At 43.5% G+C, this 72,089-nt stretch overlaps 1 protein-coding gene across 4 annotated transcripts; it reads right to left on the bottom strand.

Moving 5' to 3' along the window:
- Window positions 1-19,397: 19,397 nt before the first annotated feature.
- Window positions 19,398-60,830, bottom strand: LOC147452592 (uncharacterized). Of its 4 annotated transcripts, none has more exons than XM_086518225.1 (4): window positions 60,767-60,830; window positions 60,588-60,658; window positions 59,166-60,008; window positions 19,398-19,930 (listed from the first exon to the last, which is right to left on the bottom strand). In XM_086518225.1, exons 3-4 carry the CDS (start codon window positions 59,976-59,978, stop codon window positions 19,739-19,741), a joined length of 1,005 nt encoding a protein of 334 aa, XP_086374351.1. In that variant the 5' UTR covers window positions 59,979-60,008; window positions 60,588-60,658; window positions 60,767-60,830; the 3' UTR covers window positions 19,398-19,738. The 4 variants fall into 4 exon arrangements, with proteins under 4 accessions (XP_086374351.1, XP_086374352.1, XP_086374350.1 ...); XM_086518227.1 differs by lacking the exon at window positions 60,767-60,830 and adding an exon at window positions 58,872-59,069 and having other exon boundaries at window positions 19,792-19,930; window positions 60,588-60,754; XM_086518226.1 differs by lacking the exon at window positions 60,767-60,830 and having other exon boundaries at window positions 60,552-60,754.
- Window positions 60,831-72,089: the final 11,259 nt, after the last annotated feature.

The following is a 72,089-nucleotide window of genomic DNA, read 5'->3' as shown; positions in this document are numbered from 1 at the left end:
CTTTGAGCAGCTTCTTGTGTCATTTCTTTGGCGGTTTCTTGGATGGATTCCTTGATATCATCTTTCATAAGTGTGATTGTTGATTGAGTGAATATCTCTATCCTATGCTTTGATTTGCCTTCATGTGTAACTTCCTTAAGAGAGTGCTTGGCCAAGAATTTTATCCCTACCTTCTAAAGCTTCTTACACATTTCCTATATTTTGGTGACTACATGGAGAATTTGTCGCTGTTGAACTTTTGATGAGATAGGTAAACCAGCCATCCCAAGGTTTTCTTGTATTTTTAACAAGCCTCTAGGTTGATCTACTCCTTTATGTATCTGTCATTCTTAGTTTCTTGTTCTTGATCAGTTGGTGTCATAGGGTTTTCTTGCATTTTTTGCAAGCCAACTAATCATCTTCTCATGTAGCCTATTCTGATGTCCTTGACTTTGGGCTGGGCTTTTTTATGAAAGACAATGACAAGTTTGCCGCAAATTGGGCTTCTTCTGGACTATAGTTTGCTTCTAAAAAATTTGAGTATCTTTTGTGCATGTTCCTCAGCTGTGAGTGGTCTATATGGGACCTCAACCTTTGTACTTTTTGTATGAACTTGATTGGCCTGCTTTGATTGAAGGCTTGTATCAGTGGGGACGGATCTGATTGCTAGGCCCCAAGCTTGGTATCTTTGGTCCTTCTTGTTGTTGCCCTTGCCTTACCTGCTCCTTTTAGTGATATATTTGATCCATCATCTCTATAATATCGTCTTCTTGGGGTTTGTCAAAAGACTCTTCTTCCGTAGTGGTGGTGGTGGTTTGTTGACAATCAAGTCTTCTTTTTGTTCGTCATTTCCTGGAGGAGGCACTTTCTTCATGTTGTCTTGGGTCTTGATTCTTTTAGCCTCCTCCCCTTGTGCTTCCTCTTCCACTCCTGTCTTTTTCTTTTTTTCTTATTCTTCCTTAGTTATTTGCTCTCTTTGCTCCACTCTCTTGGCGTATGCAGATGCTGACTTTCTTTCTTGTGTAGTGGGATCTAACTGTTGGAGCTATCTTTTTTCTTCATTAGTCTTTGATCCTACTGACTCAAAGCTGGTGGCCCCTTCATCCCTAACATACTCTCGTTGTGTTGTTTTCTTGGCTTGGGTGGTTCTTGCTAATGTAGAAGGTCTTGCTACTTTGTTTGTCTTGGGTTGACACACTTTTTCCACCCATTCTTTTGAATCTGGAGAATCCTCTAGTGAGTCTCTTTCCTTGACAAGATAAGATGCTATTTCAGTCAAAAACCTGGATCCCCCTAGGTGTGGGATGTTGGATCGCTTAGTCCATTCCTTCTTTTTGACTGCTCTAGCCTATCGAACCTCCACTTGGCTAGGTTAACAGGTACATGTCAATGTTGTGGTACTATCTTGTGTAGTGTTGATTCTAGATTCTTGGCAGGCCTTGTGAATCTAGTCTATCTGTCAGAATGTAAACGTTGGTGCAAGACTCTCATCAAGTTCTCAATCCTCCTTTCTTTGATACTACTAAATGTTGGCAATTTCATTGTACTGAAATCTTCATCTGCATAGCCTTGTGCTTTACACGCTCTCCTCTTGGCAGCTTGGTTATTTTTGCTATTGTATCTGGAGTAATTTCAGCTGTCAACTTTTCGCTGTTTTCTTTTGTGAGTGTTGCCATCATTTCTCTTCATCTATCTTTTGGAGAGTTGTTATCAACTCATGAGCTCGCTTGTAATCGGTTTGAACTATAGGCTCGGATAGGAAATCTTTGACTCCTAGTCTAGAGATAGCTCCCGGGGCATGTAAGCAATAGTGTTGAAGTCTTTTGGCATCTGTGGTGCCTCCCATATTTTGTATTGTCGGCATTTTGTGGCATGTAAGCAATGGTGTTGAAGTCTTTTGGCATCTGTGGTGCCTCCCATATTTTCCCTTGCTTGTCCTTCCATACGTAGTTGAATACTTTGAGACCATGTTGTACTTGGATGGACTTGTTGACAAAATAGGCTCTTGAACCATTAAGGTGCTCCATGTCAATATGATAGCTCTCTTTCTCATCCAGCTTGTAAATACGTATGTGTCTCATCTCCTTGGGAGTGTTTGATCCTGTGGGAAACAAATGACAAGATCCAATTTTTAGCTGGATAGTCATCAAATGTCAATCATTTGTGTAGCTAGTCCCCTCATAGTTAGTTTGGTCAATAACTTGAGTTCAGAGTGTCCAATTTTGGCATAAAAGATGTCATTGGGATCCTTTTGAGATGTACTGCATCATGGTCTTCTCCAGTCCCTGAAATTTGGCATATGGCAGCAATCGCAGTCGGCGCCAACATTGTCAAAATTGAGAACTTTTCACATATTTGGCTTATTCATCTCAACCTGATCCCATCCATGCTATGTATGATCAATTTGGACACCTAAAACCTCAAATTAGGCCCAAACAGGATCTAGACTCTTTTCTAGCTTGGTCTCCTGGAGTCAAGTTGGAATTTTGACTTTTGACTTGCCTTTTTGATTCCATTTTTGTGTTCTACTCTTCTAGTGGGTTTTTTGAACTGGCAAAATGCTATAGCTATCATTTCTCCTGGCTCAGAGTGCCCTTTTTAGGTCAAGTGGCAACAAATGTGGTTGATGTCAAATGTACCCATTTTTAGCAAGAGTGGTACCATCTGATTCCTTTTGGTGTGTAGAGTCCACTACCACCTTGAATGGTCAATTTGGATCACTAGTTTGGTTAAAGCTTAGATTTTCCTCTTGTCAAAAGTCTTGTTTGTTAAGCAAGCCCTAGTTATGGTTTTGCAATTGGGTTCAAACCTTCCCTGTAGCTTCCTATGATCCCTAATGAGCTCCTGGAGGATTGGGTTATAAACTTCTTGTCAAAAGTCTTGTTTGTTAAGCAAGACCTAGTTATGGTTTTGCAATTGGGTTCAAACCTTCCCTGTAGCTTCATATGATCCCTAATGAGCTCCTGAAGGCTCGGGTTGTAAACTTTGTCCTATGGGCTAGCCAATTTTTGTTTTTTTTTTCCTTAAACAGCCACACTGAAAAAACACATCTATGGTAAGTTGAAGTATGACCAACTTTTTGCTCTATTGCCTATAGTAATGGGTTCCTTATGGTTAGGTGGAACTTATGGTCTAAAAAATTGAGTGCACATTTTTTGCCTAGTTTTGCAAGGCTCATAGCTGTTGGACTCTAAAATCTGTAAATCTGTGTGTGGAAGTCCCTGTCGGTCCGTTTTGAGAAAATGAAGTGCTTTTAGACTCCTCTTCACCTGTAGAACCTGCGGACATCATCAACTTTCTGGTATGAGCCTTGGGGCAGCAACAGTGGTTGGTGCCATGTGTGGCTTTTTTTTCACAAAATTTATATGGTTGGGTTTTCCATGCCAAGGAGAATTTGTTGAAAACTTGCACCTATAATTTGGCAACCTATACTCTATGTGAGGGCAAAATCTAAGTTCCTAGGCACTTTGGCTATTCATGATGAATTTTAGGTATCCATTTGAGGTGTTCATAACCTCATTAAGACCCTCTGGAGGTGGGCTACCTATTGGTATTCTCTGTTTTTTATTTGGTTCTTGATAGCAACTACCGTAGCAAGTGGCAGGCCACTATTGTAGACCTAGAGCACATCCTTGCATTCCCAATGCTTTGGGGGTCCTTTTGATGCCTTGCACCTATAATTTGGACTTCCCTACTCTGTGTAGTGCTCAGGTTTCTATGTGAGGTGCCTATACCCCGATTTTTTGTTTTTGGTGAGTGGGTTAGTATTTGGTATGCATGCACATGTTCTATAAGCATCATAGAACTCACTTCTAGATCCGCTTTTTTAGGTCTATAAGTCTCTAATCACTTAGATTTTGTCATATAACATCTTTAAGACTGTTCTACATTTGGAAGTACTCATTTACAAACAATGGAGGACAAACCTGCAAGCTCTCATCATGGAGATTCTTATCTGTGCGTATGGGCTCTCCGAATGTCGCACGTACTCGCTCGCTTGTTGCTCTCTTTGTAGGGTTGCTATGTGGAAATGACTAAGAAATCCCCCTAAGTTAGTATATGTGCCTAGTGCTTGCAAAACCCTGTTTTCCTTTTTTATCCCATCATTTCGTGTGCATTCAAGTATGCTAGGATCTAGGAAAGTGTGGAGCTATTGCGTACATGCACAATAGCATCAACAAATTGGTGAGATGGTATTATGTCCAAAGCCAAATGAGTCTACATTTCATAAGCTCTCTTGCTTGAAGGGAGAATGTGATCAATGTGGATCGCAGTGGTTAGTGCTCTGTCCAAAAGAAGCATCTAAAAATGCATTCCAAATTTCAGTAAAGGTGTTTGAAGACGTTGCATCAGCCCATCAAAAGGGCAAGAAGCGCAATGATCTACCCGGTCAAGGAAATGGGATGTGCAGATTAATTTTGAGAAAGAGGATAAAAAACTGTTTGAGGACAAATCAAACGGACGCTCAATTAGTCGGACACGTAGCCGGACACCACATTTGTACTCTATTAGTTTTCCAAGCTAGTGTAGTAATACTCTGTGTAAATCCTAATTCCAGAGTAGCAGTCAATTCCCTGAGTTGTAACTATCATGACAATTGTAAAGGTACATGTGAACTGGCCACTGGCCATTTAGAATGCCCTATGTATAAAAGGTCAATACCCTTAATGTGAAAGGAGGCTTATCTTGAAAAGAAGAAAGAGCTCTGTTGTACGTACACTCAAGCTACGAGCTGCTCCAACTTGTAATCATCTCACAGTTGATGAATGGAAGATCAGTTTTCAAATCCGAAACTTGCATTGTGTTCCTCTCTCTTTGCTCTTTAAATTAAGTGTAAGCATTTTCAGTTTTGCTATGGTTCGCGACTACGCATCTGTGAGCCTTAATTGCTGATTTTGAGTGCTTAAATCATTGTTTATAGTCGTTTTGACCATAGGAGAGTGTTTCTAGACCATAGGTCAACCTTTCTGGTATGTTCTGTTGTAGTTTTTGGGACCTTTTTCATGATGGATCGTGATTTTGGCACCTTGTCGGATAGCGACCAGATTTGCTAGGATATTGTCCCTAAGTGTCCTTGACCTCCTCCTAAAGTTTTGTTGCATTTTGAGTCCGTTCGAGTGCCGAAATGGCGTGATGACCTAGAGCTATGAGAAAGGACATAGGCAGATTTCCCTAATCATTGACTGTTGGTTTGCTTGTTGAGCTAGTGTGTTTGCTTGTTAAGGTTCACTTCGTGAGATTGATGATCTCATAGAGTCTCCGTGCCCCATCCGAGTCACTTTTCCTGAGTATTGACATTATGTTAGTACCAAAAAGCTATGCTCCAGACGTCTCGCAGCGTCTAGTTAAGGATAGAATTCATAGACCAAAAGTTCTAGTTCTTTCTAGTTTATACGCAAACTTTGTAGATATCACTCTTCTCAAGACATTATGCATTTCTTATAATAATTCTTGAACTTTCCTTGGGTATGTGGGCATTAAAATGTCCAATTAGAACCTACTATTGAATTGTCCCACGACTCGTTAGTGTCAAATTATAGTACTAGTATACAGATATTTAAACTTTTTTTTGGGGGGCAAAACTCACAATTGTGAGTAGATTATATTGACATAGAGTAAAAATTATAAGTTCTTGCTATGCTTAAGCCGAGCCATGACAGCTTCCCTTGATCATCATTATATCAGTTGAAAGGGAGCCACCTTGTGGAAAGTGAACAACTCACCCTTTCACCAAAGAGAGACAGTCATAACAGCGCCAACGGCTTTGCTCCATTCATCATAGATAATCTATTTCCCAAAGGCAATGATTGTCTTCCTACTTTCTTGGACTATTTTTGTGAACTTAGCTGTTTCCAATGTATTCTCAAATATTCGATCATCCATTACCTTCCAAACATGACGAAAATAGCAGTATCTCATAATTTGTGTGACTATGAGTAGCGCTTGACTCTTGAATACCTTTCCTCCCAAGGATAGGTCATTCTTGTGAAATCCTATTTTCCAGGTTTTCTGGACTCATTTGCAGATTTTCCCTGCTATGCCACAAATGGTTGGGCATTCCTTGAATAGGTGAGCGAGGTCTTCCCTAGCCGATCTACATTGTCAGCATCTGCTCGGACCAATTCCCCTAGCGAATACCTTCACCCCAGCCGGCATGGCTCCCCAAAGCACCTTCCACACAAAAACCTTCATTTTATGTGGCCATGGCGGTAGGCGCCAAATATTGTTCGCAATTGTCTCCCATCTTGATTCCAGCCAGTTCTTGACCCATTGCTTATTCAACGATGAGAATCAATCCTTTGAATACATAAGTGTACCATACACTTCCTTAGTTTGAGGTTTAAGGAAGTATCTATTCTTAGGCCACTGCCAAGATTTCCGCTCAAACTCGGATTCGCAGTCCGGTAAACACACCTTGTTAATCCGTTCTAGAGCTCTACTGATTAGTATCCTTTCTATCCCATTCAAATTAAACTGAAGATCCAGCTGATCCGTTCCTTTCCAATTACACATGTTATAATCCCAAAGTTGTCGAAGACGTTTAATACCTTTGTTGTTAATTTTCCTGGCAACTTCTCTCCAAATCGGGTCAGTAGGATGCTTTCGACCTTGGAGAGCCAAGGGGGACAGTGAGTTATAGAATCATGGAAGTACTCCCCATTCCAAGGACTTCGTGGCCTTGTTGCATTTTTGCACAAGCTCGCCTGTCATACCCCCAAATTTAATAACGACCCACCGAGGGGCAAGCAATTTGTCGTGCACTTCAATCCTAGCATACATATATTTAAACTTAAAAGTGGGATAGACCTAGAGAATTTTTCCAACTCATTTGCTTCTTCTAAATGTTTGTTTATTGATGAAATAGTGGAGGCTCATATGAGTCATATTTATTGATGAAATAGTGGAGGCTCATATGAGTCAAAAGAGAAAGTCCATTAATATGTAATAAGACAATGCTTTGCAAATGAAAGAGCGTATAGAACCTCAAACAACTCCTAATCATAAATATTTGCAAGTAAACTCTTTGTCTTTACTGGGTAGAGCATGTAATCACGTTGTCAAGAAAGCTCTTGCTCACGGGGAGACCGAGTAAGCTTAAACTTGCTAATCATCGCCCAAGAAAAACACCACCCTTCTAGGTTGTCTTTGCTAAAACTAGCCCAAAAAACAAACATTTATTTTATTTTTTGACATCTCATGCTACGGTCCAAATGACACGATGCGTATTCAACTTAATCATAGGAAAAAAATCCCTGCGATGGCCGCCCAACTTACAGGGGGTCGTCAATGGCTATCTGGGTGTGAACACCCATGATACCAATAGCAACACTCCAAAGATGGTACTGACACAAGACCACCACCATCATCGCCATCCAACACACGCATATGCATGAGTGTCCCTGCGGGGAGGACAACCTAGCTACACAGGTCCACCATAGCCAAGGGAGGGGTGCTCCCTCAACAAGCTCTCCATCTTGTGATCCTTACGAGGGAGTCCTCATTTTGAATACATACCACAAAATTTTCTCTCAAACATCATATATGAGATTAGTGGGGTGTCATGTAGCACTCTCACATGCCGCCCCGCCCCCCCCCCCCCCTCCCTTTTTCCCCCTTCAAACTTTCAAACCCACCAAAAAAATGATCATTTTCAGGCCATTATGGACCCGATCACCCCTCGAAAGTTGGATTGGCCTAGGTCTTGAAATTAAGCCTTATTACATCTTGTTAAGCATAAATATGAACCATGCCATCACTTTCCACCATGTTTGGCACACAGGACTCAACCAATGTATAAGCATTCCAAAGTTTGTCCGATTTCACAAAAGTTTCTCAACCCACCCTCATAAGTAAATTGCTTCCATTAAAAAATCACTCAAAACCCCATCCAGCTCCTATCTGTGGCATGCATCCTAAGAAAAGCCCATTGATTTTGATCACCAATACTAAACCAAATAGGCCGTGCCAATTTTGGAAACAAGGTTTATTAACACGAATCTAGTAAGATGCCCACTTTGCAATGAAGAAAAAAAGAAAGAAGAAAAAAAAGAAAGGGAAAGGGCGGTTTTGGTGTGGACGTGGCAATTGGTTCGTGTGCAGAGCATGCAAGACATAGAGACACGTGGATCTCTGTCAAGCCAGCGTACCCATTTGATAATCTCGCGTGCAGTTTTTCAAGTCAATGTAGCTCGGGTAATATCTCGCTCCTGATAAGGTGTAGCCTTTCTCTGAGCGCATGCGACAGAGAGCAAGGGGGCGAGGGGGAGGGGGCTGTAGATGGGTGTAGAAGGAATCATATATGTGATGGCGATGCACAGACATGAAAGAGCAACAGGGGAGATGGGGCTACAAACGGGCATCTTGAGGCTCTCTCTCTCTCTCTCTCTCTCTCTCTCTCTCTCTCTCTCTCTCTGACATCCTGCCGCGTTCCCTACGTTCGTAGCTAGCGGCATCCACACTGCCGCAGGTGCGATGGAGTGGAAGATTGGTTGAGTGCTGCTGCACTGCGAAGAGGACCAAAGTACCTGAAGAGTGTGAGTGGGCACATTTTAGGCCAGCTCTCCGTCACGTCTATGTTCGAGGACTTGAGTGCATGCACCCTCAGCAAAATCGTGATCGTGCAGGAGAGTGAGAAGTGGAGATAGAGCCACTGTCTATGTGGTCTCTCTCAGGCCGAATGGCGAAAGGGAGACAAAAACAACGGGCAATTGCTAGGTCATGCAACAGAGAAGGCCGAGGACAGAGAGGCACCTTGTCTCAATGCGAACTCGGGCAGGAAGGGAAGCTAGTTAGGGAGGGGGGTCTCGCGCAGGTAGGATGATAGCAATACATAACATTAGCCCATTGATGTGGTTGCAAAGGGAAAGACAGCGAATTGGCAGGCATTGTGAGGGAGAGGGGGAAATGCCATGTGGTGAGGCAGGCGGAGTCGCAACTCAACGAACGGTGGTGCAGAGGGGGCGATAGGGAGCAAGGAATGCCGGGTTTGCATAGGGCAGATAGCAATGATAGGATCAATAGTTATTTTGCTTTGCAATTGATAAATTCCACGGGAATCTTGAGGGTTAATTAATTCAAGTTTAGAAAAGACCCAGTAGTAGTAGGGGATACAATTTCCGAAAAAGAAAAGAAGAGGAGAATCAACAAATGATTCTCTTCATGCAATCTCTTTGGAGGAGGTCCCGATTGGAGCGCACGCACACACACACACACACACACACACAGAGAAGTGTTTCAGGAGCTTCTTGTGCAACAGAGAACAAGGAGTGAGTGTGGCGGCGGCAGACGAAGCGGAAAGGTGGCCGTACAGACTCGCAGGAGAGCAAGCAGCAACCAATGAAATGTTTTTTTTAATTAAATGGAGTTGCTTCGCAACATGTGAGGACGACTGACCGAGTGGTTACGTGGGGGCACCAAAAGTTGAATACCCATCGGTTTGGGTTCAAGTTCTCTTCCCACTTCCTTTTATGAGGTAAGCGTAGGAGGTGTAAAGAAGGGAATCACACGGAATCTTTGAAATAATTGAAAATAATGAAAGAGGAGCCAGCAGTAAGTAGTTTAGATTCAACAATCAAAATGGAAGATTTATCCCTTTGCTTGTGCACACAAAGTGGCACAATATTCACTCCCTTTGAACCTTGAACCTCCACATCCTCTAGGATGTGGCAACCTTAAAACTCATCCAAATCAACAATACCATCGGATGCATCATCCTCATAGTCCAATTCTTGTTCTTTCAGTAGCTTCAAGATCTCCTCTTCAATATGTATAACCAAATCATGCTTTATAAATAGCTTAGCCTGGTATCTTCATTATATGCCATCCAATTCACATAGCAAGTAGGTAACATTTTCATAAGCATATTTGACCACATAAGGACCAAACCATTGTGCGTAATCGTCTTTTGCATAGCCGTATTCTGATTATCAAGACTACTATCATAAACCACCCTCTTTAATTGCACCAAGTCTCAACCTATGTTGTTTCTCAAATACAATTTTATTCTTCAATCGACCATCTATTAAATTGCCTTTGTAGCTTCAATGTCTTCGCCCTCTTTATTTTCCAATTGATGTATCCTTAAAGAAAGTGGATCCTCTCTGTTCAAACTTGTATCCCAAGGTAAAATACACCAAGTTAACACTATCTCTTTAGTATGCATACTAGGATTTTGTCCACACATCAAGTTAGCCTTCCATTGTTCTATGTGTAACACAATTTCCCCACAAAGCATAAGGTAACAACCTATGCCATTTTCCAATATGTCCTTTACATGCCTTTGCCAATGCTTTGATGATAGGAGGATACCCTCTTTCTTTTTTTTCATTGTTGTTCAGGTTGTAAGAAGTAGTAAGAGTTAATGCCCATTCAAGAAAAAAAATCCTAGCTTCATTAGCATCCAATTCACCTCTATCAACCATAAATACTTTAGATGCATCCATATATGCCTATAACATCCTCAATTGAAACCTTATATACTACACTCGTAGCTTTGGTTCTTAGAGCCCTTCCTTCAAGCTAATTAGTAAAAGCTTCTATTGCAAGCACAATATGTTGCATCTTCCATAGATACACCGACATAGTAATTAAATTCACTACCCACATTTAAAATGCATAGCCAAAGGATGAGTAGGATACAAACCATCACAAGCCTTATGTCTCAATAAAGCTAACATGTAGCACAAGTTTCCTCAAATTGAACCACGTCTCTTTCACCAATAATGGTCCTTGACATTAGGAAAATTTTGAGCTCATTTTTAGGCCTTGTAAGCAATTGTTGATGTGGCACGACTATCAAAAAGTGGGGACCATTTTATTTTTTTTCAAGCCTATATCCTTACTATCCATGATCATATACTCTTTGTCTTCAAACATGGCCACGAGTAACATATCAACAACTAGATTATTCTTCCCTAAAATGTGGTGAAATTCTAATTTGAAGACTTTATGTAAGCAAACCAGCATAACATGGCAATATCTGGCGTTATACAACACCTTATCATCCCAAGTAGAGGTAAGCAATCCGTTTCTACCACCACTGTAGCACCCATAAAATACTCCTTATCACACCTTAGAGCAGTTGTCGAGCACTTAGCACCTTCGCACCAAATCTTATTGCATACATTTTACCATTCTCATTGTCATGTCCCATTGCCCACCCAATATCTATGGGACTAGTATCAATAGTCATCACAACAATCGGCCTTCCAAACTTGTAATATGCTTTCCTCAATATCGGATAACTTTGTAGCATCTCCTTCAGCTTTCTATCGCTTTCTATGCACTTCTTTTCACATAAACTTTTGTTTTTGTGACAATTGATATAGTGCTTCTACAACATGAGCAAAATGAAGTAACCAAATTAAGTAGAAAAGACATGCGCCAAAGAATCTCCAAACTTCCATAATTGACGTGAATGACTCTATTCTTAGGATAGCTTCAAATTTAACCGGACTTGGTCTTCTTCTAGACTTGGTCCACACAAGTGACACATAATCAAAACTTCTTTAATCCGAACGTAAACTTTTTCCCTCAAAGGGTAAGGTTAACCTCTTCAAGTTTGGATAATATCTTGTCACAATCAACAATATGGTTAGAAACAATCCTTTTGCACCCCTCTACTCCATTGCCATATACTTTTTTCCCTCTTCACACCTCTTAATTGGCACATCAATAAAAGCATGGTGATTTGAGAAATGGAATCCCTTAGTACCTTCTTTATGTCATTCATCATGTGTGCTATCGAGTTGGTTCCACTCGGTGATAGAATGCACATTCTTGCCAAAATCTCCATCTTAATTTTCTCATTAAGCAAATCAATCTCAAAAAGATGAGCCTTTGGGATTGGTATAGGCCGCACATTTCAAGGCATATTTGAAACAATGAAAATAACCATTGAAGCCACAATATTTGGATCAACATGACCAGTCTCATGAGGTCTCCCATGAAAGAAAAATCATTCTTGAAGCATATCCTAAAAACACCTCATTTCCTCCTATGATAGGAAACCCTCATCTCCAATCTTCAATTCTTGAAGTGTCTATTTGGTAAACTTGTGTCCTATCTTCCTCGGATCCCTAAGAGTAGGTTGTGGAAAAGCATTCTTTCTTCATAATTTCATCACTTTTCTTTGGTGGTGGCACTATGACACAAGGTTCAACTTTTGTGCAATTGTTTTGTACTTTGTATTGACATGCACCTCTTCCACATCCAAATCATCTTCAAACTGCATAAGAACTTCATACATATCTATAGATTTACCTTCACATAGTCAATACCAGCATGATCATTGGATTGAGAAATAGCTTCAAGTTCTTATTTCATTGCATTCACAAAAGAGAATCCTCAAAAAAATCTTGAGATAACTTCATCCAAAGCCAACACCATATCCTTGATCTCTTTGAGCATTGCATGCATATTGTTTTTCCTATTTGCATAGATCATTAAATTTCTTGTAAGATATCAAACTTCAGAAGTTACCCCAAGAATTCCAAAGAAAAATCCTCTTTACCATTAGCAATCATCAAGAGCGTTTACTTCTAAGTCCCATCACAGTGTCAATCACAATCTCACTTTATATTGGCACTCAAATAAATCTTGCATTTTTGTGTACTAATTAAATTCCTTTGTTTCCCTTGATAAAGATCAGTCCGAAGTTTATCCTTGTTCCTTGCATGGTTTACATAAACAGTTACAAATTGACTTCTCTCTTATCATTTTTGCTTTGAATTTTAGCATAAGAAAATCCATCATCCACACTTTTGGTCTCTATTTGCACCACCATAGTGAAAGGTTGATGGGTCAAACTAACAGAATAAGTAGAATGTCCTTACACAAAGAAATTATGTTCATCATTTACATTCCCTATTGTAACTTTGACATTCAGGCATGCTTCATAAAGATTTTCTAGTAGAGCATTAGTAGCCGTTACGTTATCCATAATCCGTATCAATAGACCATTTTCCTTTCAAATACCTCTTTGACATAAGGTTGATTTCCAAACTATGATGAACTAAAGCAACAAAGGGCTCATCAAAGTCTCTCACCTTGACCAAAGTCTTAGTAGTAGCTCTAGCTCAATGATTCCTCATAAAATGACTTTCTTGTATGGTACCTAGTTTTTCTTCTTCATGGAATTGTAATTCTTTACCTGTCAAGGAAACTCATTACTATCAACAATAATTCCCAAATTTTTTGCATCAATACTATTTAAAATGGCTCTAATTTGTTGAATAATTTGTAGTCTTAGCTTCCTCGTTTGTTCATTCATACGTCCATATGGTATCTGTTGGATTCTCTTTATAGTATGTATGATGCCATCATGAAATTCCTACTTAAAAATGCCTAATATCATACCCAAATTTAACTCCGCCTTGATATTAAGAATCCATCCTCCAGTACTCTCTTAATATATGTAGGCGATTCAATGTCAGATTTCAATTTATAAGATAGATCTTGTGGTTTATCATGTTTCTTGTCTTTTTGAGCCTCCTCCATTGGAATCTCGAGTGAGACTAGAGAGACACTTGGATAATTGTCTCCTCTACTTTTTGGTTAAAAGATCTAGTCATTTCTCCTTGATGTACCTACAATATCCTCTTCCTATTTCCTCTTCTTTCTAACAATTGCCTCATTGTTTAGAGATTTAGCAATATAATTATACACTCAACAAGAACCCCTTCCATAGTTTTTTTCTTGGTAGAGTTGCCCACTTGACATAATCGTTGATTAGCAACTTTTCCCTTCTATTTATTATCTATAGCATAGGGTCAAAAAGCTCTGTTTTCTTGAGCTTCATCATCAAAATTGACTTAGAAATTAATTTCCACTTATAAACCATAAGTTAGTGCATCATGCAATATCAATATTAGCATGTAGATCTTCCAATACCTTCTTCATGCCTCTCTTCCCAAACTTAGTTTTGAGAGCTGAACCAATGTCCTTTAAATTAATCATCTTGTTCTTCCAAAAAAATCAAGTTTTGAATCCTCATTTTCACCCTATCCTCATTATACATAATTTACATATGCATCAATAATTGGTTGATGCATAACATCATTTGAAGGTTGGATGGTTGTACATGTGCCTCATTAGGGCTTACATTTGTGCACTCACTAATAAACAAAAGAGACAATGTATCATATACATTCTAGGAGCTCGCATTTGTCTCCTTAGTGCATATGCAACACACTAGTGACCCTCAATTCAAAACACATTTGGCAAAGGTTTGCTTTTGATTATGCATAAATGTCGTTTTCATGACATGTTTTTTCTCGCAACAACACCTTTTGCTAAGGGATATACTGCAATATACTATGGTGGTTTATCCCACAACTTGCAAAAATGCATGTAGCTCTTTAGATATAATTTCCCCCCACCCCCTCCCGCCTCCTCCACTCAAAAAAAAACGAATCCACCCATAGTAGAACCATATACATATTCAAATTTTTCTTGAAGCACATAAACGCTTTGAAATTTGCTTTTAAGTGCATATGCCCATGCATGCTTAGAGTTATCATCAAGAAAATTCACAAAATGTAAATGTTTCCCAAATGATGGGGTATGCATTGGACCACAAAAATCACTATGGACAAACTACAATTTGTGAGTACTCTTTACAAAATCATACTAAGCAAACTTAGAATGTGGTACTTTGCCCCCAACATACAGCCTTCACATACATCTTCAGTGCTTCCTCACAAGGGGGGAACAAAGCAACCATATCTTAGTTTTGTAAACAAAGCAAAATCAAAAAATTAAAATGTTAAAAGGAAATGAAGCAACCTACAAATAGAAATCCCTTGAAAGAGCTCTCCTATTACCTCTCTACCTTGGAGCACTTCCTAGAATTGTCTCCCCAACCATAGGAGTCCCATGCTTATATGATCCTAGCTTGGTTGTTCACGCTTGGACAAACATGACCCAAGCCCACAAGATACACCCCTTTATGACCATTTAGGCCTCCTCAAATCCCATGTGAAATCCACCCTCAAGCTCTACATACACGATGTGCTCTATGCACCTATATGTGCATGCCATGCATGCTCCTTGGTCTCGAAGCTATAAATGACGTGACATTGCCTTCCTCCTCTAAAACAATGTTTACGTCCTTGTAAACATCCTGGGGACCCTAAGGAGAGAAAAACCATAAGGTGAAATGAAAGGATATGTGCATGTGTGGATCCCCACATAGAAGGAAGGACTTTCTCTGATACCAATGATAACAACTTTGTAGCGAAAATCCCTTAAAAGAGCTCTCATGTGAGTGATATACCTTAGATCACTTCTTCAAACTATCCCCCCAACCATAGGAGTCCCATGCTTATATGATCTTGGCTTTGTGGTTCACACATATGACATGAGCCTACAGTGTGCCAAGCTACACACCTTTGTGGCCGTCTATGCCTCCTCAAATCCTTCCTATATGGACTCCACCCCCAAGTTATGCATACACGGTGTGCTATGTGCACCTATTTGTGCGTTCATGCATGCTCCTTGGTCTCTAAGCTATAGATAATGTGACACAACCATATCTTAGTTTTGCAAAAATAGCAAAGTGAAAAAAATCAAATGATAAACATATGCATGCCAAAGTTTTGCATCTTAAATAGTTTGATTATTAAAAACTACACAATGAGTCTTCCACATATTTTTTGTAAGCGTGGAACTTATACGGCTCTTGCCTGGTATCACAATAGTATCACTAAAACTAAGATCATGCACAAAACATATGTCATCCACGAACTTGACTATAATCAGTTTTGCAAGTAAAGATAGATATGAGAGATTCTACTTGATCCTAAATAAATGTTAGCATCAAGAAAAGTGGAAGAACTCACTTATAGCAATAAGCATAATTTTTTCAAACGTGTTTCACTTGTTAAGATCCATTGTTAGGCACATGTGACAATATTTTTGTTAAAGCTGGTCTCAAGTGAAGAGAACAAATCATGACTAAATGTGATTGGTTTCACCATTGGCAAAGTACCACACATGATACACAGACTTTGAAATGCATGCGTCATGAACACGTGGATCATATTGACACTTCCCTCTAAAATCCAAATTTACATCTTGCAGAGTACTTATCAAGAACCTGCATTGGCAGAAGCATATGCAATGGTTGCCTTTGTCTCTTTCTCTCAAGCCTCTTTTCAGCCTTAATCTTAGGAAATTTTTTGATAAATGATCATCTTCTATTTGTTTTTTTAATCATCAGACTAAACCTATTTCTATTCGAAGAAGAAGCATTACAAGTGACAACAATTTTATTCTTCTTTTGCTAAAGAGCCACAAATGCATGTTCAAAAGCGAGCTTAGCCTTGTTTTCTCTACGCTAGGCCTCTTGTAGCAAAATAGAGACAAGATGGTCATTGTACTTCATCAAGTTTATTCTATGTCACAGGTTTTGAAGGGGACGCAAAAGTCTAAAAAGTCTAATAGGAACCTGGCAATGCATCAAGAACTATTTGCACAATGGAATTAGGAAGGACCTCACCAACACCAATCAACTGCTCTCTCAAATATTTAATCTTCACAAGGATTACATCCATATCATCCTCCTCGTGCATTACCTTTCATTCTAACTCCTTGCATAGGTAACAATTTTTTGTTGTATGAGGTCAAGCATACAAAGAAGCTAATCTGTTTGTGCAATTGTTGACGCAAAAATCCTTTAAATTATCACTACGATCAATTACCTGAGTGGTGCTTGGTGTCGACCATACTTGCATTTGAGAGTCTCACTATACACATATGCAACAAGTGCTCAATCTAATTTAACCTAGCTACAATACTCATGAAGAATGTATCAATGGTGAAGATAGGCACCTCTTCTCATTTCTATCACTCAATCAATTGTCAATCTACGATCAACAAAGCAAGCATTGGTTCTCATCTATCAAACATGAAATGCACAAAGAAACACATGCACATACTCAAGAGAGCACACATACAAGCATTGGAAATATCATTCGTCTACACACACACACACACACACACACACACACACACACACACACACACACACACGCAAAAATACACACACAAACATGCACATGGTGTCATGTACTTGCAATGCAAGAAAGAAAGTGCACACACACTCAATAGAAAATAGAATATGGTAGAGATTTGAGAGAAGCTCTTCATTGCCTCAACATAGAGCACATACCAAGCTTGAAAGCTATGGAAGCTTGAGTTTACATCCACAGAGAAGAGAGGTCTTTCTTAGAGTTTAGGTCAAAAGGCCTTGGGCATTTTAAAAAGTGATATTTATACCTCAATCTCAAACTAGAGCAAACAATGGTCAAAATAACTAATTTATGCGTCAATTGAGAGCTTATAAGTTGCAAATTGGAACTTAAACGTTTGAGGATGGGCTATCATACGTTTTACATCACATCCAGCATGGTCATATAACCACTCAAGCAATACTACAAATGATATGCAAAGTATTCAAGTGACACCCATATATGCAATTGGCAGCACCAATGAAGACACAAATTTCAATGCTTGCTCTTCTCTTTGTCCTCGTTCCAATGAGCTACTGTGACTATATTTGACATCTTCACCATTGACTTCTGTCAACTAGTCACTTTTGATTAGGTTTTTAACCTTCTCACAGCATTCAGAAACAATAAGAACTTGTATGGATGGACTAATGTGCTTCCATATCTTAGGATAAAATGTTTGAACTACTCTATACATGCCTACGAAGAGAAGCTATGAAGTGAGAGATTATGTATAAGTCTATTGCCAAAATGACTACAGAGGTAAGAGAGCACAATTCTCTTGGTGCATCTTCTAATCTCGCACCCTACTCACATACAAGAGATGTCTTTGGGCAGCCACAACAAACACGACATGTACCCTCCCGTACAATATGCTCTATCAGAGAGACATTGCACGATTGTCAAATTGAGGAGTCAAAAAAGATGAGCTGATAGCAACTAGAGTCTGCTGTCCTCATCACTAAGGTAGCGATAACATGTTTGGAGGAGATATAAGTTGGTTTTTCGTACACCAGCAACATCAGAGGGCAATAAGTTTGTTAGCTCAAAAGCTCTACATCTGAAATTGATGAGTCCAACAGTTGGTTTTTGTGGAAGTTAAATCTATGACAAACCTACTCGGACTAGCAACAGAGGCATTCACAGTAAGAAGGAACACTTTGATATGCTGCATCTATGACAACCCTACTCCACTAGCAACAGAGCCATACATAGTAAAGAGGGAACGCTTCAGACATTGTAGAAGCACATCCCCTTGCAAAAGGCCGATGGAGACAAAAGGGAGGGGGGGGGGGGGGGGGGGGGGGGGGGGGGGGGGGGGGGGCGCTAGGTTCGGTTATCCTGAGTTTCATCAAGCACTTGACCGTTGTCAAAGGGGGCACATGGCCATCGTAGAGAGGCCATCAGAAGGGGCCGCTTTGATTGCCAATGTAGAACATGCCGGCCAAGGTATACACTCTTTAACATGTAAATGTTGGCCAAATTTCAATTGATTGTCAATTTGAAAAGTACTTCCTGATGAACAGTATTCCATCTGCTCAAGTATTCCAAACAATATGGACTGTGGGGGTAAAACATATGTTAGTGGCATCTGAATCTCCAAATTAGGATCAAACGAAAGCTCATGAATGATCACAATGTCATTGGAAGGGAAAACACCATAAGCATTGACATGAATACTATGTCTTCACCAGGCAGTGCAGCAAGGGGAGCCAACCAATGAGTCTGCTCTTCATTTGAGTGCTCCACAGCTCTTACCCGGTGACACAAAGGTTGACATGATACTAGACTACAGCATGACCATTGACAGCCATGGAAGAATTCTTGCTTCAGCTTTAAAGGCAAAGTAATGGCAATCACCAGCTCATCTGAGTGATTGGGAGGTCAGAAGGGCAAACGACAAATGGTCTAGCAAGGGATAAAATAAAGAAGAGCATGATGATGCGCAGTAGTTGCTCGCGAAATTTTGCAAGCAACGATTCCTGTTTTACTAAGCTACACACAAAATGCAGGCATTTCTGAAGGTGGTGTGTCAAAAAACAGATTTTGCCGAATGAAATAAAAATTATCAGCATTCTTTTGTATGACATTTTGCATGCAACCGCTCCTGTTTTGTGATGCTAGATACAACCTGCAACCAACTTGTCAGTAAATGGTGCGTGAAAATAGAATTTTGATTGACTAGATATTACTTTCTTCTAGCACCTGAAGCAATGGTGACTCTGTTTATATAAATAAACTCATAAGCTATACTACAACTACAAAAGGCATACACTTGTAGCTCATTTCACATTACTTAAACACCAAGTTGCTGTTACATTCACCAGCAAGTACTTGCCGAGTTCTCTTTGGCAACTGCACACATCAGCAATATCTCAGCAAAACAGAGAAGCACAAATACTCCAGAAATAAAGACAAATACATGGTAATTCAACCCTTGTTGCATGTCATTTGATGATTGCAATTGTGAGTTTTTTTCGCATGGTGCCCTTGTAAAACACCGTTGAAGGTAAATTACAGATATATTACAAGATCTTGCCTCAAGAGGTCAAAGATAAGTGAGCCAGGGTTTGCTGACAGTGTATGGAGACATCTGATGCTTTCGTGGAGAAAGTTTACAGCACTCAATTTTACAGACAAATCTGCCGGATAAAAACTTCAGGGATGAGAATTGATACCCATAAAAATGCAGTAAATCTGACATATCTGCAGCCCCACGACAACGGCAAGGACTTTTCTTTACCTATAGGCTAATTTTTAGTTTGCTGCAAAAAGCTCTTGCTTGCTTCATATGTTGACCAGCAGATTGCTGCTGCTGGTGTGTGAAACAAAATTCTCGGCTTTAAACCTTTGAGAAGAGCTCGAGAACCCTCTTTTTTCACTATCCTCCTAACAACATCCAAAATAGAGCTCCTACGAAATCGTTCTGCACCATTTACTCCCTGGAAAGAGGCCAAATGTCAACACAATCACTCATCCCACCATCATACAGTAAGAAACACTGCCACCCGGGGCCCCGGGGCCCGGGGGCGGGAGGGGGAGGGGGGGGGGGGGGGGGGGGGGGGGGGGGGGGGGGGGGGGGGGTGGGGGGGGGAAAGAGAAAGGAGAGCCCTATAAAGTATCAAAGATAACACATTTGATAACCCAGATTATTTGAGTATCGACACATTATTAAGACTCGAGCAATTGTTCAGATCATCTCCTGCTGTTTCATCTTCGGGCAATCTACATTCTGATTCGCTAGATTGATCTCCAGCTGACAACAATAGTCACGTTGATTCTCAAGGGTATTTCCCATTTTCACTTCTCTCTTTTTCTAGTTCATTGGTGTGTTGATTGGTAGGTCCTGCTGGGCATGGGTATTTAAGCCAACGACTGGCTGTCTGTATTGGTAGTTCAAACATCAGTTACAACGATAGCTTGAACTAGTGCAAGCTGCCAAACTCACATAAGAGGCTTTTCATCCTTCATGCAAGCAAGTGGTTATCCCAGTTCCCTCTGGAGTATCAGGTCTCGAGTTCAAGACTCATCAGATAGATCTTTGACATCTCTTGGGTTTGTTTCTACGACGTCATCTTCTTCATGCAAGCAAGTGGTTCATAGAGTATTTCTTATTTTTCTGCACACAACTTGAGTGATCAATCAACAGACGAGAGACACTACAGCAGTCTACAGGCTCTGTAGCTTGCCAGCTGGCTACAAGATATAACGAGATGAGCACCGCATATGCAGACTGTAAAACCCTACATCAGCATAATACATGCAGACTGTAAAACTCTACAGATAAAAGAACACCCACAGATTGGGAATGCTCCAAGGCTCTGCATGTCTCCTGGTGAGAAGTCCAACAGATACATCAAAGGGCGACTGCCGAAGTAGCTGTCCATAGGCATAGTGTGTCCTTCGAAGTCCAGTGGCCACTCAAGATCAAAGCATATTCAATGGCGTAGTAAAAATGGCTACGTAGAGTATGCAGCAACCCCGACCAAAATGTCGATGGATATCAAACTGATGCACAATAGAAGGAAGCAGCATATCAAGAGATCCTCAGCCCAAGGCTGTATGGATGAAGACTGGATCAGTATGAGATCCCTCAAGCATGTGACCTCAGAAGTTGCAAAAGCTAGGTGACCACCCCCCATGTCACAACGCTGCTCACCACATTGGGTGTGCATATGGCCTTCCGTTACTATCGCCAATAATGACCCTTCTCGCCACAGTTGTTGCAATGCCGCTCTGCTTTCAAAGCTTTCAAGTTTACACTCAGCATCCGTCTTCTTATTTGTATTTTCATCTTTCAACTTAGCCTTCTAGTTTCCTTTCGATGAAGAGCTGGTGAGACCTTCGGAGCCCAAAATCCTTCCTGAATTCAACCACTCTCCTACTCCGGTACAATTGGGACACTCCCTCCCAAGTGATTGTGTTCAATCGTCCACCGGCAATCAACGAGGAATAAAAATTGCTGTAATGGAGAGGCAACTGTGCTAAAATTTGAACCGCCATGTCCTCTAATTTGCTGAACGGCCATGTCCACTAATTTGCTTCCCCATGTAAAAAGTCTCTTGTTGCTGTGACGGGTTTTAGGGTTAGAGCTTCTTCGTTTAGAACGGAGGCGCAACTGATCATTGTGTATTTCGTTTCGGTCATAGAATTCCGCTCCCTAGAAAGATGGTTGTCACAAAGTGATGACGTGGCCGCCCAAGAGCAGAAACCCTAACCCTAAAAATCTGCAGAACCCCTAATTCCAGAAACCCTAATTGCTGGCAGAAACCCTAACCCTAAATTGGGCATGACACGTGGCAGCAGTACAGACGCCCGCAGATTGCGGCGGAATTTGCGGAGCCTTATTCCAGCGGCAGATTTTGCTTTTTACGGCAGTTTTTGGCTGCTTTATTGGCTATGCAAAGGATGGGGGGGAGAGAATCTTTTGCTTTATTTTGGAAGCTCAAGAGAGCTTGTGAGTGTAACAAACTGCTGACGTGTCGACCTACTGAAGAACGGAGCTACCAACCGAGGGGCCTAAACCCTAAGAAGAACAAGTAACAGAGAAAAAGTCCTACCGACTTATGGGGACCCCGTTTGATGGGGCCCCAAGTGACAAAGGATTAAAATAAAGCAGGACCTGCACACACACGCGCAAAAACTAATGACGTGGCAGATTTTCGAAATTGCGCTGGCATGATGACGTGGCAAGCTATACGGATTTCCACGTTTTGCGTTGGCTGATGACGTGGCAGGCTGTATAGATTTCCGTGATTTACGCTCGCAGCTTTTTGGCTTTGGTTTTGGACCAGATGCTTTTAAGTTTGAAGGCTTTTTACTGTAAACTGCTTTTTTGGCCAAGGGCCTTTAAATATGAGGTTAGGGCTCATTCTTTGGCATGCTTCCTGGAGAAGGTGCAGAGTCTGGAGTACCGGCTTGTACTGTGTTGATGCAATATAAAGAAATACCGAAAGGGGCGCCAAGGTTTGGGGCCAATACTCTCTGGGGTGGAATTCCGCCACTTCGTGTCGCGTGTCATCTCTCTCTCTTTCAGTTCAGTTGTTATTGAAGTGCTAAAAGTCTGTTCAGTCTGTTCTTTTCTATTGGCACGTGGTGCCCATCTTGTGACGGTGAGAGAAAGAGCCTTTGCTTTACTTTTAGGCTTTTAATTTTAAGCTTTTGGGGCTCTGCTTTTGGCATCCCTTGTAAATAAATAAGTGGCTTGGGCTCCCACTCTGCAGAGCATCTGGACGCAGAGTCTGAGAGTGAGACCCAACCACTCTTGTACTTTGATCTCAGATTAATACAAAAAGAAATACCGAAAGGGGCGCCAGTCTTTGGGGCCAATATCTCTAGGCACGAAACTCCGCCGCGGGCCAGTGTAAATCTCTTGTGAACTGTGAATTGTTTTGAAGTGGTTATTTGGTGTTGTTGTGGTCGATTCTTGACTTGGAGTGTCCAAGTCTGTTACAGTGGATCAGAGCACGGCCGATTTCTCTTCTACAAGAAATCCGATCCCAAAAAAAATTTCGTAGCACCTATGGCTTCACGCAAGGATCAGTCGACTCCCTCTGCATCCGGAGATGCGGGACGGGATCACAACAAAGATTCCGGCAAGGAGAATGGCACCCCTCGGCCTACTCAGGCGGAGCAACGAGAGATGGAGCGTCGTCAATTGATCGGCGATGCAACAAAGATGATGCTCAATTTTGCGAAGGACCCAAAATTTGCAAAATATATAAGCGATACTTCTTTACAAGAAGTGCACGAGCAGTTGCAGAAAACCACAACACCACCCCCGAAACCCGCTCTCAAGAAACCTTCTGCTCACAAGAAATATTCAGAGAAGGAATATTTCTTGATGCACGAATTGCTCAGCTTTTTGACGCGCAGAACAAAGCTAAAAAGCATGGCAAAAAGCAGAAGAAAGGCACTGACTTCCCGGGTTATTTGGGTCGTCAGTCGACATTTGATAAGGCAAAGAAACAGAAGAAGCGTGTTCGATTTGAAGAAGTACCTAGTTCTTCTTCTTCTTCTTCTTCAGACAGTTCTTCTAGCTCTTCTGACTCGAGCGAAGAAGACAGAAAAGGCAAAAGGCGAAGCAAGAAACAATGCTTCAGAAAGGGTAAAAAAAGGCAAAGAAGTCTAAATCTCGCCCAGTGAGTGACAGTTCTACAGAGGACTTGTCTACAGACAGTTCAGACTCTGACGACGGCAACTTTTATGCAAACAAGAAAAAAATTTATAAAGCCAACCAGTATGACTTTCTGGAAGACAAAAGCAAGAAAGCCCGAGAGTTTAAGGAAGGGGGACAGTCGATTAAATTTGACACGTTTTCGGGATATAAAGATGCTTTGAAGGCTTTGTCTTTTATACAGCAGTTTGACATCGCTTTCGCGGGAGGACGCTACTCAAAGCACTCTAAGATTCGGAGAGCTGCCTCTTATTTTAAGGGGAATGCTCGAACTTGGTGGTCCACGCTTCTTTTAAACAAGACTGCGCCAGTTAAATGGCTGAAATTTAAGAAGCTTTTTATTTCTTCTTGGCTAACTCAAGAGTATGAACGCGATATACGAGCTGCTTGGAACCATCTTCGGATGACCAAGAGAGATACAGTGGACGCTTATTGTGAGAGATTTTGGAGCTCTTTTCTCCCCGTCTCTTCATTCAAGAAGATTTCGTTCAGAGAACAAATTGAGCGGTTTACCTTGGGTCTACCTACAGAGATCCGAGATCACTCCTTGAAACAAAAGTCAGCTTCTATTCAGGAGTTGATGAGTAATGCGAAACGGGGTTTTGCCATTCACTCTAGCAGTCTGACCTACCCCACCGATGAGGTCATGACACAACGAGCCGAACAGACTTCAGCGAATGAAAGTAGAAAGAGAAAGAGCAACCCAGAAAAGAAGGATGCACGACCCAAGCTTACTCCTCAGGAGAGAGCTCACTTCATCAGGGAGGGGAAGTGCTTTGGATGCGGGGAACATGGACATATCTCCTCGAAGTGCCCTAAAAAGGCACAGAAAGAACAGAATGACAAGGACGACGAAAGGCCTGAGAGTTTGAGAGCAGCTGAGGAACGTGGAAGAAAAGGCAAGATGAAACAGGACTGGTTCTAGATTGTGTGGGTATCGATCCCAACACAATGGATGAGAGTACAGAACTTTGTCGAGCTTGGGGCAAAGTGAAAGACCAACAGGCCCTGATCTTCTTTGATGGAGGAGCCAAGGCCAACTTCATTTCACCGGAATTGGCGGCGCAACTCGAGATCACTCCCGATCGGATGGGACCACTTGCGGAGGCTGTTCTAGCGGCACCCGACAGGGACGTAGCCATTACACCTATCATTGGCAAACTTCGGTTGCATTGTCAGGGGTATTTGGGGCATGAGGACTTTTACATAATGCCTTTGGAAGGTTGTGATGTTCTCTTGGGAATTCCCTAGTACCACAAGCAGAACGCCGTGGTCGAGTATCGGGCGAGGAAAGCGACATTGACTACAGAGAAGGGCAGAACCATTGTACTTGACATGAAACTGAAGGGCGAGTCTAACCCTATTGTATCGGCTTCGGCCATTTCTAAATTAATGAAATCCAGTCTGTTTGTTTACTCGATCTTTATGAAAGAATTGAGTGGTAAGGATAGGACAAATATGTATAAACTTGATAAATATTTTCTCCACTGATTGCTTCTCAGAGGGCCTACCAGGCGAGTTACCACCTGCTCGTCCTAAAGATCATACCATTGATCTGATACCTGGAAGCACACCACCGAACCGGCCACCTTACCGTGTGAGCCGAGCACAGAATGAAGAGATTATGAACCAAGTGAAAGAACTCTTGGAAAAGGGTCTTGTCCAGCCTAGTATTTCACCGTATTGCTCTCCAGTGTTGTTGGTTTTGAAGAAAGACGGATCTTGGAGAATGTGTATTGATTATAGAGCTCTCAACAAAATCACCATCAAGAACAGATTTCCGATTCCTAGGATCAATGATGTACTCGACAGATTACAGAGATCCTCGTGCTTTAGCAGGATTGATTTGAAGAGTGGATATCATCAGATCAGAATCGCGACGGGAGACGTCTACAAGACAGCTTTTTGGGTTATTTGAGTTTTTGGTGATTCCCTTTGGCTTAATCAATGCTCCTGCGACATTTAACTGGATGATGGACAGGATTTTTTGAGAGTACAAGCTATTTGTTGGCACTTTCTTTGACGATATCATTGTTTTCTTCAAGAATGAGGCAGAACATAGAGATCAACATAGTTAGTGATTAATGCAAAGAAAAGTGAATTTTTCCTACCAGAGATACACTTTTTGGGACACATTGTCTCAAACTCTCAGCAGCGGGAGTGCAAATGGATCCGGCCAAGATAGAGACTATCCGTGATTGGCCCGATTTGAGAAATGTCCATGAAGTTAGAAGCTTCTTAAGACTGTGTACGTACTACAGGCTGTCAGGCGGTTCATTCAAAAGTTTGAAGAGGTTGCTTCCCCTTTGCATATCTTGACACAGAAAGGAGTCCAATTCTCGTGGGGACCCATAGAGGTGACTGCCTTTCAGACATTGAAAGAGAAATTGACTATGGGACCAGTTTTGACTTTGCCGGACCTTGCAGAAGTCATTTGAAGTATATTGTGATGCTTGTGGTCGTAGTCTGGGTGCGGTCTTAATGCAAGAAGGCCGTGTCATTGCTTACGAAAGCCGATTGTTCTCAAGGCCGGAGATGACAGCACAGATTTACGAGAAAGAGCTTTTGGCGGTTATCCATGCTCTAACTCAATGGCGGCACTACCTACTCGGAGAGGATTTTACTGTGTTTACAGACCATCAAAGTTTGTGCTACTTGTTTGTGCTACTTCTTGTCACAGAAGCAGCTATCGGAAAAGCAGATGCGGTGGGCGAACATCCTGTCAAAGTTTCACTTCCAGATTGTCCATGTTCAGGGACAAAAGAATGTGGTGGCAGATGCTTTGTCTCGGAAGCCGTTGATTCTGGCTATTTCCGCGATACATCATAGGAGCTTCGAGGATATGGTCGACCAGTATGCCACAGATAAGGTTTTGCCGACGTTTTCACACGGATACGGGATGGGGAGACAGTAGCGGGATATTCCATTCGGGATGGCTACTTGATGAAAAAAACCATGTTGTGCGTTACACAGCTGTTGAGGAAAAAGGTTATGACTAAATGCCATTGTCCACCTTCTATGGGCCACCGCGGCATTGCTACCACCATGAAAGGGGTAGCGAGATACTTCTTTTGGCCAAGACTCAAGAAGGATGTGGACGAGTTTGTGCACAGTTGCTTGGTATGCTAGAAGGTCAAGTTTGACAGGCATAAAGCACAAGGATTGTTACAGCCTTTACCCATGCCCACCCGCCCCTGGGAAAGTATTGCAATGGATTTCATTTTTGATCTCCCGAGAACACAGAGTGGTCACGATGGTATCTAGACTGTTAATGACAGATTTAGCAAACAGGCTCACTTCATTCCAGTAAAGAAAACAGTCAAGCCGGATCACTTAGTGAGACTGTTTGTGGCCCAGATTCAGATTACATGGCATGCCTGAGACGATTGTCTCCGACAGGGACCCGAGATTTACGACTTTATTTTGGAAGGCAATTTGGGAGAACATTGATACGCAGTTGCAATTCTCGTCATCGTTTCACCCGCAGACTGACGGGCAATCTGAGATTGCCAATTCAGTGGTTTTAGATTTATTGAAGTCTTATATCTCAGATCAGAAGACTCAATGGGAAAAGTACTTACCTTTGGTGGAATTTGCCTACAATAACACGATACACTCTTCGACGGGGAAAGCGCCATTTGAGATTGTTGAAGGTGCTGCGAAGGTTCCACCCTTCCTAAGCACGAAAGATAAGATTTTTGAAGCGGATGAGTATACGCGCGACTTAGACACGGCTTTTGCCAAGGTCCACGAGGCTTTGCAGAAATCTCAAGAACGACAGAAAAAGACAGCGGATCGCCATCGTCGCGATTTGAAATTGAAGGAGGATGATTGGGTGCTCTTACGTTTTGAGAAGGCACGCCTAAGAAAGAAAAAGGGAAAGGAGAGGCTTTTTCCAAAGCTTAGTATGCCATACTACGGACCTTTCCAGATCTCCGAAAAGATAAATGATGTCTCCTTCTGACTGAAACTGCCTAACACTAAAAGGATTCACAATGCATTTCATGTGAGTCTCTTGAAACCTTTCAAAGGTGATGTGCCTGATGATGGGGAGCCTGATGAGCAACCCGAAGTGGAAGAAAACGAAGAGATCCTTGTTCCTCAACAGATTTTGGCACATAAGGATACGAAGAATAAAGGTAAAGTTCGAAGGCGGTTCTTGGTTAAGTTCAAGAACTATTCTGCATTGGATGCGAAGTGGATGGAGGAGGAGGACCTAGCAGATACTCCTCAGATTGTGAAACTTTACCTCCAGGCTTTTGGTTTAGCATAGTCTACTCCAAATGGAACCCAGAATTCAGCTTGGTCGGAGATCTGGTGCAGTGGGATGCACGAGAGGGGAGTTGAAACCGGCCTGTTTAATCCAAAAAGGGCGGTAGACTTTACTTTAAACCTTGATCTGGCTTTCACCCATTATTAGTCGTCTATTTTACCTGTACTTTCAAGACACAACAAAGGGGAGAGGGATACAGGCTGCTAGATTGCACCTGTATGAGTAGACAGACACCAGATTGGCCCCTAACTTAGGCGCCCCTTTCGGTATTTCTTTATTGTTAAAAAGAGGGAATAAACGCTGTGGTTCCCTACAAGCTGCCCCGCACAAACTCGGCTGAATTTCCACTGTTCCAGCCCGATTTCGGCAACATAATTGTACTAGAACCCTTCACAGTCAGTATTCCCACGCATTGGCCGACTTTCCCGACGCATACGGGCACTTTGCAAAACCTGGCGAGAATCTGCAGCACGCTGAATTCTCTGTTTTCAGCCCTGAAAATGCGCCAGATCACCTGTACAGCGGTCCCCTTGCGTCCCCGAACCTCCTGGGGGTATTAGGGTCCGTTTAGGGCCAAAACCCTAAACCTGCAAAAATACACAGCAGGCTGTAATTCACTGTTTCGGGCTCCGTTTCGCGTGCCGGTCGCATCCGTAGCAAGCCCTCGAGCTCCCGCACCTGTAGGGCTACTTGCCCTTTGAATCGGACGAGATTTCTGGCGTGAAACCTCTCCGAATTCACCTGTACCTGCGGGGGGATTAGCCGCTAGCTAATCCAGTACCTGTGCAAGAGGCTCTTGCCTCGGCAATCGCGCATGAACCCACACAACTGTACATTGGTCAAATGAAGAGCCCACTAGAGGGGCATAACATACTGCCAAAGGGGAGAGAGAGGGCAGTGCGTAGCGTGCAGGGCATCACTCCTGGCACCGCACTGTGCATAAGAGGGAAAGCAAGCACTCCATAGCTCTTAACCTGTGACAAAACTGAAAATGAGGCTCTCCCCCTCCTAAATTCAGCGCCACTTCTTGTTGCATGAGGCAAGTGCACCAGAATGTGCCACTTGGCACATTTACAAGCATTTTCCCGTTTCGGGGTTGCCGCCTAAAAATATCCCAACCGGTTGCCCAGTTGACTTCACGGCAGAGTAAGAAAATGTTCCCTTTGTCATTCCGGAGGTAATGACGCCAACACATTTTCAGGTCCCAAAATAGCAGTTCCCTAAATTTTAGGAGATGCTGCCATTGTATCTTTCTAGGTCATCCGACCCTCTTTGTACACTGCGGCCACATCCAGAACTGAAATGTAGCCTCTACAGCAAAGGATTCCACTTTGGCTAGTCAATGACCCCACTTGGCTAACCATAGTCCTTGTCCAACCTTAGTGCTCTCTTGCCCTCAGGCATGGACTCCCTCTGGACAGTTCCACACTAGCTATGCAATGCAGGGCAGTTAGATTTCCTGAGGGGTGTTTCCAAAAAGTGAAAGTAAATAGATAATAAGAAAGAAATCAACAAAAAGGATAGATAGTAGTCACACGCTGGTGACATACCCCGCTCTTGAAATCTCAAACGTCCTCGTTTGCATCTATGTCGTACATGCTTACTGTCAACACTGATGTATTCAACACCTGTCGACACATATACGACACATACATGCTCATTGTCAACCCTGGTGTATTCAACACCTCGTCGACTCATGTATTGCCTGCGTGTGAACCCTGTCCCAATGACATAGTGGTAGCTTCGCACTCTGCCATTGCTTTGAGTCACTAACTTTCCAATGACAAAATGGTAGCCACACATTTTGCCACTGTCTTATAGTACACGTTGGGCCCAATAACACTTTCGAGCATACCCAAACCGACAGTTTAAGAATGCAGTTACACATGTACCCTTTAATAGAACCAATTATTGTATCCTTGACAAACTGACAAGAAATACTCACTTCTATAGCACTAACCAAACTTTTGGACATTCCATAAGAGCAATTGCCAAACTGACAATCTGTACAGCTCTAACATTCATGTAACATGTACTTGATTTGAGCTCACTTTAAATACCATGTACATCATTTGTTTCAGAAGCCATTGTCACACTGACAATCCATGTAGCTTTGAAACTCAAGGGGTCAAGGTAGGTTGCAAACCGAAGGCTTCCACGTAAAGTGATAACACAGTTGGTGACTCTGCAAGTTCACCTTCTTCCATCCACTTAGCATCCATTGGTGGATAGTTTCTGAACTTTACCAAGTAACGCCTAGCAACCTTGCCTTTCACTTTCCTTTCTTTGTGTGCCAAAATCTGTTCCGGGACCAAGATCTCGTCAAGTTCCTCGACTTCCGGCTGATCTTCAGCTGGCATATCTTCTGGCACATCACCCACATAGGGTCTGAGAAGACTCACATGAAACGCATTGTGAATCTTCCAACTGTCAGGCAATTTCAGCCTATATGCAACATCACTGATTATGTCGCATACTTGAAAAGGCCCATAGTAACGCATGCTGAGCTTTGGAAACAGTCTTTCCTTGCCCTTCATCTTCTTTAACCTTGCCTTTTCAAAGCGTAAAAGCACCCAATCACCAAGTGAATATACCACTTCACGACGGTGACGATCAGCTGCTTTCTTTTGCTTTGCCTGAGTCCTTTCTAAGGCCACTTTGACCTTCTTGTACATTTCATCCATGTCCTGAACATACTTATCTGCTTCAAATATCTTGTCCTTTGTATGCACTATGGGAGGAACTTTCTTGCCACCTTCAACTATCTCAAAAGGTGCCTTGCCAGTTGATGAATGCACTGTATTATTGTATGCATACTCCACCAATGGCAAATATTGCTCCCACTTTCCTTTATGCTCTGACACATAGCACTTCAGCAGATCTAGGACAGTAGAATTTGCCTCTTCTGACTGCCCATCTGTTTGAGGATGAAATGACGACGAGAATTTGAGCGTGGTGCCCATATTCTCAAACAAGCCTCTCCAGAACAAACTTGTCATGCGTGGATCACGGTCGCTAACAATCGACTGTGGCATGCCATGATACTCGAAAATATTGCTCATAAACAAGCGTGCCATCTGATCTGGCTTTATCTTCTTCCTGACAGGAATAAAATGAGCCTGTTTGCTGAATCTGCAAATAATGGTCCAAATACCATCATTTCCTGTCTGCGTTCTCGGAAGATCAAAGATAAAATCCATAGCAATACTTTCCCATGGTTTATCTGGAATAGGTAGTGGTTGCAATAGCCCTGGTGCCTTTTGCCTGTCAAACTTGACCTTTTGGCATATTAGGCATTCTCGCACAAAGGCATCCACATCCCTTCTCAATGTAGGCCAATAGAAGAATGTCTCAACCGCTTTAACTGTAGCATCAATACCACGATGCCCTGCATATGGTGGGACATGACTCTCTTCCATGACTTTGCGTCGCAATGGCTTTGTGACACAATCTCCATGCATCATCATGAACCCGTCTTTAAGACGATAGTGTTCATGACGTTGTCCTTGCATTAGTTGCTCGAAGACCCTTGCAAAATCTTCATCATTTGCATACTGTTCTCTCATATCATCGGGTTCATGATGATAAGGAATCGACACAGCTGAAATTTGTGGCTTCCTTGACAAGGCATCAGCCACAACGTTCTTCTTGCCTTCCACATGCACAATCTGAAAATGGAACATGGACAAGATATTTGCCCATCGCATATGCTTCTCAGATAACTTTGTCTGTGTCAAGAAGTATCGCAAGGTCTGATGGTCCGTTTGGACAACGAAATCTGCACCTAGCAGGTAGTGTTTCCAACTTAAGAGCGCATGAATCACAGCCAGTAACTCTTTCTCATAGACCTGCATGGTCATCTCTGGCCCTTGCAAAATTCTGCTCTCATAGGCTACTACCCTGCCATCTTGCATTAGCACTGCACCAATGCTACTACCGCAGGCATCACACTGGACCACAAATGACTTCCTAAGATCTGGCAACACAATGACTGGATTTGAAGTCATCTTTTCCTTTAGGAGATTAAAAGCTGAAATCTCTTTCTGTGTCCATCTAAAGGTGACTGCCTTCTTTTGAAGAGCATGTAAAGGTGAAGCAATCTCAGCGAAATTTCGGATAAACCTTCTGTAATAGGAGCATAGTCCCAAAAAGCTTCGGACATCGTGCACCGTCTTCAAATTTGGCCATGACTTGATCGCTTCAATTTTTGCAGGATCCATTCTGACACCATCCTTTGAGACAATGTGTCCCAGAAAGTGAATCTCTTCCAGAAAAAACTCACTTTTCTTTGCATTGATGAGCAACCTATGACTGCGTAACTCTTTGAACACAATGGCCAAGTGATGCCTATGCTCCTCTTCATTCTTTGAGTAGACTATCATGTCATCAAAGAATGTACCAACAAACTGCTGGTGTGGACGGAAAATTCTGTCCATCATCCTATTGAACGTAGCAGGAGCATTTGTGAGACCAAAGGGCATCACTAAAAATTCGTAAAGGCCAAACGTTGTTCTAAAAGCAGTCTTGTGCACATCCTCTGATCTAATGCGGATCTGATGGTGCCCACTCTTTAGATCTATCCTGCTAAACATAGCTACTCCTCCTAATCTGTCCAGAATATCATCAATTCTAGGTATAGGGAACCTATTCTTGATGGTATTCTTGTTCAATGCACGGTAGTCGATGCACATACACCATGAGCCATCCTTTTTCTGCACCAACAACACTGGAGAACAGAATGGAGATGAACTGGGCTGAATCAGCCCCTTTTCTAACAGCTCCTGTACTTGGCCCATTATCTCTTTCTGCTGAGCCGCACTAACCCTGTACGGAGGCTTATTTGGTGGGCTACTGCCTGGCACCAAATCTATCGCATGGTCCTCGGGTCTCTCTGGCGGTAATTGAGACGGTAATGAATCGGAAAAACAGTCACTGTACTGTTGTAAAAACATTGACCTTTCTTTATCTAGCACAAATAAATTTGATTCATCACAATCTAACACTTCACGTGCAAAAACCAAGTACGCAGAAAGATGCTTTTTCATTACAGAAGTAATAGCAGAAGCTGATACAGTAGGAATAGACTCTCCTTTAAGCTTTACATCCAGAATGTGAGTCTTTCCCCTGCTCTGTACAGTGATCTTTTTGTTGTAGGCATCCAGGATTCCCTGTACACGAAACAACCAAGGAATACCTAACAACACATCACATCCGTCCAATGGCATGATGTAAAATTCTTCAGCATCTACATAGGACTGGATATGTAGACGCAACTTTCCAATGATGGGTGTCACAGCCTCTGTATGGCCAGGACATGCCAAACCTGCCTCTGCTGTATACCCCATCTCTTCAGGTCAGATTCCCAACTTTGAAGCCAATTCTGGGGAAATGAAGTTGGCTTTGGCACCTGGATCAAAGAAGATAAGCACTGTTTGATCCCTGACCTTTCCCCATGCTCTGCAAAGCTCACTTGCATCTGAATTTGGCTTGTCGCCCACCATATCTGGCACTAGACCAGCCATGGGCTTCTTTCCTTTCTTGTCTTCCTTGTCATCAGAATCAGCTGGCCTTTTCTTTGTAGGACAATTGTAAGCAATGTGGCCAGGCTGCTCACATATAAAGCATTTGTTCTCTGTCCTCAGGACCTTCTTTTGCTCTTCTGACTTGCGAGGAAAACGTCTTTTCCATTTCTTTGCTGGTCCTTTTTCTGATTCAGCCGTAGCTTTGTCTTTCCCTGCGTTGGCTGACTCCTGAGTCCCTTTAGGAGCCTCATTGGGAACGTGCTTCTTGGCTGAATTTTTCTTGCCTGATCCTTCCTTGACGCCAGTGTTAAATTCACAATCTTCTCCCTTGAGCAAACCATTGCCAGTGTTTGCTACCTCGATGAGCTGCGTCACAGTAGTGACTTTTGTCTTCGTGCAGTATTTTCTCAATCCTTTGGGTAGGCCACAACAGTATTTTTCAATCTGTTCTGTCAATGGCACAAACCTATAGGAAGTTACTGGAAGTAGAGCTTTCCAAAACTTCCGATTGTAATCATCCAAATTTCTGCAAGTGGCAGCATTTAGCTGGTGCCATTCTGTCATGACATCTGCTTCAAAGTCATCAGATAACCATGCTGCTGCAAAAATCTGCTTGAAGTAAATCCATGTGGACGGAGCTTGCCCTTGAAGTTGTCCACCATTGTCCCGCATTCCCTGTCAAGAAAGTGGCTGCCTTGCGGACCTTTGAAGCCTCTGTAAAGTTTCCCCCTGCATAGGCCTTGTCAAACTGCTGGAGGAATGAAAGAGCCTTCTTCCTGTCATCAAACCCTGTAAAGGTCGTGAATGTCACACCTTTGCCACCTTCTTTGTACGGAGTTGGCCTCTCCAGCGGCGTTAAATTGTCATATGGAAGTGACTGAAACATGGGAACACTATTAGGGTTCATCTGTGTTCCTTGGCCGCTATTAACTTGACCTAGAAATGCCATATTTGGCTGCTGATTTGTAATTCCAGCCATGCCAAAATTTACCTGTGGCATCCCAAATTGGCCCTGAGTGCTCTGAAAACCTGGTAGCATGCCCGTGACACCATACATGGGGTTAGGCATCATCGTTTGAGCACCGCCAAACACTGTTCCTGGCGTGTAAAACTGATTTCCAGGTGCATGACCAGCCATGCTCTGGAATACCGATCCACCTCCAAAATAGCCACGGTGTACTGAAGGTGGTGGGAAGACCTGTTGCATAGCCTGTACGTTGCTTCCCTGCCCATTAGAACCAGCTATAGGCTGCTGAAAGGTGGCGGGCTGAACTGGTACAGCCTGAAAGACTGGCATCTCAGCCACCTATTCTTGCACCTTAGGCACAGGTTGTGGAGACTGCATGTTCTCCGTCAAGTGTACAGGTGTTTCCATTGACTGTGCGGTATGAATCACCTGTGCTCGAGCCTTAACAGGCTTTTGAATATGATCCAGTGACCCAACTTGCTGAGACGGAACAGGAGGTTGCAGAAAGGCTAAAAACCTCGGATTCTGCATTACTTGTGTGAACATAGCCACAGCAGTAGCCAACTGGGTCCTGAAGTAAGATTCTACTCTCATAGGCTACTACCCTGCCATCTTGCATTAGCACTGCACCAATGCTACTACCGCAGGCGTCACACTGGACCACAAATGACTTCCTAAGATCTGGCAACACAATGACTGGATCTGAAGTCATCTTTTCCTTTAAGAGATTAAAAGCTGAAATCTCTTTCTGTGTCCATCTAAAGGTGACTGCCTTCTTTTGAAGAGCATGTAAAGGTGAAGCAATCTCAGCGAAATTTCGGATAAACCTTCTGTAATAGGAGCATAGTCCCAAGAAACTTCGGACATCGTGCACCGTCTTCACATCTGGCCATGACTTGATCGCTTCAACTTTAGCATGATCCATTCTGACACCATCCTTTGAGACAATGTGTCTGAGAAAATGAATCTCTTCCAAGTAAAATTCACTTTTCTTTGCATTGATGAGCAACCTATGACTACGTAGCTCTTTGAACACAATGGCCAAGTGATGCCTATGCTCCTCTTCATTCTTTGAGTAGACTATCATGTCATCAAAGAATGTACCAACAAACTGCTGGTGTGGACGGAAAATTCTGTCCATCATCCTATTGAACGTAGCAGGAGCATTTGTGAGACCAAAGGGCATCACTAAAAATTCGTAAAGGCCAAACGTTGTTCTAAAAGCAGTCTTGTGCACATCCTCTGATCTAATGCGGATCTGATGGTGCCCACTCTTTAGATCTATCCTGCTAAACATAGCTACTCCTCCTAATTTGTCCAGAATATCATCAATTCTAGGTATAGGGAACCTATTCTTGATGGTATTCTTGTTCAATGCACGGTAGTCGATGCACATACACCATGAGCCATCCTTTTTCTGCACCAACAACACTGGAGAACAGAATGGAGATGAACTGGGCCGAATCAGCCCCTTTTCTAACAGCTCCTGTGCTTGGCCCATTATCTCTTTCTGCTGAGCCGCACTAACCCTGTACGGAGGCTTATTTGGTGGGCTACTGCCTGGCACCAAATCTATCGCATGGTCCTCGGGTCTCTCTGGCGGTAATTGAGACGGTAATGAATCGGAAAAACAGTCACTGTACTGTTGTAAAAACATTGACCTTTCTTTATCTAGCACAAATAAATTTGATTCATCACAATCTGACACTTCACGTGCAAAAACCAAGTACGCAGAAAGATGCTTTTTCATTACAGAAGTAATAGCAGAAGCTGATACAGTAGGAATAGACTCTCCTTTAAGCTTTACATCCAGAATGTGAGTCTTTCCCCTGCTCTGTACAGTGATCTTTTTGTTGTAGGCATCCAGGATTCCCTGTACACGAAACAACCAAGGAATACCTAACAACACATCACATCCGTCCAATGGCATGATGTAAAATTCTTCATGCATCTACATAGGACTGGATATGTAGGTGCAACTTTCCAATGATGGGTGTCACAGCCTCTGTATGGCCAGGACATGCCAAACCTGCCTCTGCTGTATACCCCATCTCTTCAGGTCTGATTCCCAACTTTGAAGCCAATTCTGGGGAAATGAAGTTGGCTTTGGCACCTAAATCAAAGAAGATAAGCACTGTTTGATCCCTGACCTTTCCCCATGCTCTGCAAAGCTCACTTGCATCTGAATTTGGCTTGTCGCCCACCATATCTGGCACTAGACCAGCCATGGGCTTCTTTCCTTTCCTGTCCTCCTTGTCTTTAGAATCAGCTGGCCTTTTCTTTGTAGGACAATTGTAAGCAATGTGGCCAGGCTGCTCACAGATGAAGCATTTGTTCTGTGACATCAGGACCTTCTTTTGCTTTTCCGACTTGCGAGGAAAACGTCTTTTCCATTTCTTCGCTGGTCCCTTTTCTGATTCAGCCGTAGCTTTGTTTTTCCCTGCGTTGGCTGGCTCCTAAGTCACTTTAGGAACCTCCTTGGGAACATACTTCTTCGCTGAATTTTTCTTGGCTGATCCTTCCTTGACGCCAGTATTAAATTCACAATCTTCTCCCTTGAGCAAACCATTGCCAGTGTTTGCTACCTCGATGAGATGCGTCAAAGTAGTGACTTTGGTCTTCGTGCAGTACTTTCTCAATCCTTTGGGTAGGCCACAACAGTATTTTTCAATCTGTTCTGTCAATGGCACAAACGTATAGGAAGTTACTGGAAGTAGAGCTTTCCAAAACTTCCGATTATAGTCATCCAGATTCTTGCAAGTGGCAGCATTTAGCTGGTGCCATTCTGTCATGACATCTGCTTCAAAGTCATCAGATAACCATGCTGCTGCAAAAATCTGCTTGAAGTAAATCCATGTGGACGGAGCTTGCCCTTGAAGTTGTCCACCATTGTCCCGCATTCCCTGTCAAGAAAGTGGCTGCCTTGCGGACCTTTGAAGCCTCTGTAAAGTTTCCCCCTGCATAGGCCTTGTCAAACTGCTGGAGGAATAAGAGAGCCTTCTTCCTGTCATCAAACCCTGTAAAGGTCGTGAATGTCACACCTTTGCCACCTTCTTTGTACGGAGTTGGCCTCTCCAGCGGCGTTAAGTTGTCATATGGAAGTGACTGAAACATGGGAACACTCTTAGGGTTCATTTGTGTTCCCTAACCGCAATTAAATTGACCTGGAAATGCCATATTTGGCTGCTGATTTGTAATTCAGCCATACCAAAATTTGCCGGTGGCATCCCAAATTGGCCCTGAGTGCTTTGAAACCCTGGTAGCATGCATGTGACACCATACATGGGGTTAGGCATCATCGTTTGAGCACCCCCGAACACTGTTCCTGGCGTGTAAAACTGATTTCTAGGTGCATGACCAGCCATGCTCTGGAATGCTGATCCACCTCCAAAATAGCCAGGGTGTACTGAAGGTGGTGGGAAGACTTGTTGCATAGCCTGTAGGTTGCTTCCCTGCCCATTAGAACCAGCTATAGGCTGCTGAAAGTGGTTGGCTGAACTGGTACAGCTTGAAAGACTGGCATCTCAGCCACCTGTTCTTGCACCTTAGGCACAGGTTGTGGAGACTGCATGTTCTCCGTCAAGTGTACAGGTGTTTCCATTGACTCTGCAGTATGAATCACCTATGTTCGAGCCTTAACAGGCTTTTGAATATGATCCAGTGACCCAACTTGCTGACGGAAGAGGAGGTTGCAGAAAGGCTAAAAACCTCGGGTTCTGCATTACTTGTGTGAACATAGCCACAGCAGTAGCCAACTGGGTCCTGAATATATCATCATCCGTCTGTGGTGGTCTTGAAGACTCACCCACTTCATGTGTTTGTTGACCCTGTGAAGAGGAAACCTCTTCAGTCACATCATCTGGTCTGTCAGCCATAATTGCAATTCCCTGTGTCTGGTCTATGATCCCCTGTGTCTTCAAGCCCAAACTGACCAAGGCTCACTTCTATGGGAAAAAAGTGATTTAATCCCGGCGATGGAACCATGAAACCGGCCTGTTAACTTCAAAAAAGGGCGGTAGACTTTAGACTTAAACCTTATTTGCTTTCACCCATTTAATTTGTCGCCCACTTTACCTGTACTTTCAAGACACAACAAAGGGGAAAGGGATACAGGCTGCTAAATTGCACCTGTATGAGAAGACCGACACCAGATTGGCCCCTAACTTAGGCGCCCCTTTCGGTATTTCTTTATTGTTAAAAAGAGGGAATAAACGCTGTGGTTCCCTACAAGCTGCCCCCCACAAGCTTGGCTGAATTTCAACTGTTCCGGCCCGATTTCGGCAACATAATTGTACTAGGACCCTTCACAGTCAATATTCCCACGCATTGAATGACTTTCCCGACGCATACGGGCACTTTGCAAAACCTGGCGAGAATCTGCAGCACGCTGAATTCTCTGTTTTCAGCCCCGAAAATGCGCCAAATCACCTGTACAGCGGTCCCCTCGCGTCCCCGAACCTCCTGGGGGTATTAGGGTCCGTTTAGGGCCAAAACCCTAAACCTGCAAAAATACACAGCAGGCTGTAATTTACTGTTTCGAGCTCCGTTTCGCATGCCGATCGCATCCGTAGCAAGTCCTCGAGCTCCCGCACCTGTAGGGCTACTTGCCCTTTGAATCGGACGAGATTTCTGGCGTGAAACCTCTCCGAATTCACCTGTACCTGCGGGGGATTAGCCGCTAGCTAATCCAGTACCTGTGCAAGAGGCTCTTGCCTCGGCAATCGTGCATGAACCCACACAACTGTACCTTGGTCAATTGAAAAGCCCACTAGAGGGGCATAACATACTGCCATAGGGGAGAGAGAGGGCAGTGCGTAGCGTGCAGGGCATCACTCCTGGCACCGCACTGTACATAAGAGGGAAAGGAAGCACTCCATAGCTCTTAACCTGTGACAAAAATCTGCAAATGAGCCCCTCCCTCCTTCAAATTCAGCGCCACTTCTTCATGCATGAGGAAAGTGCACAGAAATGTGCCACTTGGCACATTTACAGCCTATTTCCCGTTTCGGGGTTGCCGCCTAAAAATTTCCCAACCGGTTGCCCAGTTGACTTCACGGCAGAGTAATAAAATGTTCCCCTTGTCATTCCGGAGGTAATGACGCAAACACATTTTCACGTCCCAAAATAGCAGTTCCCTAAATTTTAGGAGATGCTGCCATTGTATCTTGCTAGGTCATCTGACCCCCTTTGTACACTACAGCCACACCCAGCATTGAAATGTAGCCTCTGTAGCAAAGGATTCCACTTTGGCTAGTCAATGGCCCCACTTTGGCTAACCATAGTCCTTGTCCAACCTTAGTGCTCTCTTGCCCTCAGGCCTGGACTCCTCTCAACAGTTCCACACTAGCTATGCAATGCAGGGCAGTTAGATTTCCCGAGGGGTGTTTCCAAAAAGTGAAAGTAAATAAATAATAAGAAAGAAATCAACAAAAAGGATAGATAGTAGTCACACGCTGGTGACAAAATGACTGCAGCATTTTGGTCTACTTGATCTCGAATAGACATGGTTGCAATAGGGTTAGTCAATCGGACATCGATGAGGTCCCGACTGGATCTAGATGCGATTGCTAGCTACATTGCCGATAAATCATGGTCTAAGATCCGAATGAATGTTGAATGTCATGTGATGTCCTGTGATGTCTAGTGATGTCATGTGATGTGACTGTCGATTAGTACATGTGCTAGATGTGTGTTCCTAGTGCGTAGGTACTAACAGTCTGTCTACTAAGACGGTTTATGGCCTCTGTCTGTTTTGTAGGCATAATCGAGGGCGATTACAATGCTTTCAAGAGGAGGGTATGTCACAAAGTGATGACGTAGCCGCCCGAGCAGAAACCTAACCCTAAAAATCTGCAAAAACCCTAATTCCAAAAACCCTAATTACTGGCAGAAACCCTAACCCTAAATTGGGCATGACACATGGTAGCAATACGGACGCCCAGAGATTGCGGCGGAATTTGCGGAGCCTGATTCCGGCGGCAGATTTTGCTTTTTACGGCAGTTTTTGGCTGCTTTACTGGCTACACAAAGGATGGGAGAGAGAGAATCTTTTGATTTATTTTGGAAGCTCAAGAGAGCTTGTGAGAGAAAGAGCCTTTGCTTTATTTTTAGGCTTTTGATTTTAAGCTTTTGGGGCTCTGCTTTTGGCATCCCTTGTAAATAAATAAGTGGCTTGGGCTCCCACTCTGCAGAGCATCTGGACGCAGAGTTTGAGAGTGAGACCCAACCACTCTTGTACTTTGAACTCATATTAATACAAAAAGAATTACCGAAAGGAGCGCCAGTCTTTGGGGCCAATATCTCTAGACACAAAACTCCGCCGGGCCAGTGTAAATCTCTTGTGAACTATGAACTGTTTTGAAGTGGTTGTTTGGTGCTGTTGTGGTCGATTCTCGACTTGGAGTGTCCAAGTCTGTTACAATGGTCACTACCAAAATCTTAGTCATAGCAAGAATCTTCCAAGCCTCACAATGACTCTCTCTCTCTCTCTCTCTCTCTCTCTCTCTCTCTCTCTCTCTCTCTCTCTATATATATATATATATATATATATATATATATATATATATATATATATATATATATATATATATATATATATATATATATCATATTCTGACACTCAGAGCCATCATTGAGGAGGGGAGGGGAGGGGAGGGCAGGTCACATGGAAGGCGGATTTATTGTAGCTTTGTGGATTTCCGCAAAGCATTTGACATGGTACCAAGAGCTCGATTGATGCGCAGACTGCAGGAGATGGGGGGGCCAATAGAGTTGATTTGGGGGATTATGGCTTTGTACAGATCAATGGTGGGACATGTACGCACTCCGGAAGGGGTATCTGATTTAGTTCACTCTACTATTGGGGTGAAACAGGGCTGCCCATTGTCTCCTACTCTATTTGGTATGTATGTTGATGAGGTGTCTGATTACATTGACAGAGAGGGTGACAGAAGTGCCCAACTGGCAGGGACGTTGTAACAAACTTGGACACTCCAAGTCAAGAATCAACCGCGACAGCACCAAATAACCACTTCAAAACAATTCACAGATCACAATAGATTTGCACTGGCCCGGCGGAGTTCCGTGCCTAGAGATATTGGCCCCAAAGACTGGCGCCCCTTTCGGTATTTCTTTTTGTATTAATCAATCATCAAAGTACAAGAGAGCGGTTAGGGTTTCACTCTCAGACTCTGCGTCCAGATGCTCTGAGAAGTGAGGCCCTCACCACTAATTTAAAGGTTACAAGGGATGCCCAAAAGCAGAGCCCCAAAAGCTTTTAAAATCAAAAGCATCAGTTCTCTCTCTCTCTTAGAGAGTCTTTTCTCTTTTTTTTTTTTTTTTAAAAAGCAAAAGCAAAATTCGCGTCGCTCATCATTTTCCTTTTTTTTTTTTCTTTTTTTTTCTTTTTTTTTTAATAATCCGCCTCCGCGATTTCCGGAATTTAGGGTTTTTGGCAAAAATTAGGGTTTGCAGGAATTTTAGGGTTTCTGCTGTCCGCCACGTCATCACTTTGTGACATACCCCCCTCTTGAAAGCATTGTAATCGACCGCGATTACGCCTGCAAAACCGACAAAAGCCATAAACCGTCTTAGCAGACACTGACTGTTAGTACCTACGTACTAGAAACACACATCTAGCACATGTACAAAATCGACAGTCACATCACACGACATCACAGGACATCACCAGACATCACAGGACATCACATGACATTCAACATTCATTCGGATCTTAGACCATGATTTATCGGCAATGTAGCTAGCAATCACATCTAGGTCCAATCGGGACCTCAACGATGTCCGATTGACTAACCCCTATTGCAACCATGTCTATTCGAGATCAATCAGACCAAAATGCTGCAGTCATTTCGGCTATCAGTTCCTGCACTCACAAGAAGTCAAGAACAAATCAGTATCATAATCAGGAATTCCATTTCATAAAGTCATCCAGCAGAATACTGTCAGCTCTCAGTATCCCTGAAGCTCAAAGAGACATCAGTGACTTTAGTATCAAAATCGAGGCATCTGTTGACAAAGGAGTGGAGCGAGTAAGAGCACCCAATCATCCTCCTTCAGTTTCCAGTCGCGACGATGGCGATCCGCTGCCTTTTTCTGTCGTTCTTGAGACTTCTGTAAAGTCTCGTGAACCTTGGCAAAAGCCGTATCCAAATCTCGCGAATATTCATCCGCTTCAAATTTCTAATCTTTCGTGCTCAGGAAGGATGGAACCTTCGCAACAGTTTCAACAATCTCTCATGGCGTCTTCCCCATCGAAGAGTGTATCGTGTTATTGTAGGCAAATTCCACCAAAGGTAAGTTCTTTTCCCATTGAGTCTTCTGATGCGAGATACAAGACTTCAATAAATCTAAAATCACTGAATTGGCAATCTCAAATTGCCCGTCAGTCTGCAAGTGGAACGATGACGAGAACTGCAACCGCGTCCCAATGTTCTCCCAAATTGCCTTCCAAAACAAACTCATAAATCTGGGGTCTCTGTCGGAGACAATCGTCTCAGGCGTGCCATGTAATCGGAAAATCATCGTGATCATTCTGTATTCTCGGGAGATAAAAAAAATGAAATCCATTTCAATATTTTCCCAGGGGCGGGTGGGTGGGTATGGGTAAAGGTTGTAACAATCCCTGTGCCTTATGCCTGTCAAACTTGACCTTCTAGCATACCAAGCAACTACGCACAAACTCTTCCACATCCTTCTTCAGTCTCCGCCAAAAGAAATCTCTCTCTACCCCTTTCATGGTGGTAGCAATGCTGCGGTGACCCGTAAAAGGTGGACAGTGGCAATCAGTCATAACCTTTTCCCTCAACGGCTGTGTAACGCACAACATAGTCTTTTTCATCAAGTAGCCTTCTCGAAGGGAGTATCCAGCTACTGTCTCCCCATCCCGTATCCGTGTGAAAATATCTGCAAAATCTGTATCTGTGGCACACTGATCGACCATATCCTCGAAGCTCCTATGATGTATCGCGGAAATAGCCAGAACCAACGGTTTCCGAGACAAAGCATCTGCCACCACATTCTTCTGTCCCTGCACATGGACAATCTGGAAGTGAAACTGTAACAAGATGTTCGCCCACCGCATCTGCTTTTCCGAAAGCTGCTTCTGTGACAAGAAGTAGCGCAAACTCTGATGGTCTGTAACGACAGTAAAATCCGCTCCGAGTAGGTAATGCCGCCACTGAGTAAGAGCATGGATAACCGCCAAAATCTCTTTCTCATAAATCTGTGCTGTCATCTCCGGCCTAGAGAACAAACGGCTCTCGTAAGCTATGACATGGCCTTCTTGCATCAAGACCGCACCCAGACTACGACCACAAGCATCACAATATACTTCGAATGACTTCTGCAAGTCCGGCAAAGTCAAAATAGGTTCCGTAGTCAATTTCTCTTTCAATGTCTGAAAGGCAGTCACCTCTGTGGGTCCCCACGAAAAAGGTACTCCTTTCTGTGTCAAGATATGCAAAGGGGAAGCAACCTCTGCAAACTTTCGTATGAACCGCCTGTAGTATGAACATAGTCCCAAGAAGCTTCTAACTTCATGGACATTCCTCAAATCGGGCCAATCACGGATAGTCTCTATCTTGGCCGGGTCCATTTGCACTCCTGTTGTGTTGCTGACACAATGTGTCCCAAAAAGTGTATCCATGGTAGGAAAAAATTCACTTTTCTTTGCATTAATCACTAGCGTGTGATCTCGTAATGCCTAAAAGACTTGAAGCAGATGATCTCTGTGTTCTGCCTCATTCTTCGAGAAAACAATGATGTCGTCAAAGAAAGTGCCAACAAATAGCCTGTACTCTCGAAAAATCCTGTCCATCATCCGGTTAAATGTCGCAGGAGCATTGGTTAAGCCAAAAGGCATCACCAAAAACTCAAATAACCCAAAAGTCGTCCGAAAAGCTGTCTTGTAGACATCTCCTGGCGCTATCCTGATCTGATGATATCCACTCTTCAAGTCAATCCTGCTAAAGCACGAGGATCCCTGTAACCTGTCGAGTATATCATCGATCCTAGGAATCGGAAATCTGTTCTTGATGGTGATTTCGTTGAGAGTGCTATAATCGATGCACATTCTCCAAGATCTGTCTTTCTTCAAAATCAACAACACTGGAGAGCAATACGGTGAAGTACTAAGCTGGACAAGACCCTTTTCCAAGAGGTCTTTCACTGAGTTCATAATCTTTTCATTCTGTACTCGGCTCACACGATAAGGTGGCCGATTCGGTGGCGTGCTTCCAGATATCAGATCAATGGTATGATCTTCAGGCCCTCTCAAAAGCAATCGGCATGAGCGTGGAGAAAAAAAATCTTGGCGTTCTTTTCTTCAAGTCAAAACATATTCAACTTTTATCCATCGTTCAGTTCTCCCAAAAGAATGAGTAAGAAAACTGAAGTTCATCAAGTACAATCTCTAAGCCCTTCATTTATCAAAGTCGCTTTCTCGGCCCGGTAGTCAACCACGGCGTAGTTCTTGTGGTACCAAGGGATCCCGAGTAGAACGTCACTCACGTGCCCTGAACACCCCTGTCATTGCAAACAAAGTTTGCCAATGCTCGGTGTAATGGCAACATCCCATCCGGGTGCCAGTCGAACTACCTCCGCCAGTGGCGTCAGTCTGTCGGGCACAGTTCCAAATCGAGCCGCCAATTCCAAGTGAAAAGAAGTTGGACTTGGCTCCTTCAAAAGAGCTTCTTGATCCTTCACTTTGCCCCAAAAAAAAAACGGCAAAGTTTGTACTTCCATTCATTTGATTCGGTGCAAGTCCCACGCCATGTGGTACCAGTTCTGCTTTTCTATCTGCCTTTTCTGCCACATTCCTCAGCTGCTCTCGAACTCTCAGACCTGTCGTCGTCTTTATCATTCTGTTCTTTCTGTGCCTTATCAGGGCACTTTGCGGAAATATGTCCATGTTTCCCGCATCCAAAGCACTTCCCCTCTCTGATGAAGCGAGCTCTCTCCTCAGGAGTAAGCTTGGGTCGTGCATCCTTTTTTTTTTCTCTGGGTTGCTCTTTTTCATTCTACTTTCATTCCCAAAAGTCTGTTTGGCTCGTTGTGTCATGGCCTCATCTGTGGGGTAGGTCAGACTGCCAGAGTGAATGGCAAAGCCCCGCTTCGCATGACTCATCAACTCCTGAATAGAAGCTGACTTCTGTTCCAAGCAGTGATCTCGGATCTCTGTAGGTAGACCCAAGGTAAACCGCTCAATTTGTTCTCTGAACGAGATCTTCTTGAATGAAGAGGCGGGTAGAAAAGAGCTCCAGAATCTTTCACAATAAGAATTCACTGTATCGCTCTTGGTCATCCGGAGATGGTTCCAAGCAGCTCGTATATCTCGCTCAAACTCTTGAGTCAACCAAGAAGAAATAAAAAGCCTCTTGAATTTCAGCCATGTAACTGGCACAGTCTTGCTTAATAGAAGCGTGGACCACCAAGTACGAGCATTCCCCTCAGAGTAAGAGGCAGCTCTCCGAATCTTGGAGTGCTCTGAATAGCGTCCTCCCGCGAAAGCGATGTCAAACTGCTGTATAAGAGACAAAGCCTTCGAAGCATCTGAGTATCCTGAAAAGTATCAAACTTGATCGAGTGGCCACCTTCCTTAAACTCTCGGACTTTCTTGCTGTTATCTTCGAGAAAGTCATACTGGTTGGCTTTGTAAAAATTCTTCTTGTTCGCATAAAACTTTCCGTCATTGGAATCTGAGCTGTCTATAGACGAGTCCTCAGTAGAACTGTCAGTCTCTGGGCGAGATGTAGCCTTCTTTGCCTTTTTCTTGCCCGTTCCGAAGCTTTGTGTCTTGCTTCGCTTTTTGCTTTTTTTTCTGTCTTCTTCGCTCTAATCCGAGGAGCTAGAAGAACTGTCAGAAGAAGAAGAAGAAGAACTGGGTACTCCTTCAAATCGAACACGCTTCTTCCGTTTCTTTGCTTTGTCGAATGTCGACTGACGACCCAAATATCCCGGGAAGTCAGTACCTTTGTTCTGCTTTTTGCCGTGCTTTTTGCCTTTCTTTTGCACGTCGAAAAGCTGAGCAATCCGTGCATCAACCACGTTCTCCAGTTCCTTCTCCGTATATTTCTTGGAGGTAGAAGGTTTCTTGAGAGCGGGTTTCGGGAGTGGTGTTGTGGTTCTCTGCCACTCCATCTGTACCTCTTTCAAAGAGGTCTGGTTCATATATTTTACCATCTTCGGGTCCTTGGTAAAATTGAGCATCATCTTTGTTGCATCGCCAATCAATTGACGACGCTCCATCTCTGTTTGCTCCGCCTGAGTAGGCCGAGGCGGGCCATACTCTCTGTCTGAATCTTCGTTGTGATCCCAGCCCGCATCTCCAGATGCACAGGGAGTCGACTGATCATTGCCTGAAGCCATAGGTGCCGCGGAAAAAAAAAAATTCGGGGATCGGATTTCCCGTAGAAGAGAAATCGGCCGTGCTCTGATACCACTGTAACAAACTTGGACACTCCAAGTCAAGAATCAACCGCGACAGCACCAAATAACCACTTCAAAACAATTCACAGATCACAATAGATTTGCACTGGCCCGGCGGAGTTCCGTGCCTAGAGATATTGGCCCCAAAGACTGGCGCCCTTTTCGGTATTTCTTTTTGTATTAATCAATCATCAAAGTACAAGAGAGCGGTTAGGGTTTCACTCTCAGACTCTGCGTCCAGATGCTCTGAGAAGTGAGGCCCTCACCACTAATTTAAAGGTTACAAGGGATGCCCAAAAGCAGAGCCCCAAAAGCTTTTAAAATCAAAAGCATCAGTTCTCTCTCTCTCTTAGAGAGTCTTTTCTCTTTTTTTTTTATAAAAAAAAAGCAAAAGCAAAATTCGCGTCGCTCATCATTTTCCTTTTTTTTTTTTTTTTTTTTTAAAAAAAAAATTAATCCGCCTCCGCGATTTCCGGAATTTAGGGTTTTTGGCAAAAATTAGGGTTTGCAGGAATTTTAGGGTTTCTGCTGTCCGCCACGTCATCACTTTGTGACAGACGTGGATTCCATTGTTGTTGTATGCTGATGATATTGTGTTGATATCTGGATACCAGAGGGTATGCAACGACATTTGGATACACTACACAATTTTGCAAAAAATAGTGGATTATGTGTAAACCTTGGTAAAACCAAGGTTATGGTGTTTAACACCACACCATAGTGGATCAGGAGATCAACACCTACTTTCACGTATGGTCAGGAGATTGTGGAGTATACAGATGCATACACTGACCTGGGAGTAGTCTTTACTGGGCCGAGATTTTCTTTGAGAAGAGCAACAGAGACTAGACTGACTAGAGCTTATGCAGCTTTGGGAGGATTGGAGAGGATGTGTTCGCAGGTTCAGTTCCAGGAACCTAGGACAAAGTTATGGCTCTTTGATACTTTGGTTGCCTCTACTATGCTATATGGGGTGCAAGTTTGGGGACCTTCTGTAGGCCAGGAAGGCTGGAGACGTATGGAGAGGCCCTTGGTATCTATGATCTCTCAGCTGATTAGAGCCAAGGCCTCCGTACCGCATGATATCATTTGAGCGGAGTTAGCTGCACCCCCTATGGAGATTGAGGCGCTTACCAGACCAGTCTCCTTTGTACACAGCCTATGGGATACTACCAGAGATGGATATGCCACGTTGGCCCTAAAGTCCTCCAGACAGTTAGCTCTATAGGGGGATAATCATGCTGGTATGCACAAATGACATCATGGTTTCAGACACATGGTGTAACAAACTTGGACACTCCAAGTCAAGAATCAACCGCGACAGCACCAAATAACCACTTCAAACAATTCACAGATCACAATAGATTTGCACTGGCCCGGCGGAGTTCCATGCCTAGAGATAGGCCCCAAAGACTGGCGCCCCTTTCGGTATTTCTTTTTGTATTAATCAATCATCAAAGTACAAGAGAGCGGTTAGGGTTTCACTCTCAGACTCTGCGTCCAGATGCTCTGAGAAGTGAGGCCCTCACCACTAATTTAAAGGTTACAAGGGATGCCCAAAAGCAGAGCCCCAAAAGCTTTTAAAATCAAAAGCATCAGTTCTCTCTCTCTCTTAGAGAGTCTTTTCTTTTTTTTTTTTATAAAAAAAAGCAAAAGCAAAATTCGCGTCGCTCATCATTTTCCAAAAAAAAATAATAATAATAATAGTAATAATAATCTGCCTCCGCGATTTCCGGAAATTAGGGTTTCTGCTGTCCGCCACGTCATCACTTTGTGACATACCCCCCTCTTGAAAGCATTGTAATCGACCGCGATTACACCTGCAAAACCGACAAAAGCCATAAACCGTCTTAGCAGACACTGACTGTTAGTACCTACGTACTAGGAACACACATCTAGCACATGTACAAAATCGACAGTCACATCACACGACATCACAGGACATCACCAGACATCACATGACATTCAACATTCATTCGGATCTTAGACCATGATTTATCGGCAATGTAGCTAGCAATCACATCTAGGTCCAATCGGGACCTCATCGATGTCCGATTGACTAACCCCTATTGCAACCATGTCTATTCAAGATCAATCAGACCAAAATGCTGCAGTCATTTCGGCTATCAGTTCCTGCACTCACAAGAAGTCAAGAACAAATCAGTATCATAATCAAGAATTCCATTTCATAAAGTCATCCAGCAGAATACTGTCAGCTCTCAGTATCCCTGAAGCTCAAAGAGACATCAGTGTAACAAACTTGATCGAGTGGCCACCTTCCTTAAACTCTCGGACTTTCTTGCTTTTATCTTCGAGAGAGTCATACTGGTTGGCTTTGTAAAAATTCTTCTTGTTCGCGTAAAACTTTCCATCGTCGGAATCTGAGCTGTCTGTAGACGAGTCCTCAGTAGAACTGTCAGTCTCTGGGCGAGATGTAGCCTTCTTTGCCTTTTTCTTGCCCGTTCCGAAGCTTTGTGTCTTGCTTCGCTTTTTGCTTTTTTCTATCTTCTTCGCTCTAATCCGAGGAGCTAGAAGAACTGTCAGAAGAAGAAGAAGAAGAACTGGGTACTCCTTCAAATCGAACACGCTTCTTCCGTTTCTTTGCTTTGTCGAATGTCGACTGACGACCCAAATATCCCGGGAAGTCAGTACCTTTGTTCTGCTTTTTGCCGTGCTTTTTGCCTTTCTTTTGCACGTCGAAAAGCTGAGCAATCCGTGCATCAACCACGTTCTCCAGTTCCTTCTCCGTATATTTCTTGGAGGCAGAAGGTTTCTTGAGAGCGGGTTTCAGGAGTGGTGTTGTGGTTCTCTGCCACTCCATCTGTACCTCCTCCAAAGAGGTCTGGTTCATATATTTTGCCATCTTCGGGTCCTTGGCAAAATTGAGCATCATCTTTGTTGCATCGCCGATCAACTGGCGACACTCCATGTCTCGCCGCTCCGCCTAAGTAGGCCAAGGCCGGCCATACTCTCTGCCTGAATCTTCGTTGTGATCCCAGCCCGCATCTCCAGATGCAGAGGGAGTCGACTGATCATTGCCTGAGGCCATAGGTGCCGCGGAAAAAAAATTCGGGGATCGGATTTCCCGTAGAAGAGAAATCGGCCGTGCTCTGATACCACTGTAACAAACTTGGACACTCCAAGTCAAGAATCAACCACGACAGCACCAAATAACCACTTCAAACAATTCACAGATCACAATAGATTTGCACTGGCCCGGCGGAGTTCCGTGCCTAGAGATATTGGCCCCAAAGACTGGCGCCCCTTTCGGTATTTCTTTTTGTATTAATCAATCATCAAAGTACAAGAGAGCGGTTAGGGTTTCACTCTCAGACTCTGCGTCCAGATGCTCTGAGAAGTGAGGCCCTCACCACTAATTTAAAGGTTACAAGGGATGCCCAAAAGCAGAGCCCCAAAAGCTTTTAAAATCAAAAGCATCAGTTCTCTCTCTCTCTTAGAGAGTCTTTTCTTTTTTTTATATATAAAAAAAAGCAAAAGCAAAATTCGCGTCGCTCATCATTTTCCAAAAAAAAAAAATAATAATCCGCCTCCGCGATTTCCGGAAATTAGGGTTTCTGGCAGAAATTAGGGTTTGCAGGAATTTTAGGGTTTCTGGCAGAAATTAGGGTTTCTGCTGTCCGCCACGTCATCACTTTGTGACACATGGCTTTACCATGGACAAGTTGCCTCCTTTTCACTACTCTCTACAGGCACCCTTGATGTCCCTGACACGGGTGGAGATACTAGACTCGTTCGTCAGGATCTGATCCAGATGGACACGAGGAGGACATGGATAGAGCCAGTACAGGAGTTGGGCATGAAGATGGCTTTCTATAGAGAACATCTTCTCCACCTCACAGAGGACGGGTTTGTGATTCGACCTAGCTATATGGACACACATCTTTCTCATGGTTTGCATTGTGCCATTGGCCAGATACGCACATCCTCACATCAGCTCGAGATTGAGACTGGCACATTCAGAGGGATACCAGCAGATAGCAGGATATGCCACTTATGTCATCTAGAGCCAGAGACAGAGTTACATTACATATGCCATTGCACAATGTACTATGAGATACGAGGCCGTTTCCATTGTCTATTCAGAGAGGGTTTTGGGCCTCTATCTAGGGTCATGAGTTATGAGGATCAGAGATGTCTTGGACTGTATCTACTTGAGTTACACAGGCATAGAGACACTTTACTGAGGAGAGCCGGGGAGAGACAATCCCAGAGACAGATTACAGATTTCTTTACACTAGATATTGGGCACCCAGAGGAGCAACCACCATTCCAGAGCTTTGCCCGCACTCATACTACCATTACTGGCATTCTCATAGACCGAGCATTAGAGCTAGGGAGATCTAGAAGACCGCGATTGAGGAGAGGAGCTACACAGTATAGACGGAGACTACAACAGAGGATTCGAGCCATACTTTCTCGACGGCCATAGTGCGGACGAGGATGGATCTCTACCATATCTATCTTCCCCCCCCCCCCCCCCCCCCCCCCCCCTTTCTCTCATTGGACTACACAATGTGCTGGGCACCTTGTATTAGCTGGCACATCCATACAGTCCCAGTTTGTAGTAGTTGTATTTTGTTTCAGTTCTTTTTTATTCCGGACATGGTATCAGATTCAATATGTTATAACAGCTTGGTCTGATAGGTCATTTTGGCCTTTTGAAGACGTTAATAGAATCTCTCTCTCTCTCTCTCTCTCTCTCTCTCTCTCTCTCTCTCTCTCTCTCTCTCTCTCTCTCTCTCTCTCTCTCTCTCTCTCTCTCTATCTAGATTCTCTCTTCTCTAAGTGGTCGAGTATTTTCCTTGAGGCGTGCAACAGATACGCGATTGACCAGAGCCTATGTAGCATTGGGGAGACTTGAAAGGATATGTTCATAGGTTAGTTCCACGAACCTCGGACAAAGCTATGGCTCTTTAACACTTTGGTCACTTCGGCCATGCTGTACGGAGTGAAGATATGGGGCCCCTCAGTTGATGATCATAGCAGAGTTGGCAGTACTGATAGATGGAGATGTATGGAGAAACCCTTGGTGTCTATGATTTCTCGAATGATTAGGGCCAAGGCCTCTGTACCACATGACATTGTTAGGGCGGAGCTCGCTGCTCCTCCATTGGTAGTGGAGGCACTCACTCGATCAGTTTCATTTATGCATAGCACTTGGGCTCTCCCTAGAGACAGATATGCTCGATTAGCACTAGAGTCTTCGCGACAGCTGGCATTGCAGGGAGATAGATCATGTTGGTATGCAAAGATGGCATCTTGGTTTCATTTACATGGCTTTAGTATGGACTAGCTACCCGCATTTCATTACTCTTTGGATGCAACCTCGATCTCCCTCACTAGGACAGAGATTACCAGGTTCATCAGACAGGACTTGATTCAGTTGGATATGAAGAGGACATGGATACAACCTACGCATGAGCTAGGTACGAAGATGACTTTGTATAGAGCGCATCTTCTCCAACTCACGAAGGATGGTTTTGTGATCAGACCAAGATACGTGGATACTCATCTATCCCACAGGATACGATGTGCTATTGGTCAAATATGCACATCCTCACATCAGCTAGAGATCGAGATAGGCAGATTTAGAGGAGTACCCATTGAGTCCAGGATTTGTCAGGTGTGCCAAATAGAGCCAGAGACAGAGCTACATTACATATGTCACTGCCCAGTATATTATGAGATACGAGGCCGCTTTCACTGTCTATTCAGAGAGGGTTTTGGGCCCCTTTCTAGAGTCATGAGATATCAGGATCAGAGATGCCTCGGATTATACTTACTGGAGATTCGCAAACACAAAGAGGACCTCTTGAAGAGTGGCATAATGAGAGAGATCCAGAGACAGCGGAAGATTACAGATTTCTTTCACTCACAAACAGATGAGTTTGAGCAACCTCCACAGCATAACAACACCAGAGGCATACTGCTTGATCGGGCAATAGAGTTGGGGCGGTCCCGTCGCCCACGGATGAGGGGGCCCTCTCGACATCGACGCAGATTGCGACAAAGGATCCATACCATACTGGCGCAACATAGGAGCCATCCCGGATACTAATGTATATGTATATGATGCCTCGACTGTCAGAGAGCTCCATTGTATCAGCTCACCCTTTGTATTCCCCTTTGTATCAGCTTTCACCCCACCCCTACCCACTATTTTCTTTTCAGTTCTTTGTACTTTTTGTACCCAGACCTGGTATTAGATTCACCACATGTAACCTTTTGGTCTCATAGGTCATTTTGGCCTTTTGAAGACGTTAATATTACATTTCATTTCATTTCTCACTAGTTAAGTGAAAGGATGGTGCTTTGATTTAAGGATAAAACACCAGGTTTTGGAGAGAAAATACTGCCAGAGTGAGAGAACAATCTCCGGTTGTTAAAGAAAGAAAGTTGTTCTAGAGGGAGAAAGAAAGAAAATCTAGGTTGAGAGAGAGAAAATCAACACCCTCTACCAGCGCTTCCGAGCATGCACAAGAAGGCAGTAGAAAGCCAACTTAACCAAAATTTGTGACCGATTAACGTTGATATGCATGGAAACATGTGTGCAACCACGGTATTACATTAAAATTTGTGCATTTCTCCAAAAAGAAAGAAAAGCATGCCTTTTGTCGACTTTCTATTTTGCAAAAAGCTCTAAAAATCTCTAAAACCATTTAGAATTTCTCAGTTAGAAATTTGAGGAATGAATTCTAAAATCCAAGGACTAACAACATGAACAATGAATGAACCATGAAGTTTTTCTTTTATCATCAATGTATGATGAAGATTAATGATGAATGATGATTATGAATATTTAAATGCATGAACGATGACATAGTATGATTGATGGCATGCTTCCATCATACCATTACGATGGATGTTCACTTCGATCACTTCCTAGATCTTGAGTGTGCGATCGACATCCAAGCGTCTTGTTATACGTATTGGTTATGATACTTGCTGCACAACAGATTTTCAATGTCACATGCACACATACATATCTATATACATATACACACACATATATTGTTAAGAGTTTTTTTTTTAAGCCCCCGGAAGTGTTGATGCATGATCATTTTGTTCTTCAAATATTTGTCAGTGTTTGCTATTATGTTTATTACATTTGTTGCTAATTGGACTATTTTCTTATTTTTAATGATTAATTATTTTTTAAGGATATTTTATTATGTGCACTAAGAACTGTTAAAAGATTGTAGCTACAGGAATTGCCATCAGGAACGGACAACTCTGATGTGTCATTTGATGGGTGACGGTAAACATCGCGAAGGAGTTTCCGTAAGTTCGGTGGAAAGGGCCGGGTTACAAGTGCCCCTGATGCGTCACATGATGGGTGACGGGTGCATCAGTAAGGGGGCATCCCGTAGGCTAAGGAGGAAATCCGAACTGAGTAAGAAAATACGCGTAAGAACGCAAGCACAAGAATAAAGATGGGTTCAATGAAGCTTTTTACGAAAAGCAGGAACAATCGCGGGAAGGCAGACGCTTTCCCGCGAGGAATCTATGTTTGCATTGCATTCGTGCATGTGGTTGCATCCAAGGACGCCTAGGAAGTGTTGTTAAATGCATTGGTTTTAACTTATAAGGTTTTATTGAGTTTTTGGGCAGGTTCAGACCAATTTTAAAATATGCCGGCCGCCCACTTAATAAGTGGGCAGCCACTTAGAAGATAAAGCAACAAAACCAGCCAGCGAATTCTCTCTCCCTATTTCGGGTAGAACAGCACAGTAAAAAATAAAAAAAAAAGGCCGCGATCTCTACGCGAGCACTTATTCGTGCCGTGGCCAGGGAGCTATGAAAGCATCACATACCCTCACTCACGGGAGGTACCAATATCAGCAAGAGAAGACTGCCGCAAGAGATCGCGAGACTACGAAGCACGGAAGTCGCTTTTCCCGCGCAAGAGCGACAGGTATCTATTGTGGATTCGCCATACGAATTGTTGTCGCGTGTTTGTGTGGTTTGTTTTGCAGGAATCTCCCGTCTTACGGGAAGGCCCTTCACGGGAAGTACAGCTTCACGCCTAAGTCCCTTATGGGAAAGTACGGCTTCGCGCCTAAGTCCCTTACGGGAAGGAACGGCCTTGTGCCCAAGCCCTTTACGGGAAAGCACGACCTTCGGGTCTAAGATTACAGAACGGAGGGGTTTCCTCGGGTTCTCGTGCTTGTATAAGAATTCTCCCTGAATAAAAGAATACTCTTAACGGGGGGGGACCAGCCCATCTTCTGGTCCCCAATACTGTGTCGATCTTCTCCCTTCTCTCATGTTTTCAAAGAATTATAATTTTCAGATTTTCTAAGTGCTCGTGTACGCTCCCGTTTTGTGACAACATTGATGATACTCTCACTTTTATCGGCCATGAGGAGTTGTGACAAGATATGATGTGCTTGGAAATGTTACAGTGAGGTCCTTGGCTTGGGAAAAGATCAGCTCTTGACACCCCATCAAGGTGCACCACAGTGGCCGGTCAAGAATTAAAGGGACAAGCATAATTTTTGGAGCCAAAGGGAAAGAGGAGAGAGAGAGAAATTCTCCCTTTGTACTAGAATCAAAGTGGTGCCAAAGCCGCAAGATAGATATTAAAATGTCAAGAGAGGAGGGTTGGAAAGCAAGTCCTAAAGGAGTCGCAAGATATCAATGAAGGGTTCCATGTTTCTCAAAGTGTCATTTTCTACAGACACATTGGAAAACTTTGACGAGAAGATGACTCGAGAAGGTGTGTCAATTGAAGGGGTGTTGAGGCGACCGTTTTGAGGTGGGACTCAGAGAGATGCATGCAAGCTATTTGGGTTGGGGGGGGGGGGGGGGGGGGGGGGGGGGGAGGGGGGAACAAAAGCTTTAAAAGATGAGTGTTGCGCTGCCCTATAAGGTGTAAGCCAAATCACAGCGCTGCCCTATAGGGTATAAGCCTCGAGTCACCTTCACTCAGTTTCTTGGTGCCTACTAAGTTGCCTCGACAAAAGGTTTTGAAGACAAGATAAGTTTTTGTTAAGCTATTGAAAAAAATATATTCTCAATATTCATAATTGCACGATAATTCACACAAAATCTCGTGCTCGTCTCGTATTTCTCTCTCTTTTGAAATAAAGACAACATAAAATTCTCTCTTTCTCTCTCGTATTGAATAATGAAGTGATCGTTTTGTGGATAGTCATCGGTAAGATCGAACACTAAGACTGCATTGCACATTCCTTGGCAGCAGATTTCAACAGCACATCTCCAGCCATAGTTCCTTGTTGGTGGGCTTGGGTTGGAGTTTGAATATTAGTCTTTGCTTGTTTTTTCTTGTCTGTATCTGCTCCATGGCCCACGCATAGAAAAATATCCATCCGTGCCAAAATACAATCAAAAAAGAAAAACTAGCTCCATCTTTAGAATCGCATGTACTTTGCTCAAGCGAAAACACTAGAAACTAGGTCCCACAGGGCGTGCCACTAATGGATATTTTTCTATGCCTGGGCCATGAAGCAGACCCAGACAAGAAAAACCAAGCAAAGACTAATATTTAAACTCCCAACCCGAGCCCACCAGCAAGGAACTATGGCTGGAGATGTGCTGTTGAAATCTACTGCCAAGAAATATGCAATGCAGTCTCAGTGTCGGATCTTATCAATGACTATCCACAAAACGATCACTTCATCATTCAACAAGAGAGAGAAAGAGAGAATTTGATGTTGTCTTTATTTCAAAAGAGAGAAAAACGAGACGAGCACGAGATTTTGTGTGAATAATCGTGCAATTATGAATATTGAGAATATTGTTTTTACAACAGCTTAACAAAAACTTATCTTTTGTCTTCAAAACCTTTTGTCGAGGCAGCTTTGTAGGCTCCAAGAAACTTTGAATGAAGGTGACTCGAAGCTTTCACCCATAGGGCAGCACTGTGATTTGGCTTACACCTTATAGGGCAGCGCAACACTCATCATATCCAGTAGCACAAAAATTTGGCTCTCTCAATAGAGCCTCATCTCTCTTTCTCTATTTGCAACATCCCACGCGAATGCCAGCATTCTCTCTCTCACTCCCCTAGGGTCCCCTTACATCCAATATTTCTCTCTTTATGCTCTTGATAGCCCTTTCTACAAGATTAAAAAAATCCCTTCTCTCGACTATTATGCAGAGAGAATCTCTCTCCTTCTCACCGCTCTGGCTATGGGATCCCTCCCTTGTGGGTTTTAATAAAGCCAAAAGCTTAAAGCCAAAGAAAACATCTCTCTCTTATCCTGCAAGTCTACGACTCGTACTCGATATACAGCAGGGACCAAGCCCTCTCTCTCTTGCTTCGATTAGCCACGGAGAGCTATGCTCTTTTTCTCTCTCTCCTCTCCCCCCATCGCTTGCATGCCCTACACGAGCTGCGCAGACACAAAGAGAGCATGTTGAGGAGAGAGGATAGCCAGTCTCAGAGACAAAACATTGATTTCTTCCAACCCAACACTAGGCAGCCAGAGGAGCAGCTATCACAACAGAGCTCACATTCTCGCCACACTAGAGGCATGTTGATTGACCAAGCGACCGAGCTAGGGAGATCCAGAGGCCCACGATTACGGAGGACTTCACAGCGTCGTCGGAGGCTACCTCCGAGGATTCAGATCATTCTAGCCCACTATGCATGGGGCCCAGTTAGAGTATTGACCATGGAGGATATTGATGAGATCCCCATGACCCATGATGGACCTCTTGTGATTTTGATGATCGCACACCCTACCCACATTGTATCAGCCATCAATCATTGTATCCACCCACACCCACACCCACGGAGAGCTATGCTCTTTTTCTCTCTCCTCTCCCCCCATCGCTTGCATGCCCTACACGAGCTGCGCAGACACAGAGAGCATGTTGAGGAGAGAGGATAGCCAGTCTCAGAGACGAAACATTGATTTCTTCTGACCCAACACTAGGCAGCCAGAGGAGCAGCTATCACAACAGAGCTCACATTCTCGCCACACTAGAGGCATGTTGATTGACCAAGCGACCGAGCTAGGGAGATCCAGAGGCCCACGATTACGGAGGACTTCACAGCGTCGTCGGAGGCTACCTCCGAGGATTCAGATCATTCTAGCCCACTATGCATGGCGCCCAGTTAGAGTATTGACCATGGAGGATATTGATGAGATCCCCATGACCCATGATGGACCTCTTGTGATTTTGATGATCGCACACCCTACCCACATTGTATCAGCCATCAATCATTGTATCCACCCACACCCACACCCACGGAGAGCTATGCTCTTTTTCTCTCCCTCCTCTCCCCCCATCGCTTGCATGCCCTACACGAGCTGCGCAGACACAAAGAGAGCATGTTGAGGAGAGAGGATAGCCAGTCTCAGAGACGAAACATTGATTTCTTCCGACCAACACTAGGCAGCCAGCGGAGCAGCTATCAAACAGAGCTCACATTCTCGCCACACTAGAGGCATGTTGATTGACCAAGCGACCGAGCTAGGGAGATCCAGAGGCCCACGATTACGGAGGACTTCACAACGTCGTCGGAGGCTACCTCCGAGGATTCAGATCATTCTAGCCCACTATGCATGGAGCCCAGTTAGAGTATTGACCATGGAGGATATTGATGAGATCCCCATGACCCATGATGGACCTCTTGTGATTTTGATGATCGCACACCCTACCCACATTGTATCAGCCATCAATCATTGTATCCACCCACACCCACAATGTATTAGCCCTCACTCATCACATCCACCCTCACTAATCCTACACAGCCCTAGTCAGCTGCTTAGCTCACGTATAGTAGTTTAGGAATCTACAGTAACCTTTTTTTCAGTATTTTTTTCTTTTTTGATACTTAGACATTGTATCAAATTCACCACTTTGTAACTTTTTGGTCTCATAGGTCACTTTGGCCTTTTGAAGGCGTTAATACATCATTTCATTTCATTTCCTCTCTCTCTCTCTCTCTCTCTCTCTCTCTCTCTCTCTCTCTCTCTCTCTCTCTCTCTCTCTCTCTCATACTGACTTCAGTATTTTCAATGCTGTTATGTTCAGGTTATTGAAGTGTTGCCGTTTTGTTAGCATAATGTATGTTTCTCTCCATGTCCAGCAGAGCAGATGAAGTAAAAAATCACTAAAACGTCTGATTATTGCACGTCAGCCCCTTGTATCATAATTCCCACAATTTGCTGCTTCTGGTTAGATGTCTCTGAAATATGCCAATCTGATAGTGGAAGAAATCTTTTTCTCAAAAATCAAAACAACTTTTAGGATCAAAATGATACATTCATATTTAAAACAGGATAATATTCAAACATACCTGGCACTGTAGGCGAGTTTTTACAACATCAAGAGGTGTAGTGACTGCACTTGCCAAAGCTCCTGCCGCACCACCAGCAACAACATGGACTACAAGGTTCTCTTCATCTGCCTTTTCAGGCCATACACTTTTCAAACCTTTCTTGGCTGCCTCATAGGTTGAAAAATGTGTTGCTGTAAAGGGAGCATTCATAATCACCGTAGTCCGGTATGATGCATAGAAAGCCCTGAATCCTTCCTCCCTAAGAATCCGTTCTATGCAATTTTTGACACCATTGTACCTGTTACCAAGTAGCTGCAAGCGTTGCTTTACAACATCCATGGGAGTAAGCACTGCATCACTAGCCACAGTGGCTACAACTCCTGCTGCTCCGTGAGCTAAAGGATGGTGACCTCTACGGTTTCCACCAAGTCTCTCCTTGCATATTTCATATACTGAAAAATATACAGCATGGGCAGGCCCTGCTCCAAGCCCCATTGCTCCTATACCTCTATAAAGACTTAAGGGCCCCTCTAATTTGAGGATGGAAGTAAAGGTTCTAGATAGAGAGGAATGTGAAGATCTGCTTGAACCAGCCATCATCTGCATGCGCGTTTTCAAAGTGTCCACAGGAAACATAGCCATGTGTTCCACCATGCCAGCAATGGAGCCAGCTATCATGTACTGCACAAATCCTTGTCCATATTCTGTTTGCTCCGGGCCACGGGGAGCTTCCAAGGTTGCAGCACTGCTTTTATGACCTGGTGGCTGGACAGAAGCATGACTATGCTTACGTAAGAGCTTTTTCTGCAGCTCTGCAGCAGGTTCTGCCATATGTGGCAGAATTGGTAGAAGCCTAGCCTCCTGCAAGGAAAAGCCATAGAAACAAAAGAGGGAACTTCTTAATAACTGATAGAAACTCTATAAATGATGCAACATGAGGATGTAAACCAACCAAAAATATCCAAAGCCTCTGTAAATGTAAACCGAGGCAAGAAGGCCAAAAAAGCAGCTTAAAAACAGCAAAAAGGCACAACCAAATAATCCATTCCTTATTGTCATCAAGATTTTTCGTTTCTCTCAAGATTCACCATAACGGTTATACAGCACAAAACAAGAAAGAAAACAAAGCTTGCACGCATAGACCTTGCTTGTAGCCATGATAAAGCACACAATGCAGCAGTACATGTTGTCTTGTCTGACTTGAACGAGAAAACAAACTCCAATCTCCTGATGACAATAACTCATGTCCAGCATGCCTTTAAGCTCAATGCCATGCAGTAAAATTTTACTGATGTGATGCTATTGCCTGATGATTTCAATGCACCACAGGATATCCAAGCTGATGACAGAAGAAACAGAAGATTCACTAGGAAATATCTCGGCTTTGATGAAGCAAAACGTAACTCAAAGCCTAACGATTGATAATGCGAGGTATGTGACCTGCAAATGCCCAAACACAGAGGCCTCCTGAGGACGGAGGTACAAGCAATGAAAGCGCCCTCATTCCAGACCTGCAACACACAATGTCGGAGTAAAAAGATCAGAAGACTACGAGCAATCAAACGGAACTTCGAAAGAAAATCGAGCTTAGTAGGCAAGAATGCACGAAATACCGCCACCTGCAGACATACGACTCTTTTAGCCAATGCACAAATAAATTGCGTGCTTTGTGGTGCTTGACCTCAAGGGTAACTCCCATGCCCATGGGATGATGGGATCGACTCTCAACAAAGGGTGCGCACATGCAAAGGGCATTTCCCTGTAGCCCTGGAGCCGAAAAGCAAGGTGGAAGCCGCAGGGAGCTCTTCCCGCACATGTGAGAGAGTTTTGCTATGGTGATTTAACCTTCAACTCCAAAATTAGATGCCGCTGCGGTCAACTACATGCGAGATCCTACTTTCAAGGATTTAGAAGTTGCGGACGAATCTTCAAGCCACATCAGCAGAAATTGCCGCAGCGGCTAGTTTTCTTCAGCATGTGCGCACCCTAACAAGAGATGATTGAGGGCTCTAGATCATGGTGCCAGCCCGCAAAGTAATCTCTAGTACCCAAGATTACTTTGACAAATTTCATGCCCTGTCTAGCACCTCTTGAGATTGAACTCACGAGTACCTAGGCAGTGAGAGGCGCATGCCTTGACCAGGCATCCAAGTTTATTTTTGATATGTAAATGTGTCGCATGGAGGACAAAGTAATCTTGTGTGGCCAAGCTTACTCTAGATCTACATTTTATGAACGATATCGGCACCCAATATTCACAAGGGCCCTTGATCATGCCCTCCCATACCCGTGTCTCTTAGTGTGAGGGTGCTTGAGGGGAGCTCTATGGTCAAGAATAGGAGTCACAAACTCAAGAGACTGTTGAGAGAGAGAGAGAGAGAGAGAGAAAGAGAGAGAGAGAGAGAAGGAGAAGGAGAGCTTGAGATCTTGCAAGCACACACACACACAAAGATGGAGGCAAAAGATTGTTCTTCTTCTTCTTCACTAACTCAAGATAGGAGGTCTACATAACATCAGGGAAAATAGTAACATAAAAGGGAACTAAAACAACAGTCTAGTATAAATCGTTAGTGAGTGAGGTGAGTAGATAAGTGTGCCATCACTCCGGTAGGTAGACCAACTCGGTGTAGTACAGTTGTGGTATCACTGATGAAGACGTGTATCCACCAAGGCGTGCCAGTGATGATGAATGTCGGTGGTAGTTATCCAGGAGTCGTACATGTTGAGCTTGACATCTCAACACTCCCCCTCAAGCTCATGGCATCTCCAGTATGCTAAGCATCGCTCGAAAGTGCCGTAGCTTCTCCGCTCCAAGGACCTTCTAGAAGCTATCTGCAACCTGCTCATCCGTCGCCATGTACTCAAGGTCGATATCGCCTACCAAGACCCTCTCTCCAATGAAGTTGTAGTGCACCTCAATGTGCTTCGTTCTAGCATGCAACACTTGATTTTGTGTCAACTCTATGTTGTTAAGATTGCCACAATAGATGACAACTAGCCTCTGTACATGTAATCCAAAGTCCTAAAGTAACAATCCCAACCATGCTACCTCACATGCCACCACTGCAGCATCTATACTCAAAAGAGCAATCGTTGGCTGCTTCTTGTTGCTCCATGTGCTAGCAGCACTCCCAAGAGAAAACATGAATCCGTTGGCAGACCTTCGATCATATGTGCTATGAGTCCAATCCGCATTTGTGTAACCATAGAGCTGCACCTCCACATCAGCCCTATAAAAGAGTGCATAATCCAAAGTAGCACTCACATAGTGCAATGTGCGCTTCACTACATCCAAGTGTGGTTTCCTGGGAGACTGCATATGTCATAAAATCTAATATCTAACCAACCCAAATGATTTTCTCATATTAAACTAATCATTTAATGTGGGAGAATAAATGGGAACAAGTGTTAGGATATAGACATGTGCTTATAGGTCTATCTCAAGACGGGGCCAATGGTAATGGGGCCCAAATGAGAGATGGTCTATCAAAGAGCAAGGCTAACCAACGGAGCATAAAGACCTTAGAGTTAGCTTCATTGAAGACCTCCAATAGTTAGTGCTAAAAGTCCTTTGACCTTAGGTAAGCTAGCGATGTGCTTGAGGTGGGAACCCGGCCTAAGCTTAAGGTGCTTCACATGCCTGATGACTAAGATGCTTGAGGTGCTTGATGATTGAGATGCTTGAGGTGCTTGCCATGCTTGAGATGCTAGGGTTGTACTTGAGGTCAGAACCCAGCCCAAGCTTGAGGGGTTTAAGGGCCAAGCTTGTGGTGAGAACTAGGCCCAAGGTTGAGGGGCTTGAGGTGGCACAAAGGACAACATGAATCCCTACAAGAAGGGGGCGAGTGCCATGCAAGAAGGGGGGGTGGTTGCTTGACCACTCTCTCTCCCAAAGTGCACCCCTTGCCCAAGGGGCAAGTAGGACACATGTCAAGCCCCTAGCTAGGTTACCCTCATGGTGTGCTATTGGTTGGCCTTCCAAGGGGTCCATTGATAATTTAGTGGATTTAATGAATTGTTTTAGCATTTATCAAGCCCTCGCTCTCAAAGGGGAAAGGGGGACACTTGTCCCAAGGCTACCCTTTTGCTTGGTATGACTCTTGCTTGTGATTGGCTAGGCCTGGAGGGGTCCAATGCGCTTCAAGCATGAGCTACAAGGGGGGGTCGACCAAAGCAAGTAGGGGGCCTGCTTAGGGGGTATCCTCCCCCACACACACAACACACATTCTCATGGTGTGAAGTGAAGAGTGCAAGAGCTCCCTCTCCTTCTCCAAGCAAGTAGAGAGGTTGAGAGCCTACACCAACACTCTTGGCTATGGAATGCAAATCCAACCAAGAGCCACGCTTCAATGCTTAAGCTTGACATCTTCTCCATCTTCATTACCATGTTATTATGTATGCTAGCAAGAAGAGTGACGATAAGTGAGGAACTAGTTCTTTCTCCTATGAAATGTTTCTTCTTTCTCTTCCCAACCCTCATTCCCTGCTAGCTCTCTCCACCTTCGAAGGTGTTTGATGTCTTGGGACTGAGGCTTGGGATAGTTAAAGCTTTCCAAAAAGTTTATGTTATGCTTGTGATGCATGAAGCTTTCCATCTTCATTGCATCACCTAGGTCACAAGGAACACAAAGTTTGTATTGTAACAAGTCTCTCTTGATGGGAGAAATCATAATACAAATGCCTATTGGAAGGGAGATCGGCTCCACATAAACCCGATCCTCAAGTGTTGTCATGTTCTCTAAATTCTCTCTCTTGCAAAAGTATTGTTCATGCCAAGTTAACTAAATGCTATGTTTATGTTGCTACCATCAATTATGTTCACCCGCTATGCTCACAAAAGTACTCTCTCTAATTTCTGCTCCTCTCAATTTAATAGGCCAATTCCATTCCATCGGTATCATAGCATTTGGTTACTCTTTTCTTGCTTAAGAAGAGACGTCCTTAATTAGCCTATAAATGGTTGATTTTGTTAATTATATTAGGGTAAGTGGAACTAGGATCTATTATTGGTTTTGTTGAGCCCACTTTGTGGGATATGGTGCACACCTCCGCGAGCTTTGGACTTAATAATGGAGTCTTTTTAGACTTGCCTACGACTTTACCATTATTGAGCCATAAGAAGTTTGAAAGGAGCTAGTCCTCGGAAGCTCTGCTATGTTAGACCTACTCCAGTACGCTCTATAATTAACCACTTCGAGCCGTGGGTGTAGATAGTTAAGAGACGATTTTCAAAGGCTAAGAGGAGTGGCAACTAAGGTTTTGAATTGCCAAAGCATACACTAAGTACGTACACAAATTTGGTTAACATGGCTGACAATAACCAAGAGAGTAGAATGAACATTGATAGCTTTGATTTTGCACATGAATGTGCTAACGATGATGCCCCCATGTTTGTGAATTATCTCATAACTAGGTTGCAGGAAGCTATGGGCAACAACCGTGCTTTGCAAGTCGAAGTTACTCAACAACTTCGCGCTTATGGGATTTTCCTTCTCTCCAAGAGGAGATAGAGCTTAGGAGGCCTCTTGAAGAGACCCCCAAAAGAAGACTCTCTCCCATACGAGAGGAGGAATCCAAAGAGCAAGAAAGCAATGAAACTTTAAGTTTCTCTGAAGATGTGGGTCCACGAAGACGGTGTCTAGACGATCGCCAACTCCTCCCAAGAGGAAAAGATCCACACATAGTCCTTCTCTTTGTCACTCCGAAAGGGAAGAGAGGAAACAAAGGAAGAAAAGGGCCAGAAATAGGTCACCCTCCTCTCCTTCTTCTTCACCTTCCTCCTCTTTCAATGAAAGCTATGGCTATTCTCCTAGAGAATACAAGAGGCGAGGACATCATAAATCATACCCTACATGGTCAAGGTCACAAAAGCTAAAGAAGTTCAAGGAGGGAGCAAAGAGTATCTCTTTTCTCACATATGATGGCACCTTTGGTGCTACTGACAAAGTGTTGGCCTTCATCCAGCAATTTGGTGCGGCCTTGGGAGACGAGGGTTTCACGGAGTCCTCCAAGCTGCACCATGTAGCTATGCACTTCCAAAAATCAGCTCGTCAATGGTGGGCTAGCCTTCGTGGCAACGACAAAGCCCCAAAGACATGGAAAACTCTACGAGTTTCCATCATGAAGCAATTCCTTGCAAGCGATGCAAAGGACAAAGTGCTTACCAAATGGCGCAGCTTGAAGATTCTCTCTCATGAGTCTATCCACAAGTATGTAGACAAGTTTTGGGATTTACATCTCAAGGCTATTGTCTTTCAACAGAGAGACTTTGTCGAGCAAAAGCAACAATTCTGTGCCGGATGACCTGAATAGATTGCCAAATTCATCAACTCTCAACGGTCTGGTTCTATCACTGAAGTAATCCATCACACCATGGTTGCTTCGCGCATCAATTTCCATCAAGGGGCTAGATGGAATGTCAAGCCCATGAATAACAAATACAAATATGATGCAAAGGGGAAAACCAATGCTCAAAATTCTTCCCAAGGCACTTCCAACAACAACAACAACAATCGGTCCAAGGAGAAGGGAGTTTACAAAGGCAAACACAAACCCTCTCCCAGAGAACTTAAAGCTTTTTGCAAGGACCATAAGTGTTTCAAGTGTGGGGAGCAAGGACATGGCTTTCGTTCTTGCCCCAAGAAAAATGCTCGCAATGAGACTCCTAGGGCTTCCACCATTGAAGCTCCAAAAGAGAATGCTCATTGGCAAAGGATCATCACTCTCCTATGCTTGGGGAAAGGTAAGAGAGCATGATGCCTTCATCTTGTTTGACCCTGGCTCTACTCACAACTTCATATCAACGGAGTTGGCCACCAAATTGGACATTCAAGCTTTCGAGATGGGAGCTATTGTAACGGACACAGCTTTCAAGGGACAACAATCCTCCGTTACTCCCTTGATTGGGAAGTTGAGGGTTCATGTTCAAAGCTATATCAACAAAGAAGAATTTTCAATCTCTCCTCTCCAACATTAGGATGTTATCCTAGGGGCGCCATGGTTTGATGGCATGGCTGCCAGTATGAAGTTCCCTGAAAGGAGAATCTACTTCACGTATAGGGGAAAGAACATGTATATAGATGTTAGTGAGCGTGGTCGCACTATTCCACCTGTAAATCCTCCTGCTTTTGATAAATCAATGAAGGGCTCAGTTTCTGCGTACATGATTTTTGTCAAAGAGTCTCTAAAAGATTCTAATGTTTCATCAAATGTAAATGATAGGAATCAAGAAGAGTTAGAGTTGTCTAATTTTCTAAAAGGATTCCAAGATGTGTTCATCGATGATATCCTTATGGACTTACCTCCAAAAGGAGGGGATGATGACCATCGCATTGAGCTCCTTCCAAGAAGCTCACCACCTAACAAGTGCACAAATTTGAATAGTATGCATGCTTAGAATCATGTTTGTGATGATGACGTCTCTCAAACACCAAGTAGAATTTGTCACTCTACTTTGGGAGAATGAAATGGACTAAAGATCAGACATGCTTGCGGCATCTGTCTCCCAAGCACCAAATGGATTGATCATCCATCTTGGAAAGATGTCGTAGGGTAAAAAGGAATCCTCTACTCGCTAAGTAAGAGTGACTAATGACTAAGGCTTTATCTCTTCTACCTCATAGTCGAGGACTACTATGATTTCAAGAGAGAGGTAATGTCATGCCAAGGGCAATGCCCGGTGGTCAAGGACCAGGCCCAAGAGGCCGGCTGCAAGTGTGGATAGGGAATGAGGCCCAAGGGGCTATTTAATGGGAGGTTGGGAGGTTCATTCCTAGGTAGTCCCACCCAGGGCTTTACACTGGTATTAGAGCTAGGGGGGAGAGCCAGGGAGGAGGGGAGGAATCATGCTCTCTCTCTCTCTCTCTCTCTCTCTCTCTCTCTCTCTCTCTCTCTCTCTCTCTCTCTCTCTCTCTCAATTTTTCTTTAGCACGGATCTTTGTTCTCGTTTGGGCTGGCTTCTCAAGGTCCATGGTAGCAAAGGGGCGTGGTTCCTCAGCTCTTGCATGCAAAGCCATGCAAAGGGCGGGGTCAAGAATTGATGATGGTTGTGAGAAACTTCTCCTGCAGACCCGCGGAGGGTCGACCACGCCACGGGATCGATCGCTTGCGAGGAAACAAACAGTCAAGGTCGATCGCCATGAAACTGTCAACAAGCGGGATTGATGGATGCGCATTGTACTCACGAGGAGATCTCATTTCAACCTCGACTCCTGTTGAGCATCACCTCAGGCATGGCGAGTGTTCCCTCTTCCTTTTGTGCTGCATGATTCCGCCATCACTTGCTTTTGGAGGTGGTTTCAAACGAGGTGTCCAAGGCCACCTAAAGTCCACCCTAAAATCATTTAAGGGTGCATGCCCATTGTAGCAAGTTAATCATGGTCGGGAAAGCCGAGGTGCCCTAAGGTCACCCTAAGGGGCTTATCCCACAGCAAGCCATTGGACATGGACAACAAAAGCACGCGCTGATGATGAGCAACATGTAGATCATACGATGGCCAGAGAAGCCATGCGGTGTTTGCATGGAATTGAAGATCTGGGTTTCAAAATTGCAATTGAACCACCAAAAGTGTCGATCGTGGAGAAAATGACATCAAGCAATGGATTTCGACGATTCGTTTGGTTACGAGCCAATCACACATGATAATAGACCGACATGATAGTAGACCGGCAGGGCTTCGGCACAGTTTGGGATTCACCCCAGGTGAGGCTTCATGCCATTCGACTTTTAAGCGATCGAACACACGTAGGCAACCATGCAAAGTGTTGTCAGCAAGGGCATAGCTCTAGGACGGTAGGAAAGGCTTTTTGTCAAGTACTCCAACAAGGTTGGATTATCAGGTTTGCGCTTTCATGTTCTTGCAGTTTTCATAGCTTCATATGTGCAATTGTATTGCAGAAACATGTAATTATGTTAATCTTGGCTATGTTTCCCTGAGAGACTACCTATGGGTCAAGTATGGCCATGGTCAGTACATTATGTCCACTTCAATTGGTCGTTACCACCATTTGGACTAAGGAGCAAGGCTCCACCAAAGATAACCCATACAAGGGTTTTAATGGCTCCCACGAGGCAACATTTCCTCGCACTACAAGTAACTGAGGCATGACACTGACACTCATGGCCATGGTTTGTGTAACCTAATGATCAGAAGTTGCCAATTTGCTTGCGAATCAGGCAAGGCCCTTGGCAGCAGGAAGTAGATCATCTATTGCACCAATCAACAGTGTCTGGAAAATCATTTCTCGGTTTTCTTTTTGCTTGCAACTCATTCGATTTTTGGGTCGGCAAGATTTTTCGGCACGTGTACTTAATGAGGTACGCAGTTGATTTTTGTTTATTGAGCATCTGCTTGATAGCTATGATATGCAACAGATGTGCATACATTTTAGGCACGCAAAGCACAAGCATGGCTTGTGAAAATTATTGTAAGCACCAAAAATTTGCTTGATTTAAAGATTGGAATCAAGCATGGCTTGAGTACCAACTGCCTTGCTCCACAGCACGACTTCTCAGTGGTTCATTTTTTATGCAAAAACATAGCAAATTTGCAATGTTTTGGAGTCTCAAGGAGATTGACATATTCTCTTGCTTGACTTGATAAAGGGGGCAAATTGCTCTGCATGGCCGACTCCTTCTCGTTGTTTCTAGAAGCTGACAGAGGATGCTTGTCCCACAGTACTAGCTAATTTCAGTTGAAATTGCTCAACAAGGTCAATTCTTTTTGTCATGATATCTGTATGTCAACAGCCACATCAATTGGCTATCAGCAAGGATTCAATTTATGTGAAGCAAGGCTTCAATCTATGCATCTTGCATTGAGACTCCCCACGTTTGGCATATGCTATGAGCATACAAACTTGGCAGGGATTTGGCAAAATGCTAGCCAGTTATTTCATTACGTACAAGACAGTTGTATATGATACAACACACCTCTCTCGCAACAACTCTCTTGCAAAGCAGATATGGCTATAAGCCGGTTTGGAATGAGTTTTTCCTTACAAATTTCATGACAACTGGCTGCAGACGGAAGCCCAGGTTAGACTTTCTTGTTTTTCCATGTTTACACTTTACTTGGCAACTATTATTGTTGTGCAAAGACAAGTGCTTTGGCAGTTTTATGCACATAAAGGCTTCTCTCTTGTGCCGAGATATTGCCCCTTGACTTGGAATCAAGGGCATTGGCACACAAGTATGGCAAATCAAGGCCATTGGCACCTCATCGCATCCCTACCAATCTAGACTGTGCAAGGTACTTATGGTTTTGGCTGTCACTGTAGCCAAGGGCTTACAATTCTTCATGCAAGGCATGCTAGCTAGGTGGATTCAATTCTACCGCCTCATGAATGATGCTTCCGCTATCACACTTGCAACTCTATCAGGGACAAGATACATTATGGATTGTTTCACATGATTTTTGTTTATGTTTTTTCGGTTGTTGTTAATGCACAACACCACTAAAAGGAACCTAAATCTCGACTTCATTCATCGGCAAAGTGCCATATTCAAGTCATTTTCGTACAGCGTTACACAGGCAGATTGCGGCATGCTTATAGTATAAGTTGCACGCTAGGCATAAGATGCAGAAGAGCATGAGAACAAACTATACATGTCATAGTAGTGTAAGGAAACTTCCTCAGCCCAACATGCTCTCTTTTTATTTCTATCTGTCTTGAATTCTTTAAGGAAATAATGCACACCTACTAAATAAGATTCTGATATATGTTTTAGTTGTGAGTCATTCTGAGCAAGATGATCTAACTCAACCAAAACGTAGCAAAGATGCCACCAAAGGTTCGTACATTGAAAACTAAGTGGCATAAGGGCTATGCGCCACACCGGCTAAGAGCCATCTGTTTTTCTTTCAGCAAGATAAGACCCAAATGTTTGCATTCCTTGGGTGATTGTTCTCCAACTTGAACAGATTAACCTAGGGGAGTACCCATCGATGAAAATGGACAAGCTAGAGTCTTGCCATTAATATTGTTTTGGGTACCACGGAGTATAGCTGCAGAAAACATTTCAAACAGCATGGCTATCCATAAACTTTGCGTGGATCTCTTGCTCTCTCTATAACACTACGAGTGTCTATGGAAGCACAATTCTTGCTCTTTTGACACGTGAGAAGGTCATGTAAGAGCCAGGAAAATTGGGCTATCATGTCCAAAATAAGTTTCCGCATTCTGTAGTTATAGACCCACTTGTAGGGTTTATTTGGCACATGTTGTCACATGGGATACAACATGGTCTAGGAACTCAAGGAGTTTGGTTTAGCCAGTGTGGAGCAAGGCTAATGAGGGTCCCTCTCACTTCCGTTGTAGAGTGTTTGCAGTTACCTCCATGCACAAGTACATCTTGTACTTGAAGGATGTTTTTTTTTTCAGACATCCTTACATGAGACATATTCCACATGTGGAGAATATGAGTCTCTGGGACTGATACTGGCGCCCACTATTTCAATTATGTGTCACGACAAAGTCCCTAGGTGCTGGTCAAATCTGTTTTCTAGACCATTTTTTGCACGATGTATCAGGAGCAATTTTGGTGGCCAAAAATTGTTGGATACTTATAATGACTTATTAAGGTACAAGTGCAACTAAACAACATTAAAGATGATTGTTTATGCATATAGCAAGGCTATGAGTTGTTAATGGAAAAGTTTCATTGTTTGTACCTAGAAGTGATTACTGTTTCACCTTCTATTATGGTTCAAACGTTTCAGCATGGCAGGCAAGTGATTGCAGCTGAAAGTATTTAGTTTCTTTCCAGAACTATTTACATTCCTTTTTCATGTGTGCTACGAGCACCATATTAGCCATACGTATTGGCAAGGGTGATTATGGATATACAGGTTTGGATCCGTTTTTTGCTAAATGCATGCACACTAGGTGTTATGGTCCCTAGTGTTTAGCAAAGGTTGATTTGGAACGACATGCATATTCATTAAGTTGTTGCTTATGAAGCATTTTGCACTCTATGTGCAATATCTCTATGAGATTACTTTTGGGTCTACCAATCACCAATAGAGGTCATGGCTCGGTTTGGGTGCTTGTGGATTTTTCAAGTTACCTATGATGGTTATTGAGGACATTGTTGATTCTTCAGCAATATTGTACGATATTGTGATCCCCGTTTACTAGTCATCTGGGATGACTGTCTGTAAACCGTGGGAAAAACACACCTCAATACTATCCATTATCCACGGGGATATGCAGATTACAAAGTGTAATCTTGTGCTAACAGATATGCAAAGTGCGTATATTAGCACCAAGCAATCCAATTAATAAGAATTTATTGCTCTACTTGGAGTTTGGTTGCCATAAGTTAAAGCATGTTAGCGACTAGGCTTAGTCTTTTCATGTATAAGTCAGATTCTCAACCGTGAACACTAACTATGGTGGGGTTGTTTACTGATGAAATTTGAGAACAAGTCAAGGACTTAAACTTGGCCGATGAGTTACGTCAGCAAGTTATTTTCAAGAAAAGTGAAAAGAGGTACTCTTTGGGTACATCTTAGTTGTGATTGCTCATTTAGTTACTCAAGTGAGTTCTACATGGAGTTTACACGCTATATTATCTATGTGACGGCTACACCAAGACGGTTGCAATAGGACAACAATATGGAAAATCAACATGTTACTCTTGGTTTCATTGAGCGTCCTACTGAACCGTGTTTAGGTCAAGCAAATAGCTGCATCCCTGCAGGATGCCCCTGTGGAAAGCATTAGTGCATCATCACTCTTCTTTTCAAGGATGAAAATGCTTCTCCAAGGGGGGAGTAATGTCATGCCAAGGGCAATGCCCGGTGGTCAAGGACTAGGCCCAAGAGGCCGGCTTCAAGTGTGGATAGGGAATGAGGCCCAAGGGCTATTTAATGGGAGGTTGGGAGGTTCATTCCTAGGCAATCCCACCCAGGGCTTTACAGGTAATGTCATAAAATCTAA

The sequence above is a fragment of the Adiantum capillus-veneris genome, chromosome 8 (assembly GCF_014529385.1).
Source record: "Adiantum capillus-veneris isolate H3 chromosome 8, ASM1452938v2, whole genome shotgun sequence".
In the NCBI taxonomy this organism is placed as follows: Eukaryota; Viridiplantae; Streptophyta; class Polypodiopsida; order Polypodiales; family Pteridaceae; genus Adiantum; species Adiantum capillus-veneris.
The sequence above is the reverse complement of the archived record's forward strand: the minus strand, read 5'-3'. Positions and strand labels throughout refer to the sequence as shown.

Bases quoted from the DNA above. Each gene is read 5' to 3' on its own strand.
- LOC147452592 (XM_086518225.1), bottom strand. From the start codon at position 59,978: ATGGCAGAACCTGCTGCAGAGCTGCAGAAAAAGCTCTTACGTAAGCAT. The intron at 19,931-59,165 runs GTATGTTTGAAT...GCCTCTTTCCAG, and splicing joins AAACTCGCCTACAGTGCCAG to GGAGTAAATGGTGCAGAACG.